Raw genomic sequence first — 72,089 nt, 5'->3', positions numbered from 1 at the left:
TGTCCCCAACAAAATAGATTTGCTTAGCAGTAAGGAAAACATTTATTAACTTAGTCGACTGCTGGTAAGTTAGAGGTAATAGGCCGGATGGGTAGATGTTTCCCTGATCATCATCATCATCAAGTGCCTAAGCTTTTGCTAGTAGTGAGTCACTTTGTTCAGCAATTGTTGGAAGGGAAAAATTTGAACTGACGTAATCCGTTATGGAAGCTATAATAAAATATATCACTTGGCCAGAGGAAAGTGGTGCATGCAAAAACATTTTTTTTCATATTTTATGGAAGGCTGGGACAGAACAAGTAAGTTAGTAAAGGAGTAACTTATGTACTAGGAATTGAATGAGTGGGCCCTGGGAGCGAAGGGAAACACAACTATTTATTTTTTGTATTGCTGTGACTTTTGTAAAGGGGCCTATACAGTTACTGATGTAGATGCACTTTGCACAGCCAACAATGCAGTGCCGCCAATATAACCATAAAGCTGATAGGTCACCCATGGCTGTCACTGGTGAAATGCCATGGGTAGGGACTCAGAGGAAGGTGATTGATGATGATGGGTGGTTACTAGGAAGCATACATAATATATGTTGCGATTGAAAACTTCTGTGAGTCAAGGGAGTAGCCTGAAATACCACCTCTAACCTTTGAATCAAAAATCTTGATTAAAAAAAACATTCCTTGTTTACTCTTCTTTCCAGTGATTTTTCCATTCATCAACACATTTTTCTTCTAGTAATTGAATTTTTCTCCCTTGGCTTTGCTACTCAGTCACCATTAACGTTTTATATTCTCTCCATCCAGTCTTTACCTATGAACACCATCCATCTGTGTATTTATCCATATTTATATCCATCCATCCAAACATGGCTCTCATTCTCATAGATCCTTTCACCAACATACATTTGTCATTTAACCACCCATGCTTCCTTACTTTGACCTATCAAACCCACCATAGGATTTCTTTCACCCATACACTTTCACCCACTCAGGCAGGCATCCATTCACCTTTAATCCATCCTTCAAACACCCGTATATAGTATCAGCCACCTATAGTATATGCATCCTTTCACCGGCTCATCCTTCTCTTCCAGTCATATTACATTTCACCCGTCATTCCTCCTTAAATCCTTCTTTCCCTTTTCCATCAACTCATCAAGGTCTAACTCGTCATGAACATTTCTCTGCTGAATTGAAGATAGAAGAGGCCATAGTTACTCAACACCTTCTGTATATGCTAAGTAAAGGGGGGTGTTTTCAACTGTTCACAAGTCTCAACAGTGTAAGAAAGTACACCCTTGCAGCGAGTATATAATCAATTGCCAATAGGCAAGCAATATGACTCACCACTGCCTGCCACTGACTCACCCCTTACCACTGCCGCATCTGCTACCTGGCTGGAACTTCCGTCGCTGCTGGCCCTGGCACTGGTGGTCGGTGCGGTTAGAAAAAACATTACACATTTTTTAGATGCCAGATACACCTCCCCTTATTTATTTATTTTTATAGCAAAATTGAAAACACACCATACACATCACTACAATTCGGATACAGACAGTATCGTCTATCAATAGATCAGGTTGGGCATTTCGTTGGTGGCAATTTTTGAAAAGGCTCACAAGAAGAGAAGACAACCAGTAAAGGACAGCAGTGGCTAGAACTATTGATGAATTTGAGTTTTTGAAAATAAATAAGAGTGGACAACTGGACATAAGGTCTTTTTTGGCAAATACAATGGGGCCGTCCACCTCCTCATACTTCCTTCTAGTCATGGTGCATGGTAATCAGTTCACCACCAACTGCTGCTAATAATACCAGGCCTAGATAAGAAGAAGACACAACATGAGAAAGTAAAAGAAATAATTGTCATCTAAAAAACATGCGTAGAATTCCTTAATTGGCCATGCAATCTGCATGGCAGAGTAGTAGTACATGACCATGACCAATGGGCTCTATGAGTCTTACAGAACCACCACTAGACAGTCCATAAAAGATATAAGGGGAGAGGGAAAGCTGACTGAAAAAACAGAAGAAAGGAAGCTACAGACCAACTAGTACAGACAGACAGTATGAGGTAAAATACAGACACTGGAAATATAGAAAATACGTAAATAGGATAATTCAGGGATAACAAGAATTTAGAAAGGGATAGATAGAAGAGAATTTGGGAAAAAAACAAAATTAGGAAATGGGTAGAAATAAACTATACAAAATAAGGAGCAGTAAAAGTTATTAAAATATATTAATATTAGCAACAGGACGACTTACTGGGGCCAGCAGAGCCATTGGCCGAGGAGCGTTCTTTACTCTGGGAGGCACCTCCAGCTCCATCACCCACCTCGGATGGCCTCTTGCCCCTTGTGGCTGATGTAAGACATAAAGAGACAAAAAATGATTGGTGGTAAATAAATAATCTCTCCAAAAAGATTTTGTGACAGGAAACAGCAATTACAATAACATCAAACTTTCCTAAATCACATCAACTAGTAGTAGACTAGTATCGCGGACCGTCCTATCTATTTATTCCACTTTTACTAGCCCTACCTAGCCCACCTATTCCAAAGACTTTGGAATTACTGATAAATTGCAATGAATGATGTTTGCTTCTAAGTTCCAATCCCATTCGCAATCATTGTCAACCCCCTTTGACAGGCCAATTCACTTAGGGGGTCAGTAGCATGGTGGAAGGACCGCCACTGCCGGCCCGGCAGTGGCGGTCCTTCCGCCATCACACAGGATATTCGCACCGCCAAATTATTATTATTATTATTTATTTTATAAATATATATATTTACTTACACTTATAGCATAAAATCTAATTAGAAAAACATTATATTATAAATTAAAATATTGAATAGTCTTTCAAATAAAATTTTGCACTCCATTGAGTGTAACAGTAGGGAAAGTGTTGGATAGCCGAGGGGTAAAAATTACTATTCCCACTCCAGTGGGAGTACAGTAGGGAAAGTGTTGGATAGCGGAGAGGTACACATTACTATTCCGACTCCAGTGAGTGCAACAGTAGGGAAAGTGTTGGATAGCGGCGGGGTAAAATGTACTATTCACACTCCAGTGAGTGCAACAGTAGGGAAAGTGTTGAATAGCGGAGGGGTAAAAATTATTATTCCCACTCCAGTTTGTGCAACAGTAGGTAAAGTGTTGGATAGCGGACGGGTAAAATATAATATTTCCACTGGAATCAGTTCAAAATTAAAAACAAATAAATTAACAACAAAACACAAAATATTAAAAAAAAAAATTAAACATATATAAAAGTTTTAAATATTACAAAAGATAGAAACAGATTAGAATGTTAAAAAGATCTAACAAACACCTAAAAATATTATTTTAAAACATTCAAAAATAATTTAAAAACAAACAAATATTTTTTAATAGAATTTCTTTATAAAAAACAATATTTATTACATAAAAGTAATATTTTTTACTTCCTACCCTATAACACCACACAATTTACAACCCACATTTACATTTTTTCAAAAATGTACCTCCATTATTAACATAATTATTTATGAATTAAACAAATACTATTAAAACTAATGAAAATTAATTTATTCCCCAACCGTTACCCCTATAAAAGCAAAACACTCACACACTATAACAATAAGCACTTACCATAAATATGTATCAATAGATTAATATTAATAATCAACAAAATATTAATTCATTAAACATAAACTACTTTCCACACTCAACCCCAATAAACACCACACCCCACACCTAAAAATCATTACACAATTTCCATAACTAATTTTACATTAATACATTAATATTAATTAAGAACAACTTATTAATTCATTTAAAATAATTTACTTCCCCACCTTTACCACTATAAACCCCACAACATACAAAAAAAATTACACAAGTGCCATATTTTAATTGTAATGAATGAATTAGCATTAATTAACAAACAATTAATAATTAATTATAAATAAATTACTTCCCACCCTATTCTCCTTTAAACTCCAACACCCACTCCTAAAAAATGACATAATTAACATAATTAGTTATTTTTTTAATTATTAATAATAATTAACAACCAATCAATAAATATTTCATAATAAAATAGCTCCCACAATTATCACTATAAAATATAAATTAAATAAATATAAATAAAATCAAATATATTCATACATTTATTATAATTAAATTATTTCCCACCCTCTTCCCCTATAAACCCACAACCCGCTCCTAAAAAAAACCTCAATTAACATAATTGCCAATTAATTAATTAACAGCCAATTAATTAATAATAAATAATACATTAATTCCCACAATGACCACAATAAAATCTAAATTAAATAAATATTAATGCACATAAAATTACAAGTAATTTATTATAATTAAATTACTTCCCACCCTAGCCCGCTATAAAACAACAACCCGCTCCGAAAAAAATGACACTATTACCATAATTGCCAATTCATTAATTCATTCCCACAATTAACACTTCAAAATCTAAATTAAATAAATACCGATACATAAAAAATAATCATTCTTTTATTATAATTAAATTACTTCCCACCCTATTCCCCTATAAACCCACAACCCGCAATAGAACTTAAAAATGAAAAATGTAATTAACATAAAATTAATAACTACTAAAAATATATATATAAATATATTAAAAAACAAATTCTTATACAAAATATATGTCACACACTTTTAAAATACATACTGAAACACATAAAACCAATTAAAACATTGATATCTTAAACAACTAAGGGGCCTATTAGGATGGTGGGCAGATCGCCCCCGGCCCGGCGGGGGCGATCCACCCACCATCCACACTTCAAAGACCCCCTGCCATATTACGGTGGCTGGGGGGTCCACGACGGACGGGAAGACCATCTGCCGCATTGCCTATGGGGGCCTGTAGCGGGTCCCCAGTTAGTGGGGGGGGTCAGGGTGCACATGCCCTGCATTGGCACAGACAAAGTGGCAGGCACCGCGCGGTGCCTGTCACCTTGTGCATGCCAATGCACGACGTGCATTCCCAGCATTGTGGAAGGCGTTGCCATGAGCACTGCCCGCCACATTGCTGGGAATAGGGGATGCCACTGCCACGGTGGCGGTGGCATCCTAATTCCGGGTGCGGGACCACCGCACCCCTTGCGGATGGTCGCGCATTCCGTTATGGTGGCGGGCGGACAAAGTCCATCATAATAGACCCACTATATTTTTTCAAACGATGTTAACAACTTCGGTATTTCCAAAAACGATATTTCTTATCTGCAAATCAATATTCTTAACCACGATATTCTTCCTGTCGATATATAAAACTCAATATTTGTGTATGTCGACATTTGAAACTTGATATTCTGTCTTTGCACCGTCCCCAGCAATTTTCAGTAAATAATAATAATGTTAAGATACCTCTGGTGGTTAATGGACTTGCTGGAGACATCTGTTTTTGTCTAGTCACATATTTGACTCATAAAGTAGTATAGAAAGACAACGTACCTGCTCAAAAGCATATCAAGTAACATGCAGATCATAGCATTGTATTTAATGTATTTAATGTAAGTGGGTTACTGCCTTTGACATATAGATCATTTAGGGCCATATGTAGGTAAAAGTGAAATACCGAATTCTTAATACCGAATTTTACCAAATCAGTATTAAGAATTCGGTATTTCCGATGTAGGTAAAAAATCTGTATTTTTTACCGAATCTGTAAAATTCGGAAAAAAAATACCGATTCGTAAATACCAATCGGTATTACCGAATCTGTATTACCGAATCGGTAAATACCGAATCGGTAAATACCGAATTGGTATTTCAAAATGGCAGCAATTGAGGAATCAGCCAATCCTGTGCATCCACCCCACCTCCCAACCAGGAAGTGGCCACACCCATGCAGGTGCATTGCATCTGAACCTTCTGGAGAGGCATGGAGTGCAGAGGAGAACACAGGAGCAACAGTAAGAACTTTCCCCTAAAAACACTGCAAAATGGCCAACAAGGAGACAGAAAATGAAGGAGCAGAAAGGAAAAGAAAGCTAAAATTCAGCGAAAGGGAGCTGCAGATCCTAATTGAGGAGGTGGTTAAACATCACACAAAGCTGTTTGGGAAACAGTCCTTGCAAGTGCCAGAATCAGAGAAGTGGAAAATATGGCTTGGAATCCATGCACAGGTGAATGCGGTAGGAGTGACCCCCTGTGAAATTGATGAACTAAAAAAAAGGTGGTACGATGTCAGGAGTATCACAAAGAAGAAGATGACTGCGATCAAAAAACAAGCCAGCCTGACAGGAGGAGGACGAAACAGGGCACCCGCACTGACTGCACTGCAACAGCTGGTGGAGCCCACCATTGAGACTGACAGAGTCAGTGGAATTGGGGATGCAGACAGCTCAGCCAGAGCTGCCAACAAACAAGGTAAGAAGCATGCACACCAAGCTGCGAACCCCACCCCCTATCCCCATTCCCCAATGAGCCAGTGTGAATCCCACTCCAGTACAGGTTTTACTAAACACAAGCAATGCATGATGGGAGATGTAGTCAGTGTAACACCTATCATGACAGTCATCAGTGATAAGCAAACAGAGGACAGAAAGATAGATTGGCAGAAATTAAAATTTATTATTGGTACGTAGTCCTGTAAGACTAGTGAGCTAATGTACTATTTGTGTCCCAGTGCTTAATTTGTGCCGGTGCTTGCCGGTGCTAAGCACCGGCACTTAATTATGAGGGCCAGGTCTACACGCATTTTGTGCAGGTAATAGATTTTGATAGTAATTAGTGGCACAGAGTGAGTGCTGCTCTACCCTAAGGGCTGCTGTTTAGTTAGAGTGTTACCGTTACGTACTGTGTACTGGTTGCTTGTGTTATTGATGATTGCTGATGTTCAAAATACTTGTTTAACTTCATTATCTCTGACTGACTCCGATTCTGTTTCCTCACGAGTCACACGTTCAACTTGGTTCAAGTTAGTTCGGGGCCCCACCCGGGAGTCGGACACTGAGTTGCCTATTAACCGGGCAGGGCTTTGGTGTTCTGCGGGGGGTTGGGGCTGTGCGCGGCAAGCAGCGTGAGCAGATTTTCATTGCAATGTGCGCGCTGCTTTTTGCCACGCCCCAGCATACCCGGCTGCACCTCACCGAGTCATCATGGATATGGATCACGGCCGCCGCCGCTTTTCAAAGTCTCTGGGCGAGAGGCAGCGCGATCTGGAGCATTGGTTGGCCACGTTGAGGAGTAGACAGTAGTATATCAGCACCAGGTGAGGCAGGGCCTGGTAGGCAGCAGGAGGTGAGGCAGAGCCTGGCAGGCGCCGCGGCCTAATCAGTTAATGCAGCAGCTGTGCAGCTTTGTTCCCAGGAGCACAGGGAGTGACAACAGGTGCATGACGACAAAGAGCTCTTCTGAGAGTGCCTCGTTTGTCACTGTCTTTTTGTAGGCCAGGTTCTTTTCCGAGTCTCTTTATCCTGTTGTTGGAAAATCAAAAATTCAGGTGACTGCAGAGGCAGCGAAAAACTGACAGCAATTTTGTGGTTGTGTCTTTACATTTTTGGTGATGCCCAGGTTTCTGTAGGAGTGAGGTTTCTGTATTAATTTGTCTCTTTGGAATTTTATAGACCTCTAAACAGGACGGTTGTACTTGATACTTGATGGTGTTGTGTTTGGCAAGTGTTTGAAGCTAGGTACTGACTTCGATTTTACTAGTCAATCTGGAGGCCGTACCAGGGGCGTAGCTTGGGCATGGAACGCGTGGCTTTCGACCCCACCTACCCGGAAGTGGTGAGCATTGTAGGTCTGATTGGAAGTCATAAGGATCCAGAAGGTTGCATTATATAAATCCAGCATGCAGGCATAACACAACACCACCAACACAACACAACATACAACACCACACCATGGCTTGGAGTGGTCAGGACCAGGAGATGCTTCATAAAAGAGTGTGATGTAGGCATAGCAATGGCAGAGATGTACATCCAGCTGCGTTCTACACTATGGAGGAGAAAGGGAGTGGGTCTGATTTGTGGCCTGATATTTTTCTAGCTGCTAGATGCAAACCTGGAGAAGGTGTACCCTTACTTGGTTAAATTTTGGGATCCAGCAGACATTCATATATTTCCCTGTGCCTAATTTTTAGGTGAGTCAGTCAGGCCCACTCAACTTACTAGTCAGTGGTCCGGGTCCCACAGTCAAGAAGACAGTGTGTTTCGGCCTGGGCAAGCCTGTGACTGTGAGCCAAGAGAGCAGTATGGAGATTCATGAATAAATCTCAATATCTCCGACTGTTTATGATTCTTCGATTCTTCGACTGATAATGTTGACAGATTGATGATGGCGTGGTGATTATGATATTCGATTTGACTGATATAATTTATATGTTGATTCATTGATGTGATGATGATGATGGCGTGGCCCTTTGTTTGATGTTGCGGGCCGGCACGGGCTGGATTCATTTTCGGTTCCACAAATCTGCGGGGGTTGGGGATGTGCACGGCAAGCAGCGTGCGCAGATATTTTCAGATTGCAATGCACGCACATTTGCTGCTTATCCACACCCTTAGGTCTGGTCAAGAACGATTTGCAAATGCGTGTTGCCTTCTGTAATGGCGGCCATGTTAGAGATTGAGTAAACACCACCCAGGGCATTCAAAGAGGTTAACAAGGACTGACTGCAGCTGTGTCGTGTTATTTATTTTTTGGTTGCACACTTCCATAACTACAAATTGGTACAGCTGGAAACTGTGCATCTTTGAAGCATCCTCTTTTTCAAAGGGTGTTTGCAGAAAATCTGCCCCAGTGCTTAAGGTGTATGGTGTCAACAGACACAGAGCAGTCCAGCGAGAAAGGACAGTGAATTGACCACCAACCTTTACATACTGGGCAAATAAGCTAAGCATATTGATGTTTGACTCTCAAAGCCACAGCTCATAAGTCCTCATATCATTCATTGCCAGTGTCAAGACTAGTAAAGCAACTCAGTGGATTAATGCACTGTCTGTGGGGCTTTCTGGGCAACTTGAAAGAGAGGAGTTAAGATCCCCGTCTGCCTTATTCTTTTTTCAGATGTGGAGCAGGTGAGATAACAGCAGCACTGATTATTAAAGTGCTAACAGGTGAAAATGCACACAAGCAAGGGCTATATTAAAATACTGCCTATTAAAACTGTAAATATTGTGTGGTTTAATTTCTGATGATGGTGTTGCCATGCCTCACCAGATACCTCTATATGTAGAATACCTTTACAAGTACATATTTCAACGTGGGTTTTAGAGAGGTCTAAAAACCTCGCTCTTCTCATCCGCAATATACAGACCTCTATATAAATTCTAAAACAGTGCTTGATTTTCAGTAATTATTTTACTAGTTCACATATTTCAAACTCTCAGTAAGACAGTGTCTCCCTCTTTTGCACTATGCATTGGCAACGCAGTGTCTACCTCTACCTCCATAAACTGGAGTAATAACACCATGCCACACTTTTCGTTCTCTAAAAACATTTCTTTTCGTTCTACCTGTGGCATTAGTTTTGGACCCAGTTAGGCAGATTCAGTTTGAGCAAAAATCACCCTCCTATCTCAGCCATGGAAGTACAGCTCTGAACGTTTGTGATGGAAAGCTTTACCCTCCTCCAGTTTAATAGGGGAAGAACTTAGTACCAGTGTCACCCACCTAGTTTTTCTTGTGTGGGAAAATGTTATTTACCATAAGAGTTAAAGAATGGAATTGCTGAAAAATGTTGGGGTTACTGCAGAATGTCTCCAGCAGAATTTTTATTGCCGCACTTTTACGTAGAGCCTTCATTAAAGGATACAGCATAAAACGCGCTTGAGGATGAGAACACTTGTCACTCCTCGTCCTCGCCCCCACAGTATGGGGAGTGGTGGTGCTGGGGAGCAAGCAGCAGCGCTAACAGGTCCGCTCTGCCCTCCTCTTTGCAGTGGAGGGCACCTGGAGAGAATGGGGCCCGTTTAGGGTTGTAAGTGTTGTTTCCAATACTCTGTGGGTCCTCGGAAGCCTGCCCGATGCTGGTAATGCTGCGCAGGTGTAGGACATACCCGGCCGCACGGCCTCACCTCTCACCACCACCGAGTCTTCATGGCCATTCAAGTTCAAGGGTTCAAGAACCTATCAGCAGCGTTGGTTCGTTCACTAAGTCTAAGTAAGTCTGTGTAAGTGAAAGTAAGCCAGCAGCAAGCGAGAATGGCCAGGCCGAAGAACGTTGTTCGGTTGTTGAGGTGCGACGTGCATTGGCGACTTGTCGTTGAGGATGCTAATCTTGACTTTTGTAAATCTCTAGCCTTAATCCCAGCTTGTGCTGAAGATGCAAACTGAGATCCCCAAAGAATCCCCATTTCCCCGCATCACCCCAAAAAAGTGCAGTAGCGAAAAACATGCCATTTCTTGAGCTGCTAGCTAAATGGTCGGCATTAATAGGGGGCAGGAAAATCCTATCAGGGGTCTCTGACTGAACCCGCAGGAAGGAGGAATCTTTATGCCCCGTCCTAAAATGTGTTTCTAGTGGGCGTCCTAACTGTGCAACACTTCCTACATGGCACACAGTTGTACACTCTACTCTTGCACATACATTGCTAAATGTTCTCGGCCACAAAGGCTTTTCATCATTTGCATGTGGCCACTCACCATACAAATGAGGAAACACCCTGCAACTTTGAGTCTGTAATAACCTATGTAATACAGAACTGCCACAAGAGTGGGTGGGTTTCAAAATGTGGCACAATGCCTTCTGTACCCTGTGGTACTTATGTAATATCGCCCCTCGTGCTGAAATAAAGAGAAGGTTCATTAAGAAGTTCACACCCCTTATCTCCCTAAGAACCTGAGAACCATGATCCCTTTGTGGACTAATGTTATATACTGTAGATGGTGAGCCACAAGGAGACAATGCCATACTGAGTTATAATATAAAAAAAATATATTTTTGTTTTTAAAACACAGTGCCAGACCAAAGCACTGGAGGAGGCAACAAAATGTACAGGGTCACAGTTAAACAATAGATCTGAAGCTCTCATGTATTATGTACAAATGTGCTGCCAAAGTATGTCACCAAACTATTTATCAGTAGTTAAAGAGCAATGCATGACCCTGGTGCGCCCATTGCAATGCTAAGGCCTTCTATTGACTTCCTGGCCTCATAGACTCTGTTAAAATGGCATACCCTACCCCAGTATTGTCCTTTCCCCAAATCAGCACACACAACACTGAAATTGTCCCTTTTCAATGCATTAGTGATTTTAGCTAATTTATTCCAAAATTGTGCTTTAAATGCACTTTTGATTTATTCTTTTTCAAAATGTTCACAGGGCAGGGGAACCGCCTATCAAAACCTTACTATAAGGAAGGCTCCCTTGCAGAAATTCAGATCAGGTATATATTACATCTGACTTTTAGCAGTGCCAGTTAATGATGTAGGTGGAGCTAATATAGTAAATGGGTGGAGCCAGTGGATGAAGTGGGTGGAGCCAGAGAAAAGTAGGTGTGGCCTCCGACAAACATTCGAGCACCTGCACTTCATATTTTACAAATTAAGCGCTGTTGTGTCCACAGGCGAGACATCGCGCAGGTCTGCACATGACAAGGCAGGAAGGGCACCCCGGAGGGAGAGATTGGAGGAGGCCGTTGCAACTGCAGGGCACACCACACCACCACCACCGGCATCACCACCAATGCCAGCATCACCACAACTGCAAGCATCAGCACCACTGCCAGCATCAGCCCCACTGCCAGCATCACCACCACTGCCATCAGCACCACCACTGCCATCAGCAGCAGCAGCATCACCACCGGCAGTAACAAGACCCAGGAGGCATGCAGTTGCCAGACTCCAAGAGATGGAGTTGTCCTTGGAAGACAGCAGAGTTGGTGAACAGTCAACAGTGCCAGTGGATGGCAATGATGCAGGATCGCAGGCCACAACAGAGCGATCACACACAGGTGCCAGACGCCGCAGGGCTAGGGAACACAGTCCACCTTTGCAGGGTGAGGAGCATGGTGTCTTTGCAGGGCTGGAGGCGAGCATGCTAAAGGTTCAGCACCTGCAAGGGAAAGCAATCCTGTCAGTACAGCGGCAGATGAGACAAGGGAATGCAAGTATGCATTACATAGAGAAGGGCATCTTCTCAATGAACAAGACACTGGCTGAGGGCATGAAGGAAATGGCAGAGGGCATGAGGGACATGTCCCAGTCACTGATGCTGCTGTGCAGCAAGCTGTATGAGGACAGCATGGCACGGCGCAGGGTGAGGCAGAAGATGGAGAATCATACAAAGGCGGTGAACCGCCTCTCCACAGCCACTTCTCTGCTCTGCAGGTGCTCCGTGGCCATGCAGGAAGGGCTGGCACACTGCAGCCGTGATGATTCAAGGGGGCTGGGTGAAGTTACAAGTGCACTTGAAGTGCTCCTTACTGCTCAGGCTGCCAATACTGGTGCAGGTGACGTGGGGGACAGAGCGGAGACGAAAAGTCGCAGCAGTATAACGCCCCCTGCAACTGAGACTAGGAGAAGCAGCAGACGTCATGGGGCTGGCACTGGATTAATTCACAGTGATGACAGTCTGCTAAGGGTATCCAGCAGTGTTGTGTGTGGCCGCAGGCGTTAATGCAAGCCAAACTTTGTCTACTTACTACTGGGTGACTTAACCCATGACATCCTCGTAGGGTGTTTGCAATTAGGACTGCCATGTAGAGCCCTTTGTGTAGTGGCGTAGTGCCAATATATTAAACTACGTCATTCAAATGCAACAACTGGCTGTGTCTCCTTACTTACTCAGAAATAGTTGCGTGTGATCTCAGCCCATCTTTGTCTCCCATCTGGTGCTGGCGCCACTCCTGCTGCGTTGGGCTCTGGCTGTGCAAAATCATCATCATCGTCCTCAGAGTCAGTTAATTCAACTTCTGTCCCTTTCTTAGTGGCAAGGTCATGCAGCATAGCACAAGTTGCGATGATCCTGCAGCAGATGATGGGTGTGTACTGACGTGCACCTCTGCTTTTGTGGAGGCAGCGGAACCTGCTTTTTAATAGTCCAAACGTGCGCTCCACAACATTGCGTGTTGATTTGTGCGCCACATTGTATCGTCTCTCACTTGGGGTCGATGGGTTTAGGTAGGGTGTGAGGATGAATGACCACACAGCATAAGCGCTATCACCTAGGTGGAGAAGACAATGCCATTAATAACAGTCACCAACACATTCATCTGCAGTGTACATCAGGGTGTGTCACAGTGATTTACCTAGCAGGTATCCTTCTCCAAATTCTCCCGCAGCCAGGCGTGTGTAGATCCCACTGTTCTGGAAAATGTATGAGTCTTGGGTGCTCCCAGGAAATTTGGCCTCAATGTCGGTGATTAAGTTGGCTGCATCGCAGATTACCTGCACATTAATGGAGTGGGTTGATTTTCTGTTTCTGTAGATGTACTCAGTGGCTGCAGGTGGGCAGATTGGAATTTGTGTTCCATCAATGCACCCTATGACATGCAGGAACTGTGCCTTTTGGTAAAAGTCTGTCTTGGTTTTCAGCAGTTCCAGCTGTGTGGTTGGGAAGCTTATGTAGTGATGCATTCTCTGCATCATGGCATCAAATAAATTGTTGAAGAAATGGGACAGGCAACTCTGTGACACCCCACCTACCGCAGCTATCACCCCCTGGTAACTGCCAGATGCAAGTAGGTGTAGGCTACAGAGCACCTGCACATGTGGTGGTATAGCATGTGCCCTTGGTGTTGGATGCTCCAGGAGTGGGTGCAGGTCCCTTATCAGGTCCAGGATGGTTTGGGGTGTAGCCTGTACCTTTCATGGATCTCTGCCTCAGTCAGTTGGAAGAGTGTGATGCGCTGTCTGTAAACGCGCTCCTCCCGTCTCCAGATCCTCACTCCTGCTGCCTGTAGCCGTAGCCACCTTGCTATCACATAGAGGGCCACCATAGTGATCACACTGTTGCATTTTGGGACTGTTTAAATACACTCCAGCTGATTATCACCTGCTTGCAGTCAGTGGTAATTACCGACTCTTAAATACCGAATTTTAGGAAATTCGGTATTACCAAATTTCTCTACATCTCTTTCATCGTTTTTACCGTTACTTATTTACCGATTTGGTATTTGGCTGTTCGGCAAATCCGATTCGGTAAATTAGAAATCAGTAATAAGGAATCGGTATTTACCGATTCCTTATTACCGATTCCTTTCCTACATTGGGGATTGCTATATACCGGTCGGTAAGGCAGAAATCTACAGATTTTCGGGATTACCGACCGGTATTTGGGCCACCTACATCGGGCCCTTAGTTCCTTGTAGTACATAAGTTGCAATCCATCTAATATAGCACAGTGATCTATGAACCAGAATCAAGGAGCTGATTGAAGACTGCAAGCCATGGGTTTACAACCTTGGGCTTATTCTTTCAATCTGTTGATATTCTAAGGTTGCAAAAATTGATTCCTCAGGGATGGTATAGATTTGTATTAGCCGAGATAACCCCAACCACTGTGTCACATTTTAAATCCTAACTTTGTTTCTTCCAAGCATGCCCTCTTAACATATGATGCCAACCTGTATGTATGGCATGTGACTCCTATGCTTTGTAACAATACTGATCTAAAAAAAGGTAGCATTTTGGCTGCCATTAGTTTTTTCTCTGGGAAGGGCGCATGCACCCTTCTTGGGGGCCTGGGCACTTCCCCCCACAAAACAATCATTTCTAATAAAACGTTATGACAGAGGGGTAAGCCCAAATGTCATAGGGGTTGACCCCTCCACAAAAAAAAAGAAATTCCTTAGTTATCTAGTGGACTTTGTTTGAGGAGGGATGACTTCCTCAAATGTGGTAGGTTGCATGAGGGGAACGATCCCCAGCAGTCTCACAAGAGCAATCCCATGCTCTTTCCTCACCGCTCCGGTGGGGTTTGTGATGTCAATGCACCTCGTGGTGCACTGATGTCACAGATGGATGGGGAGAGGTGTGAGCCGAAGTGAGTAATATTCTACTGTGCCCCCACTTTTATAAAAAATAAAGGAAGTGCAAGCAATGGAGGTTCCTTTTAAAGTCTCCACAATGTTGGCTGTTGCCGCATTGGGGAGTTAGTGAGAGCAGCGGGCAGCGGCCAGCAGTTAAGAGGTCACACTATAGCAGTAAATCCATTAACAAACATTTGCAATGGAACTGGTCTCGCCTTTGGGACCTTATACATTTTTAGCTATGCAACATATCATCCTGGGTGCTAAGAAACAGAAGAAAGACATTGACAGTACTAGAGTCTGCAAAGACAGCAACAGCAGAGCATAAAGTTTAAGAACATGCCATGTTGGATTACTAAAATCAGTCCTTCCTTCCCTCAAAGAAACATACAATTACATTTATTTCCACATGAAGGTCACACTTTGGACATCAAATTTCAGCCAACAGGCAACACCAGGGACGCCTAAGGTATTACACCCTCTGGAATGCCACAGGGATGAAACGCTTGTTTTGGTTCTCAACAGCCACCAAGGCTAAAGAAGTTGAAAAAATGTGTCCAAGGACTGTGTTTGAGTGCAGGTTACGGAAGTTGGATAGGATAGCTCCTTCAGGACAGGGCTTCACTGACTTACCTGCAGGAGAACAGGTTGATTGATTGGTTCAAAGTCAGTTTAATTAGGCGTGGTTAAAAAAAGGCTGGTTTGGCTCACATATTAGAAGTTTCATTTAATTGACGGTGCCCGTCTGCTGAACAGCACAGTTATCCATCGATCAGGAATAGTTACAAACCAAAAGATTTACTTGTGTGCAGTCAGATCTCCATGATGTGTTAAGACTGGAAACATGAGCTGACCAGGGATGTAAAACAAGCCCCTGCAGCCCTTGCGGTGCAGGGTGGGAGAAAACTTTCAAGAGCCACCTCAACCCTTTAGTGGGGCCCAATTCAGCTCAAGGTCAAGTAGTATTAGTGAGATACGGGAGATTAAGGGGCCCCTCTTTGCATTCTGCAGGGGAGCGGGTATTATTTTGCATTAGTTCACTGGAGCTGACCCTGAGTGCACTTTGCAGACAAATCCTGAAGGACAGGGTGCCATACACTAAGCTTGCTTTAAAAGGCAGTAGCAACAAGCACTAGTGTTATTGTGGGCACACATCTCACAATTAGCGGACCAGTATTTGTGGGAGGAGTAAATACTGAGACTGAGACTGAACCTAGCACAGCAGAAGAAATCATATATTCAGTATTAAGCTGAGAAATTACAATAAAACCTGTTTACTTCTGCTGTCTGGACTGTGAGACATGGCCAAACAGGGCAGTTTTGCACAGTGGAGTGGAGGGGACCCCCAGTCAGTTCTGTCCGGTTATACACTGCGTGTTGCATTCTGGAACGTGCAGTTTCACTTTTACCATTGTAATCATTGGTTTAAAAACCCTCGCAAAACATTCTACAATCTCACCAGCTCTCTTCAATCTATACATGGAACCACTCACAGAAATCCTTAAACAATCAATAATCTTGTACCAAATATATGGTGAAGAACCACAACTCTACATCAAACTCTCATCTCAAGAGGATATCTGGAGACTGAATGAAACCCTAATGAAAACACAGGAATGGCATGCATTCAACCATCTAAAACTAAATCCGATAAAAACCAAATTCATTCTTCTTCCTGACCCATTAAATACCAACAATCGCACCCCAACCATCTGTGACTCCATAACTTCACTAGGCGTCATACTAGACATAAAGCTAAACATGCAAACTCACATTCAAGCTGCAACCAGAAGCGCTAACACACATCTGCACCTTCTAAGAAAAGTACAAAATGTATTCCTATTGGTGATCTCAATACACCGGTAAAAGAGACAATAAATGTAGCATCAAGACTTTTAACAGGCGCACAGCCCTATAACCACATTTCCCCTTCACTCAGAACCCTCAACTGGCTTCCAGTCGAAGCTAGGATCAAATTGAAGGTTGCATGCATTACACACAAAGCTCTGTACTATTATGATCCTAAATACATGGTGAATAGGATCAAACTATCAGGAGGAGGAAGGGCTTCTAGGTATGCTAAATCCCTCATACTAGAACCAGCCAGTTTTAACAAAAAAAGGAAGACACAGGGTCGCACTTTCGACGGATCTGCTCCAAAAATATGGAACTCCCTACCACCCTCAACAAGAGCAAATTACCCCCTTCGGGATCTTCAAGAATGAAGTAAAAGCCCTTCTACGAGAGAAACACCTTGCATAAAATAGCTCCTTTAAACTGTTATTCACCCAGTTTCATACTGTATATTATTGAGGTTAACATTCTTATTGTATCCTATTGTTTTGGCACCTTGATCTTCGACTGCTATGTACAGCATATCATTAGAAATAGGTGCTTTACTGTACTGCAACCCTCATTACCTCTCTGTCTAGCGATCTGGTACCTTGGTGGTCTTGTTCAAACTTTATAAAACACAATGAATAAACAATGTTTGATGTGTATGACCAATATTGGTTCTGTTTGGATATTCATCATAAATATACTGGAGTTAGGAAGTGGACAAAAAGGTAAAGTTTTGTCAGAGCGCCCTTAGGCCACTTGCAAGGGAGTAAAATGACGTCAGATCCCAATGCCTCTCCAAGACTTTCCCGCCGCCAACTTTTATACTTGCTCGGCAAGAAACCCTCAGGGGGGAAAGGGATATGGGACAGAGAAGAGACTGCCAAGCCTTCACCAGGTTTTTCTCCTTCTTCGGACTCTCGTACTGCTCTCTGTCTTCTTTTTGATTCTTTGGGTGAAGCTGTAATACAGGTGTAAAATATACATTACTTTTACCATTCCTAATCATTAAGCTCTAATTCTCTATAGTAGTATTACCCACTTCACTTTCACTTGGCTACTGCTTCTCTTCTAAAAGGAATTTGCTTTTCTTCTATTAAAACTGCTACGTATTTTGCTTTTCTCTGCAATTAGAAAAATGAGCCCATTGTTATCTCTGTTAATCCTTTGTTTCTAATTCCTTTCACGTTTTGTCTCCTATTCTTACCCCAAGCAATTCTCCTTTTTTCCTTGAATTTATATAAACCACTAATTGTAATTCTTTTCTCTGACGTTTGAATTTGTTTTCTTTTAAAGCACTAATGAAACTCGGGCTGCACTACAACTTCAGAAATAAACTAAGCCGTGGGTAAGTATTCTTGTGAGCCTGTAAAGTTAATTATTAATTCAAGCAATAACCTTTGAACTCTTGTCTGTTGAACTTGCTAATAAACTGTTTGCGTAATTAAACCACTAAATATACAAGTTCAGTCAAAGGAAAGCAAAAACAACTGCTGGTAACTCGATACCACTCTTCTGATGCGAACACAGAATTTTCACCTTGTAAAACTAAATAATAAACCCTGCACTTTTAACTTCACTCAGAAGCTATGTAAAATAACATGTGTTTTTAAGCAAAATGTGCCAATTCTCTCGTGCTCACAATATAAGTTTCCTCACAAGACTTCCCTTGTGCGTAATTAAACCTCTAAACTCGCAAGCGCTACACATAAATCAAGGAACAGTCTTGCTTTAGTCAGAAGACTCTCAGGAACTTGAATTCAGGAATTTCACACGACGCACTACATTTCAGAAACAACGAAGCCTCGATGCCTCTACCCTGACTAACTTTCACGCCGCTTCAAGATATGCTGCCTAATCCTCTGGAATCTCAGGTGAAGTGCGAGATTCCAGAGGCAACATTCTGGGACATTTCGATGGATGCACCTGGGGGCAGTGAGATGCACTAGACTGCTGAACTTTCCTGAGTGCAGTCATCTTGGAATTTCTCCTTGCACTAACTAGCCCCATTTGTCTTACACTGCGCGGGATTTTATGAATAAATACATTCACTGACTTCTTGTTTATGACTGAATGACAGCGGGTTCTGACAAGTTTAAACTACTTGTCCGTAATTCCTGTGGTCTTAGTCCATTCTTTCTGGTTTCTCTGTAAGTAATTTAAGTAAAAACTCAGTGATTCATAACCTGTGTTCCTGGAGGCTCTGAGGGTCTGCAAAACTTACTAACTTACTGAGATACTTACTAAGCAGTGCCGTGTTCCGGGACTGCTTAGAAAAGTTAATATTATTAATTTCTGTCAGTTAGACGCATGGTCTTCATCACCTGGATGGGACAACAGGTACCCAAGGTAGAGCACTGGCATACAAATATAATGGAGTGGACAATAGCTGAGGAAACTCATATGAAACTTAGCAGACGAGACAACAAGGTGATAGATGGCCTGTCAGAATGGAGAGACATGTGTGACACACTCCTAGATCAAGTGTCAGATGGCACTTCAACGGACAGCAGGGGAAGCGGACAAATTGATGGTGGGCACCACCTAAGATAAGGTGAGGGGGAGGGAGGGAAAGGTTTTGAGTTATGAATCTGTTTTTTTTCATGTGATTCCTGGTGTGCCCAGTATACCCGGTAATGGAAACTGTAAAGCCATACTCGATCTATGTGTACTTCGTTTTATACCGTTTGCACCACTGCTTGCGGATTGTTTTATGTGCAGTGTTATACAAAATTAAAATAAAGGTTTAAAAAAATTGGATTAAAAAATTTCCATCCAAAATGTTGTAAGAGTGGGGCAATAGAAGGGAATATGGGATAAGTCACCAATGTTATTGTTACAATTCCAACACTCATAGATTTTGACTCTAATTTGCATTTAAAAATTGTGCCTTCTTGAGACAGGCATAAAGTTGGAGAAAATATCTAACTTTTCCAAACCTTTCCAGCTTTGCATGTGTGCTGCACTGCCCATTACATATACAAAGTGGTCAAATGGTAAACTTTGTCAAAGCATAGAATTTTGTGCTTGAAGGATACCGTTTTAGTATAAAACCTAAGCTTAACATTACTCAAACACCTATGCACTAAGGTATGAGGGTGTGTGTATTGGAGCAAGCCAGCCTAGAGTGCACTAGAGGAGAGAGCAACAGCACCATATTGTAGTAGATATGTTGCTGTTGGGCTCTCTCCTTTTCAGGCAACGCAGTGCACCAACTTTAGTTACTGCACATAGTAAAAACGTAATCTTCCCCCAACGTTTCTCTAGACCAAGCACTCTTAACTTATAATGCCTACCAGTATGGATGCCTTGTGACTCCTACACGTTGCAGTCCTCATTCTCTTAAGTAACATTTCCTATACGTTGATTTTCACACTTGTATGACTCAGTGGGCCATATGTAGGTGGGCTAATACCGGTCGGTAACGGCCGAAAATCGGTAAATTTTCCGTTACCGACCGGTATTTAGCCCTTTGAGATGTAGGAGGCTGGATTGAAGGATTCGGTAATTTACCGATTCGGTATTTTAAGAAATCGGTAAAATACCGATTCGGTAAATTACCGAATCCTTAAATCCTGTGTAGGGAGCACTCAAGTGAGTGCATTTTTGGTTTAAGGATTCGTAATTTACCACCAACTACAAGTTGATGGTAAATACCGAATACCTTTTCAAAAGCAATTTTGTGCTTTTTTAAAAGTGCCATGTGGCAGACAAACATGCCCTTAGGGCATGTATGTGCGCCACATGTGCACACATGCACGATTCAGGGGTGCAACAGGGTGTCAATGTGGCACCCTGCCACCCTTGAATATGCTCCCCCTATTACCGATTCTGTGTAATAGTGAATGGCTTCCCATTCATTCCTATGGGCCTCCAGGCCCATAGGAATGAATGGGAAGGTATGCCTTATTACCGATTCGGTAAATACCGAATCGGTAATAACGAATATTACCGAATCAGTAACATTTTCCGATTTTTTACCTACATTCTATTTACCGATTCTTAAATACCGAATCGGTAAAATTCGGTTTTTAGGAATCGGTAAATAGAAATTACCTACATATTGCCCAGTGTCTCTACATAATATGTTTGTGAAATAAAGCACTCTGACACCCTACATTAGGTTGAACAGCGCTATAAAATAATTGAAAGTGAGAGAGGGGTTAAGTAGAGTTGTGGGTGGTAGAGATGCAATCCAAGAAGAATGATATCACAGGGGCAATAAAGACTGTTGCACTGCCTCCCACCCCCTGCATTACTACACTCAGTGGGTGGTTGGCTGGCACCCCTGCCATTCCACTGGTGTTACGGCTTCACATCCATAAACCTAGAAGGTTATGCACAAGCCTTATCTAACAATCACATGTTGCAATGACGAAAGCATACAAACATTGGAAATGTAAAGAATGTAGGTCAATCCGATCCCCAAGAGAATGAGGGGAATAAGCATTTCTTAATGCCCTTCATCGGCCCTCACTCTCAGCCTTCCCGGGCCATGATATAATGATCTTTAAAATGGAGATTTAATTTCACATAATTTGCTTATTACAAAGACATCGCCGCGTTTGCAGGGGGTCCCGTGGTCTCGTCGTGGCTATGAAGCCACTATAACGCACAAGGTACTATGCAGTGCAACTCAGCGAGGTTACAAGGCAGGAAGCAGGCGTTCTTGACTGACTTGGGCAGTATCATGTTCTTCTGGGGGACTACTAGGCACATCGACCGATAGATAACACACCCAGAGGCATATTCTCAAGAACGTGTGATAACCATTGCATAAGTTAATTAACGCAACACTCAACATCGCAGTCCATCGCGGGAAATTTAAATAGTGTTAACCAGGTATTCACAACAGGGCGGTACCATGCAATAGTCACCAGACAACGCATCAAATGGCTGCGTTAAAATGAATGCCACGCTGCAAAAATGCGAAACACGAATTTAAAAAAAGCTGCGATGAGGTCAATCGCGATATAAAAGCAGCAAAAACCCGCCACAGGCCTCAAATTCACATGCGTCAGGCGGGAACAATCACCATAAAAGTAGAAAAAAAACAGACAAACAAATGCTAAACAAATGCGAAGAACCATGGATGTTGCCAGAGCAAGTACGGAGAGAACCCCACAAGCACCCCGGAGGACCTGCCTGGGAACCTCGTGTCAGGGAAGGCCAAGGAGAAGAAGAGTAGGAATAAGCATTTCAGTAAGCAGGAAAACAGGATCCTGATAACGGAGGTGGTCAAACACCATCAACAACTGTTCGTTACCTCCACTGTGTCATTGGCAACTAAAAATGGACTATGGCAGGCCATCGTGGACAAGGTGAATGCAGTCGGAGTGCTGAAGAGGACAATGGATGAGGTCAAGTGGCGCTGGAATGATGTCAAGCAAAAAACCAAGCTGAAACTCGCCAACAACCGGAAGGCAGCAATGCAGACTGGAGGTGGGAGTCCTGCACCACAGGAGGAGCTGGACGAGATGGAGGAAATGGTGTCCACAGTCATCAGTGGGGGGATGGTGGCAGGAGTTGGGGGCCCGAACAATGCTCAACAGGACTGGACACAACAGCAACAGGGTGAGTAATGACCAGGGACTGGGGGCACGGGGGGAGATGGGCACAATGGCACGGGCACAATGGCACGCATGCACAGTTGAGCTGAGCACATCTGCAGACAAAACATGCCCCAGACCCCAACTCCCAGCAAGAGAACAATGTACCCAAGTATGCTACATGTCAGCACTGTATAAGCACAGAAGTCAAAGGCACACCGCATGTAAGGGATAAGGGGCAGCCAAATCAGATCTGCAGGGGCGACTCCCCCAAAATGCGGCACACACACATCTCATGCAGAGCACATCAACACTGAAAACAATGTGGCACAAACCGCAACACATCCTCACCAGAACATAGGACACAACTGGTGCCGACTGGGTGTAGACAAGGGCCACTCAGAAGTGGCATTGGAGGGAAATATGAGTTGATAATGTACAAGTACAAACACACAGCCATGATGTTGTCGAAATGTCCACTGCCCCACAGCAAATGGGCAGCCCCTCCGAACAGCCACAATGTACACAGTCATGCAGTCTGTATGTAAACATGTACAATGCGACAAAACACATGTGAACACATTGTTAAACTGCATCTCCCCTTCACATTGCAGAGGGACAATCAACACCTCCTGCAGGGCAGTCCCAACCTCTCTTCTCTGATGATGAAGAGGACCACCACAGCTTCGACTCCGACACCATCCAACAGTTAATTGACAGTCTCCGCAACCCTCCACCAGGGGTAGGACAGCCCAGCTGCAACGAGGACACCCCACCCCCTGCACAGACCACACAGCAGGCAGCACCCACCACCACGACAGCCTCCCAGGACCCCCACGAAGAACACATGGCCTTCCAACACCATGTGTTGGCATGCCAGGAGCAGCTGGCTGAACAGGTGCGGGTCGGCTTCGACTGCATGGCAGACAAACTAGGTGCCATACGTGGGTGTCTAAGTCCCATCAGGGACTACTCACGGTCCCTAACGGACACTGACAGTCCGCTCCATGCCCTCCAATGAACCATGGCTGACATCACTAGAGTCCTGACTGTGATACAAGAACAACTGTCTAGTCAGAGTGGCTCCAGCGAGCTCGCCCAGGAGTTGGGACTCATGCGGAGGCTCATGGAGAACATGGAGTGGGCTAATGCGGAATGACCGGCTGCCACGGCTGCACACCAGTGAGAGGTAGCTGGGTTCCACAATGACCTCAAAACCATCCTCATGGCATTGCTGCCACAAGGCCTGGGGCTGATGCGTGCTGCTGCTACTAGATCCACATCTCCTCCCCCTGAAGTGTCAGTGCCACACAGTGCGGCAGACATTCCACCTCCGGCCCCTGAGGTGTCACTGCCACACAGTGCTGGGGAAAGGCCAGCGCCACCCACACGTAAGGCACCTGAAACAGCAGAGGACGAAGATGCAGATTAATCTGCCCTTGTGGTCAGAAGGAAGCGGTAGCATTCATCTCCGTCCCATAGCCGGTTTCAGCTTGGTTCTGTCCTCTCTGCATCATCACCTTCCACTGTCCCCAGATACACTCTGAGACACTCACCTGGGACCTCGCAATGGACTGCCATATTCTGTTTGATCGCCAATGACACATCTTTGGATGTCTCATTCCCTGAAGGACTCTGGTTGGCCCTCCATGGGTGAACCTTTGAAATTGGGCTTTGATTGGCCCTATACTGCTCCAGATGCAACACTCCACTGAATGTGCATTAAACATTCCGAATCACTCAGATGTGTCGCCTCTATGGTCTTTCAAGTGTGTTAGTATGGATGAATGTAGGGTCAGTGAATTGCTCTTACGTCCATGTGGCTCATGTCGTTGGACTTGGGTCACAGGGTGACACATTGCCGATTGTTGTCCGGGTTACACCGACGCAACAACAGCAACACACGCATTTGTTACTTCCTTGTCCAGCCCCGTATGGAACCACGCCCAGAGCCCCGGGGTCATTGTTCAAACCCTTACGCTGGACTGACATGCACCAGGCCAGCCCACTACGCTTACGCTCGAGGAGGGGGCAACAACGTCACATGTGTCAGGACTCCCTTGTAGTGATCTGCTGCTCACAGGTCTAGTTGTCAGCATGGCACGGCCACTCCTTCACGGCTGGTTTACACCCACTCCACACCCATCCAGCACACACGTCACAGCACATGTGACCCTGCCAATAAAAATGGCCGGGCGCAAGAGCACAACGCCATTTCCAACCTCTCTAGGGGTGTATCCGTGTGGTGTGCATGTAGGCATGGGGGCCCAGGGGCCTGCGACATCACATTCCGCAGGCCCGGAGGGGACATGATGGCATCTGCACCACGATACCTAATAATAGAGGGTCCATGACTGTGGAGGCACATACTTGGTGGCACCGGATACACTGTGGCCAGCACAGACACACCGCCATGGGACGGTGACTTTGGGTGCACTAAAGTATGGGCACCTTAAGTGCTGAGCGGGTGTGCAGCATGCGATGATGCCCCATCCCGGCGGTCTGGACCACTCAGGTTTTGTGTGCCCTGCTGGACCGTTAGGTAGGCCTGAGCGAGCAGGCAGCACGGACCTACCGCCATGTGGCGTCGCCTCCTGGATCACAGAGTTAGTGGCCCCTATGAGGCTGAGCGGGTGTGCAGCCTGCGATGAGGGCAGGTGCACTGGTATGTCCTCTGCCATGGAGTAATCAAGACCCAGCACCAAACATGAGACCTGGTGGGGGCTGCATGATGTGGAGGGTGCCATGTCCATGGGCCCCGGGCTTGTGGCTTGCAGTGGCAGGTGGTAGGCCCTCATTGCCACACACCGGTGGTGGAAGGTGAGAAGTGAGGCCTGGGTGCGAGGGGCGGGCATGCATTGCTGGGCAGTGGGAGGGGCTGGGGTGCAGCTGCCTGGGTACGCAGGGGCAGACAGGCGATGATGTTGTGTGCAATTGTATGTACTGTGCCATTCATGTATCTGGACTCTGTTACAGATGACGGGTCTGTCTCAGATGTAGGACCTGGTGAACTGCACTATATTCCGGCACGTGGTTGGAGACACACCGGTGGCAGCAGGTGAGCTGTGTGGCCTGGGTGCTCAGTGTTGGCACTCTCTCTCCCTGTCCCTCTCTTCTTTTCTCTATCTCTCACTCCACCTCTCTGTCCATCTTTCTCTCGCTCCCCCGCTCTGTCCGTCTTTCTCTCGCTCCCCCTCTCTGTCCATCTTTCTCTCGCTCACCCTCTGTCTTTCTCTTGCTCACCCTCTCTGTCCGTCTTTCTCTCACTCACCATATCTGTCCGTCTTTCTCTCGCTCCCTCTCCTTCATTCTCTCTCTCCTTTGCTCTCTCTCTGTCCTTTGATGTGTGCAAGACACACCTTCTCCTCATGATTTTTGTCTTGCAGTCTGTGACCTATGGATTATCCCGAGGGGAGCCGACATGTGTCTTCATTTCTGTTCTTTGTTTATTTTAATAAATTATAATTTGTTGCTTCGAAGGTGAATGTGTTAAGCTCATTTTTGTGATGACACATGCATGTCACCAGATGTGATTGTGCGACATCATGTGGGTTATTTGGTATATGATTCCGTGTGATTGATGTGACATATCTTTGTCCAGGGCTGGGTGAGGGGTGCCCGGATTGGGGCCCCGGGGGGGGAGGTCGGGTCCTGGGGGTGATGGTGGTGGGTGTTGTTGCCCTCTTGGGGTTCCGAGATGCATGTTCTGTGGCTCCATGGCATCTGTTGTTCTTCAGGTGTGGCTCTGGGCTGGGCTCTCTTTTATGGTGCAGGTTGTAGTCTGACTTTGCACCAGGTCGGAACAGGTGTTAGTTTTCTGGTGCTAACGCGTCTTATCGCATGTTTTGTGATCTTATCGCAGATCAGGCAGGTCGTTGAGAATGTTGTGGAGTGGTGTTGTCGCTGCTTTTTGCTCGGGAACGCCTACTCTGCATCTCATTAGCAATAGTTGCCTACATTTTCACTTTTGATCAGTGCCGGGGGGGCATGAATCTGCCCCCTTGTGCTAATCAGTGTGGGACAAACAGCAGTGAACAGAACGTCCCCAGTCTCCATAGAGGCTCTCTGCTTTGGGATTGCTCTGAGAGGTCGATCCATTGGCAGGAATCCACTCCACTTGACACCAGGGATTATTTAGATTGGTTCAGCACCCCCCTAGGCCATGAGACGTGTTCCCTTATGACTCTAGCCACTAACACTTTTTATAACCAGGAGGAGCAAATCTGCAAGACCAGGGGAGCGGAAAGCCCACTAGACAGCAGAGATTTTTCAAATTATGTTTTTTTCTAAGTGTGGGAGAAGCCTCTCAGCATAAGGTCATGCTGTCTCCCCAAAGCGGGCAATAAACTATTTCTGCCCCATGAGAGGAAGGCTGGAGGTTGCCTGCATACTGCCACCAGGGGGGGCAGAAAGGACACTATGCACCCTGAAATAGGGCCAAATCCCTACCCCAAAGAGGGCAATCAGAGTCTTTCTGCACCCTATGTAGACAGACTGGGGGTTTGTTCCAATCTGTCCCCTGAGGGACAGAAAGCCCACTAGTCACCAGGGATTTTAGAGGCATATTATTTAGAAATGTTGTTGGTAGCTCATTCTGGTATAGAGCAACTCCCCAGCCCCGGAGGCGGCAATATAGTCTTCATGTCCCTGGGAGGCAAGTTTGGGTAGAAACCCTACTAGACACCAAGGATTTTAGTTTAAAAAATATCTAAAAAGAAACAGGTGGGGGACCCACCATGGCACACAGCCATGCTCCCACCCCAAAGGGGAAAAAACAGTCTTTCTGCCCATAATCTTGTCCACATGGGGGTAGAAATCCCACTGTGCGGCTGGGATTTGTTTTTTAAAGCAAGGGGAAAGCACCCCACCCGGGTATTGGGCCATGCCCCTAACCCAAAGAGGAAAGTTCAGTTCCCCAACTGGTAGACATATTATTGAGGAGGGTAAAAAGTCCACTAAATACCAGGAAATGGTACGCCATTTTTTTAAAAAAAGTGTTGGGGACAGTTTATCCTGGCATAGGGCAATGTCCTCATCCACAGGGAGCAATATAGTCTTTCTGCTTCCTATCCTAGTATTGGCACATACCCCCACTTCAGAGTGGCAATGGAGTCTTTTTTCATCCCCAGAGGACAGATAAGAAATTGGCCCCTTCCAACCCACTAGACACCAGAGGTTTTACAGTGGGGCAAAAAAAGATCCTACCCTGGCATTGTGTCTTAGCAGCATCCCAAAAGGGACAACACTGTCTTTCTGCCCCCAAGGGGGCTAATAGGGGAATTGACTCCATTCTGCCCCCCCGGGGGGGGGGGGGGGAAGCACAATGGATGCCAGGGATTTTTTTAGGAACATAATGGGATCCATCCTGACATTGTGCACCTCCCTCCCTCAATGGCCAAACAAGTGTTTCTGCTTCCCTGTGAACAATTGCCTACCCCTCCAGTGACAAGCAAGAAGAAAGTTATATTCTCTTGTGTGTGTGTGGATTTTACAAATGGATCAGCAGAGTTGGAGTGATTCTAAATTTCGTTTACTTTGCCATGCTGAACGCTTCATTATTCATTTTCGGGTTCAGCCAGCAACCAGGAATACCTATTAAACTCAGACATTTCTGAAAGTCCAGGGTGAAATGACTCAAGTGGTCCTATAACATTTTCTTATCCACAATGCGCCGCAAACCTCAAACTTTGGCTAAAAACACACATTTCTGTGAGAAAACTTTTTGGAAGCTGTAGTAATAGACACAACTCCTACCACCCAGCATGTCCCCATGTCTCCAGACAAAAAGGTACCTCACTTGTGTGACTGGGCTTAGCACCTGTAGCAGGAACTGAGGAAAACAAGAACCATGTGAAGGCTATCTGGCCTTCTTGTGGTATCTGGTTTGTTCAATTCCTGTCACGGACCCTATATCCAACCACCTAAGTACAGTACAGTTTTTATTGGGACAGGTGTGGGAACTGTGATGGTATGAAATTTGCACATCCTCGCAGACACCAGGATCATGGGATCACAGTGCAGATTTCTAGCCAAAGTGTGGAGTTTCAAGGCCTACTGGGTAAAAAAAAACATTATGAGATCCAAAATGCCAGGCCACCTTGTGCTCCTCTCAGTGTCTAGTTTTCAGAAATGTCTAGGTTTGGTAGGTTTATCTGTTTGAAAAAAGTGTGGATTTTCCCTAGTGAAATGTGATGTCTCAAGGTTGCATTTCAGGATGTTTTTTGTCAGCAACTATTGCCACATCCACACAAGAGGGGTACTGTTTTCTATCGAGAGATGTGTGAAAAAACATAATAGTAGAACATTTGTTATTAACAATTTGATTTCTCTGCATTTCTGCTTTCAAATGTAAGCCAGTGTGCAAGAAAGAAGAGAGTTTGCAAAATGCCCTATGACCACAATATAGTATGTATGGTTAAGCACAAAATCAGAGTTATGCAAATAACCAGTGTTCCTAAACTTATTTTCTTGTGCACATTTCAGAAATACAGAGGTTTCCTTCATCCTCATTTTTCATTCAGCATATTTTATCATATAAATTGCTCTGTAGTCGTCACATAATGGAAGCTCATTATAAGCTGCAGCACAGTTGTTAGCTCTGGACGCAGGTGTTTTTGGAGAATCTGCAAACCCAATATATACCCTCAACCAGAAAGGTCTATCAGACGTAATGGTATATTGCTTTTGTAAATCAGCAATGGAAGCTTTGTCACCAGCTTTTGTTTCCTACTTATTATTATCATTTTTCTATCTTAATAATTAGTTTCTTTTTGAAACCATTGCGATATCTGCACAAATTACCACTTGTTGAATTCAGAATTCTATCTGTCAGTAATGTAAAACTTTCCCTGTTTTTACATCTGTTTCTAACACAAACAGCAAGTAGGTTGAAACCACAAAACACAGGAAAAATGGACTCCCTGTTAGAAAAATACAAATAAACTGTGGCAAAAAATGTTTTTTAAATACAAATCTGCTTGTTCCTGAAAGATTTGAAGACTGATCCTAGCACAGCAAACATTTAATTTATGTCATTTTTTGAAAAAAATATACTTTCTAGCTATATTTTTACTATCTTTACAGTTCCCTCCAGAGTGAACCAAAAACCCTGTGTACCCGTAGGAGCCTAGTATGTTGGTAAAAAAGGATGCAAATTTCTTGTGGATACCTTATGCGGAAAAAGGTACAAAGTACCCCACATATCAAAAAAGGGCTTAGCACTGGGGCTAGAAAAACCTTCAGAACTATGGGTTAAAGCCTAAATAAAATATGACAGACAAGAAAAAAAACAGCATAAAACCAGATCTATAGAGAGACCATATAAAAAGATATAGATGAATACAAAGGAGTACCCCAAGGAAACGACCATGAAATACCTGCAAGAGAAAAATAGGTATACACGCATAGCACGGAAGCTGTAGTGGAATGTACTGTAACTAGTGAACAAATAGCTAAATGGTGCTATTGATCATCAGGCTCTTGAGCTTCCATCAAAGATGAGCATGAAGATCTAAGGGAGTAATTAAATCATTCAGCGATGTAAAAGACATTCAAAAATATAGTGAAAACACTAGAAATGGACACCACACCAGTTTAGAAAAATAAGTAATCTTTACCCAAAACAAACAAGACCAAAATGACAAAAGTCCACAATACAGTATTTAAAATGCAATCTTTAGAAGGTAAAAACTGTTCGGACCATAGCATACAATAGATGCGACACTTTCAACCCAAAGTAACTTGGATGTATCACAATCATAAACAAGAACAGCTGCAGGAAAGGAAATGCGCCGGTTCCTTGTAAGCAGGGAAGGTGATGTATTGGCTCTTTACTGGTACACTGGGGAGGTGATGTGTTAGTTCCTTAATGCAGGGGAGGTGATGAGTCGGTTTCTTACTGTGCAGGAGGTGATGCGTCGGCCTCTTACTGTGGCCCTGGTGTCCTTGTAGACTTGCCGCCTGGTGTAATGCATGGGGATTGTGGATGTGTCAGTTCTCGATGCAGCATTGGCGGAAACAACAATGCGTTGGTCTGTCCAGCCGCGGTCCACGATGTGTTGGTTCTTGCAGTCACGGGCAGGCACTAAAAAAAAAAAATGTAAATGGAGTGCTTATATAGCGCACGTATCACCCCCAAGGGGGTCTCAAGGTGCTGTACACATACCGCTGTGGAACCCTTCCTGGCCTTTCCCTGTGAAGTGCCCACTCCTGGGCACCCCCAAGGTGAGGCAAGGCATCCTAGCGCTGTTGGGGCCGTTGTGGAGGTTAAGCAAGCTATTGCCCAGAGTTGCAGCGTGGGACCCATGATTAGATTAGGCACCGAGGCGAGAATTAACAGGTCCGAGGAAATTAAGCCCAAGACCCGCCGAGGCGGGAATTGAACCCTGGTCTTGGGCAGAACTCTGCATCAGGGTCTGCCGCTCTAACCATTGAGCCACACTCTTCCACTGCATAAGTTTCTTCAGTGGCACAGTGGCGATGCATCAGAAACAGGTGCGGATTCGTCACGCTTCTCATAGTTGCGTCTCTTTTCCAGCTCCCAACAGCAGTAACAACCCCCAGAGGCCCAACTTAGCGACAGGCACATCCTGGCAGGACAGAACTTCCAACACGTCTGTTCAGGGGAGCTGGTGGTGAATTTTTGTGGCCCTGAGACTTCAGAACAGGGGGCAAGCTCTACTTCAAGCCCCTGGAGATCTTCTGGAAGCAGGATACACAGCACACAGCAAAGTGTTTGTCTTCTCTTTGGCAGAAGCAGCCACTGCAGGCCAAACCCAGACAGAACAGAGCAAAAGGGCAGAACTAATTCTTCATCTTTACCAACTCTTCTCCTTGGCAGAGATTCCTCTTGAGTCCAGAAGTATTCTACAGTTTTGGGGTCTGCGCACCAATATGTATATAGCATTTTCCTCTGTTCTCTTGTGGCAAAGAGGCTCTGTGCTCAATCAAAACCAGTTCTGTCCTCTTTGGTCCAGCTTCCCAGCATGAGGTGAACACAGCATTTTGTAAGGCAGACCAGGCCCATTCAGGTTAAAGAAAATATCCTCCCCCTACTCTAAATGCAACACAGGTCTATTCAGCCCAGACCTGACTCATCCAGCAAAGGAAGGACCCACCTCAACCCCCCAGTGGCTGTCTACGGTGAATACACACCCCCAGCCCCTGTCACTCCAAAACCAGACAGTCAATCCACAAACCAGCAGAGGGACACAGGATGGCTAAGCAAGAAAAATACCTACTTTCTAAAAGTGGTATTTTCAAACACAAAATGTAAAAATCAACTTTACTAAAATATGCATTTTTACATTCTGCATTTAGGCATACTAAACTCCATCTTTCAATCATGTTCCAATGGGAAGTTATGCTTATAAGATGTTATAAATAAGCTCACATTCTATCCCATGGGACAGATAGCCTTTCAATAGTGAAAAAACTTAATACACTGTATTTCACTATCAGGACATGTCACACACATGAGTGCATGTCCTACCTTTCACACACACTGCACCCAGCCCATAGGGACAACTTGGGCGGGAAACATTGTTTACAACGCATGCGATACATCGCATGCCATTACAACGCGGTTATTACAACGACCGTGATGTTACATCGCAAACCATTACAACACAAGTTTTGATTTGATTTACAGACCCTCTGCACATAAGTGAACTGTGCTAGGGACTTGGTAGTAAATCAAATAAGCCAATAATGGAAACGCCAATCCATAATAACAATTTACAGAGAGCATATGCACTTTAGCACTAATCAGCAGTGGTAAAGTGGCCAGAGTCCTAAAACCAACAAAAACAAGGTCAAAAACAGGAGGCCAAAAAGCAAATAGTCTGGGGATAAACCCGCTGAAAAAGCCAGGTCTAACAGTGATGGTACACAATGAACAGTGTCAATGTCATATGTATCCATGAATATTTAGTAAGTTCGATTTTCTAGCTAAAATTCTACATTTTCTCGTAGATTTAAAATGTGAGGATATGCAGTCTTTTGCTGTTCTCAAGACCAGTTAGCATTTTCTGTATTGACATTACCAATTTTATTGCAGGGGCTACTTGATCTAGTCACTTCTTATCATTAATCTTGTTTTTTTTATGAGATGCTCTTTTAGATAGTCCAGTCAATATGGCTTGTATGTTTTTTATATCATTGCTCATAGAATCTCTATTAGTTTTCACAGATTCACACAGATTTCTTCCAATATTTGTTTTCAAGATAGTCCTGGAATTTTACAGCTTTAGATTTAGCTAGAAGTGCAGTTGATGTTTGCTTTCCTTTGGCTGTCTGAAGAAACATTGGTATCTACTATGGAAGCAGCCACTTTGGATTAAAAGTCTAGAACAGAATCTGTATGTAAATCAACTATTGGGATTAATACGGTCAGGAATTTGAAGTTAATTAATAACTATTGTATTAATCAATTATATGCAATTACATTCAATGAGCATAAAAGTATTTCAAGTGCATACCTCATATAGTAAACTATTTTAGTCAATTTCCCTGCTAAACAGCCTAGCCTCAAGAAAAAATAAAGAAGTAGGGCAGCCAGATCCTCTGAAGTTGTTTTTATATACAAAAGAAAGCCTGCAGCTGGTATAATAAACCTTTATACGTACTCTGGCTGGTATTTCCAATCGGGTCAACCCTCTCAACATGACGGGCCTGAGGAGAGCTTCCCTGCATTGATATGAACTTCTCCTCATCTCGGCACTGCAGGTATAGAAACATTACCTCTGCATCCTTCTGTCCCCGTCCCATTCATTATCCATGAGCTGGATCCACCTCCCGAGACAGAAAAAAGAACTGGAAAAGCTTGAAAAAGTGTCCCTCCACCAGAGGCCAGAGCCTATAAGGGTGCATTTTACTAGCATCTCCTTTTCTTTTTTAGGTCTTTCTTGAGATGGGGACTAAGGACAATTGACTCCCACCTGGTCGGGGTCGGCATGCTTGCTACAAAGACTTACTTGATGGTGGCCTCTTCCTGGATTACGAACTGCGGGTGTGGATTTGGTATTGTGGAGTCTTGGAAAGCCGGGGCTGGTAAAGCCCCTCATGGCAGCCGGCTGTTTGTTTGCAGTGGATCCTGATATCAATGCAGCGGTTGATGCATAAGAAGCCCGGCTTCTTCAGGGTAGTTCTCCAAGCATGCGCGCGCACCGGGGTAAATGTGCAGGTAAATGTGCATGTGCAGTGAAAGCGGCACCTCTCCCAGGACTCGGGGCACAGAGAGTATTTCAAGCCTGCAGTGAATAGTATGCCCACATACCGATTTTCAATTTGATGCTGAGAGGTGCTTGTTATTGATAATCATTCTCCAGAATATTGTTGGGCTGCCTGGTTTGACATGGGCAACCATTCATGCAAGATGAAAAATGTAGAGTCCTCCTCCACCAGTGATTCTTCAGCCTTTTCTTCCGTGAAGTGGGCTGCCAGGGATGGCAAGAATGAACATCTCAGAAGACTTATTAAGGAGACTACTGGAGCTTAATGTGGCAAAGGTGCAGGCGAGACATGTTTTGGTGGAATGTTCTGCTGATGAGGCCTCTCTTTCTGATGAGAAGATGTCGGCTGCTATGGATGAGCAAAAGGTGAAGTATATCAGTAAAGAAACATAATGTGGGCTTTTAGGGAGAGGAGTCTCCGAGCGGTCTTCTTTAGGTTATGGCCCTTTGCACCAGTTTCAGCAATCAGCCAGATGAATTTCCCTGTGCATCCTGATATCATGGGGGTGTCTGTGCAGGAAATGGAAGGACCTAAAAAGGATTCTCATGTCGAGGTTCATAGCTAAGTTGCAACATATAGCAGAATTTCGTAAGATCCTGTCTGATTCAATTCTAATTGAGTCTTTTGTTGTCAGCCTGGTGGGGCGCACTTTGATGACAGAGGACTCTATTGTTCATGATCAGACTGATAAGAAAGATGATTCCTACTTGAAAAAGGCATACGCTGGAGCCCATCTAGCCTTGAGGGTTTGCATCTATGGTACTTATGTATTACAGTTCTTGGTCTCTGATTTCAAGCAGGTTTTTAAGGCAGTTAAATGTTCTTTCTTCATAAAAGGCATTGAATGACAGGTTGAGACATGACAGACATTTCTTTTTGTTGTGGTCTGGGCCACTGATTTTTACGCTAGGGTGTCAATTGCTGCTGTCCACAGCTTGGTTCTTAAAAATTGGTGCTCAGATTTAGTCCAAAAGTCCTCTGCACTGCGACTGCCTTTTGAGGGGTCCCACCTGCTTGGAACAGAATTGTAGTATAAGTTGCACAAATTCTTTAAGAAGAAGAAGCACTCCTCTTCTCTCAAACAGCTATCCTTGCCTCCTCCAGCCAAGGCTTTTTCTCTTTGTCAGCCCACTCATAGCCAGTTTTGGGACGAGTTTCCCCCTAGGAAGGAGCAAGAAAGAAAGTTCAAGTCACCAAAGAAGCAGCATTCCTGACTATCTAGGGGATGGCCTGTCCTTTGAGGTTGTAGGCAGGCTGTGCGTTTTACTGACTGGACAAATCAGATCCACTTCGTGCTCTTAGGTGCTCCAAATAATTCGCATAGGACACAGGTTAGAGTTTGTGACCCTTCCTACAGAGTTGGGAGTTAGACCAACCCCTTGGTCTCTTGCAAGGAAAAGAGGCTTGCAATTCAGCAGGGAGTGGCAGCTCTATTACCGAATGAGGCGATTTTGGAGGTTCCCTGATGTTCAGAGGTCGGGGTTTCTATTCCATCTCTTTTCTGGTTCAGAAAGCCACAGTGGATTTATCAATGGTGTTAGACCTAAAACATCTGAACAAATTTGTACAGACCATTCCATTCAAGATGCAAACTACGAAAAGGTGTAAGACTGTGGCGCAGCCGCTCACCTGAAGTTTAGGTTGTCTGCAGGACCATGGTGTAGACGGGACTGGAAGAGGTTATAAAAGACCTGTTGGAGGTGTGTGCGGTCTTTTTGCTTGAATACAAGTATGACAGTCTTGAATGTATGTCTTAACATCCTGAATTAACGTAGGACACCAAAACCAGCCTTGACATAGGTCAATTGTCTTCTTTCCCCCTAAGTGCCCTGTTAGAACAGAGTCATGTCTCCAATGTAACACTGTTTTTCTGCAATTCTTGGGTGGGAACAAAGAGTTGGTCACCATAATACAAGAAGCTCTGTCATTCAAGTATGCTAGGGGGATAAGGAGTAACATCTATAACCTGAGCAAGTTTCTTATAACATTCTTAGTAGGAACAGACTACTATAATTCTCTCAGCTGGTATAATAGGTTGCATATTGTTTTGATCAGAATCGTGTGAGGAAAAATTGAAACTCGAAAGTGTGTCTGCTTTTTGTTGTTCATTGCCGGGTCTGTATGTAATAACAAAATCGAATTTGTTGAAGAAGAGCAACTATCGGAGCTGTCGTGGAGTTAAGGCTTTAGTGTTTTGGAAGAATTGAAGGTTACAGTGATCAGTATGACTGCATATGGTGTGTCTTGCTCCCAATAGATGATGATGCCATTCTTGGAAGGCGAGCCTCATGGTAAGCAGCTCCCTTTCTGCCACCATATAATTCTGCTCACCTGGTAACAATTTTTTAGATAAATAGGCAACAGGGTGAAAACATCCTGCTTCACGGTCTCATTGCTACAGGACACCACCCACAGCAACTTGTGACGCATCGACCTCCACAAAAAAAGGTTGAGATGGGTCTGGATGTCAAAGTAAAGGGGCTTCCATTAAGACCTTTTTAAGTTGCTGAAAGGCTTCATTAGCTTGTGAATCCCAGCAAAACAGAAATTCCTTGGAAGAGTCATAAATCGTGAGGCCCTCCGAGGTTTCCCCGGAGCCCATAAAAATCTTGCGCAAATTGCTTGTAGATGTTGCAGTTGGCCGCGGGATATTTCCAGAGGCACTGATCTAAAAAAATATAAAACCTTGGGGAGTATATTCATTTTAATAACATTGGCTCTACCGACCAAAGACAGGTGTAAACAATCCACTCTCGCTAAAGATTGCTTCACATTACCAATGATATCCCCAAATTGACCTCAACCAGCTCTTTCAGACATTCCCAGATCTTTATTCCCATGTACGTAACCTCCTTGACTACTCTGGAATTGTTAGCCATAATATGATTCGTACACAAGATCTGAGTTTTGGATGTATTACACTTTTAACCAGAAACAACTCCAAACTCATAAGCCAACCGTCCAACTTCAGATATAGCCATTGCCGGATCCAATGTTACAATAGCTACATTTTCTGCATATGCATGGATGCAAAAAAGGTCCTCCTGAGTGCAGAAAGGTTTAATCTGGGTGCTTCTCTTCAGAATATTTAAAAAGGGATTAATGTATAGGGCAAACAGCAGGGGGGAGCAAGGACACTCCTGCCGTGTACCTCTGGAAATCCTAATAGGGTCCGATGCAAGACCCATAGCACAAATCCTGGCCATGGGGGATAGATATAATACCCGTATAGCCTGGATAAATCCCTGACCAAACCCCACCCACTGCATGACCCCCCAGAGAAAGTCCCAGGCAACAGGGTCGAACGCCTTCTCATCGTCGAGTAAAATCAACCCCAAATCCCTTGACTGAGCCTGCGCAATATCAAACAGGGTCACAATTCTTCTTGTATGATTCACTGTCCCCCTGCCCGGGATGAACCCATGTTGTTTTGGGGAAATCAAGGAAGAAATAACTTTAGCCAATCGATTCGCAAAGATTTTAGAGTAGATTTTCCTATCACAGTTAATGAGAGATATAGGACGATATGACCCTGGAAGATCTGGTGGTTTTTCTTTTTTCCTAAAAATGACTATGTTAGCCTCATCCCATGATTGTGGGGCACCCCCAGTTTGAGCTTCTTGAAATACAGCTAACATATCAGTCTTTAGGTCTTGAAAAAAGGACCCATAAACCTCTGAGGGTATCTTATCTGGACCTGCAGCCATGCCAGTCGACATGCTCTTAATAGCCAACTCTAGCTCAACCATGGTGATAGGTCCATCCATTATCTCTACCTCCTCCTGATCTACACGCGCCACTAAATGTTGAAGCCCAAGGTTTCCAACATGCAGCCCCGGTTCCATTTCCGTATACAGATCTTCATAGAAGTTAGAGAAAATCCGAAGAATCTCCTGAGGATCAGATACCGTATCGCCCAAAGCATTCTTCATGTCAGTTATTCTATGAGCTGCCTCTTTAGACCGTAGCCTTTGAGCTAAGCACCGCCCTATAGCCTCCCCATAATCAGAACATTCCTTTTTGTATACCAAATATTTAGCTGCAGCATCCTTGCTCCATAATAAATTAATATTCGCCTTACATTTGACCACATTAGTTTGAAAATCAGCAATGTTATTCCTGAGCAGAATCCCCTGTGCCAGACCCTCTTCAGTAGTTTTAAGTTGGTATACAATTCCTGTATTGCAAGTTTGGCTTTCTTTTGTTGATGCAAACCATAGCTCAAAACCTCCCCTCTAAAACAAGCTTTAAAGGTGTCCCACAAGATTCCCATCAAGGTAGAATATTGATTATTTTGAAAGAATCTTCATATGATCTATAAAGATAGTGTCCAAAAGGAGTTTCCTATCAAAGGTAAAAGCTCTTGGAGTTATGCAAGAGCCCAATGCAGGGATATCTAAAACTACTGGTGCATGATCAGAAGTAATTCTTGGAAATACAAGTATCTTAGCATCAGTAAATAATAGAAGAGATACAAAAAAATAATCAAGACGTACTAGCTTCTGATGGGGATGGGAATAAAACGTAAACCCAGGATCGTGTACACATAAATAATCCCAAGCATCGACCAAGCCATGATCCAACAATAAGTGATAAAGAGCCTTAAAGACCCTAGGTTTCCTTCCTTTATAATCTTGTATGCCAGATCGAAGTTCCTTATTAATCAAATTAATGTTGAAATCCCCACATAACACCAGAGGAGCAGGCCAGAGTGTGAGCTCCATATTTAATTGTTCCAAAACGAAGCTTCATCAAAACTGGAGCCATACACAGTGCACAGTGTAAAATGTACTTTCCCTTTCAAGCATTCCATGGTTACCCAATGCCCCATCTTATCCGCTAGCACTCGTCCCGTAGTTTGAACAGCTGGTTTAGCTAACACTTGCACCCCCCCTGGTCACTGACAATTGCTGTGATGCCTCTAATACAACATAACCCATTTCTGATAGTATTTTCTGCTTCCCACAAGGTATATGGGTTTCCTGTATGCAAACCATATTAGGCTGAATCACCCGGAGTTCAGCGGTGACCCTTTGTCTCTTATTGTGATTATTCAAGCCACATACATTTATTGAGCAGATTTGATGTCTGTGTCTAGTCATCAGAAAAATAGGGGAGTGAGTTGTTGCTCCATTCTCTATACAAGAACATTAAAACAATCAAAATCAACAACTTTGCGAAACTGTGGATTGATATATTTTTTATTTTACCCCAGCTAACCCCCCGTACCTCATCCCCCAGGGAAGCCGCCCCTCTCCCCACAAACCTGAAGCCACCCCTTGACTGCCTCCTCTACCAGCGAAAGCCCCCCCTGAGAGGGGTGGGTGGTCGGTCCACGACTTTACATTTTATTATTATGCATGCCTTTTATCTAATCTTTGGATACTATTGAATGTAGAAGACATGTGCAATCCTGCTGAGGCTCCCTCAATTTACCAGATGGCATTAGGAACTAAGGTCAGAAATTGTCTGTTTAAGAAACTGGATGGGAGCTTTTTTTAAAAAAGAACGCATTTTAAGATCTTGGGGGAAGTATTTAAGGCCTCGAGTACAGTTCGAAAACACTTACAGATTCAAGGATTAACCTATTATACACCCACTGATGCCGCGGGTATTCTGCCATCGATTTTTTGCGACTCTGTAGTCACTAGTTGGAGACATAGGGGTATTACACAAATTGGGGGGTTTTATGACACGGGGCACTATTGGTCTTTTGCAGATTTAAATGATAAATATCTTCTACCTAAGAATCACTCATAAAATTTTTACAGCTGCGCGATGTTCTGGGTAAACAACGTGCCTCTATGATACCTCACTGAGTTGTAGAAGCTATTAAGTGCCAGGAAAAGATAGGGGTCCTCTATAAAATTCTCTTAGCCTCTAGGGCAGATGGTTTGGATAACCACAATCTCAAATGGGCACTTAAAATGGGAGAATCAAATGTTTTGTTAGAGAAGACGATTGCTATTGCTGGGGAAATCTTCTTATCAGCGAACCTTAAAGCTCAGTTGATTAAAACAATATTTAATCTCTACCATACCCCAGCTACAATGTTGAAATGGGGGAGTGGGAATGATGGTAAATGCTTACGGTACAGTATAGATAATGCTGATAGTCTCCACATTTTTTATGTATTTACTAAACTGGCACCATTTATAGATCATATTGAGAAGTTTCTGATGGAGGTCACTGGTGTCGTTTTTAAAATTTCGGCTTCTATGATGTTACTTTGGACTGGCGAAGATCTTGAGCAAGGGAGACCGATGTATAAATTTAGGTATTAGCTTTTTATTGCTACAGCTGTAGCACGATTATGTTTAGCGTCTTCATGGCTACAGTCGGAAGCACCATCTTATGAAATGTGGCATGCTCGGGTTTATAATATATATAATTTGGAGTTTAGTTTGTACTCTGTCAAAGGATCAAGAAAACGCAAACTAGGTGTTTATGTATGGGGGCGATGATTGATCATATGAGTTGTTGAAATATAATTTTCATACCGTTGAATGAACTGTTATTATGTTCTTATGTTATGATTCATTTGTGTTTACATATTTATGTGTTTTTCTTTTTGACACTGTGGGCTGAATTAAAATAAAAAAACAAAAACAAAAAACAGAAATTCCTTTTTTCAGTGAGCTGGTGATGGGAGACACTACTGTAGAAAACTGGGGTATGCAGCGCCGGTAGAAGTTTGCAAATCCTAAAAATTGATATATCTCTTTCACTGATCTTGAGGCCTTCCATTGTAAAACGGCTTTCACCTTGGAGGTGTCCATAGCAATCCCAACTAGGGAGATGACATAACCCAAAAATTAAATTGCTGTGGCATGCAAAATGCAGTTCTCAGCCTTGGCGAAGAGATGGTTTTCTCTGGGTTTTTGAAGAACCACGCATACATTCTCTCTGTGTTCTTCTGGAGATGAAAAATAGATTAAAATATCATCAATGTAGACTATGACACAGATGTAAAGGAATTATTGCAGTACTTCAGTGATAAGAAATTGAAAATACAGGTGTGCAATTCACCATTCTTCTTTGGGATGAAAAAGATTGCTGATGACACAAGGAAGGCAGAATGTATAATGAAACCCTTAGCCAAAAGCTCATCTAAATACTCCCAGAGATACAAGGGTTATGGTTCCAATAGAGCATAAACTCTGCTGCACGGTAATGCAACTCCTGGAATTAAGTCAATGCGGCAGTTGTATGTTCGATGGGGTGGCAAGCTTGTGGCCTGTTGTTCACTGAAAACATCCGAAAAGTTATGGTATGGTGCAGGCAAGTCAACTGGTGTCTCAGCCATAGGTTGGGTGGAAGCACATTTTAAGGGGATCACTAGCTGTGGGTTTCTCCTGATAACACGCTTGCCAACAATGTTTGGAATCAAGCATAACTTTTCTTGCAACTCAGTCTATTTTGGTGTAATGTACCTGTAACCACGGGATGACCAAAATGGCTGCAAAGGCTGGGGTGTCCATTAGGTCAAACTAAAGCTGTTCAGTATGATTTTTGGCACAAATCATGGTTAAAGGACCTGTCTCATGCACGACTAACCCAGAGGATAATTCAGAGCCATCCACAGCTCAAACAGGTCCCGGGGTGTTTTTTCTGGATCATGGTAGTCCTGAGGGTCTTGGCTACACTTAAATCAAAAAAAGTTACCTGTTGCTTCTGAGTCAAGCAGTATGGGAAGGATCTTACATGCTTGCAGAGACAAATCAAAGGTCACAATCAAGGTAAGATGACGGGGGAAGGGCGTTTTAGTATTAGCTAGGAGATGGAGGACCCCGTTTATGGGAGCGCTTGATAAGGTGGTCTCCATCTTTACTGAGTAAGGTTGTTTTCCGGCTGCTCCATACCAGGTTCGGCTCCTATAGTTAATGCTACTCCCTTTTCTGGGAAACTAGGTTAATTACCACAATCCCGGGTGAAATGCCCAGCCTTCCCACAATATCGGTAAAGATTCAGTTCCCGTCTTCTGTCTTTCTCTTCCTTGGAGAAAGGTTCCCGGACACTCCCTATTTGTATGGGTTCTGTGGTGTCCTGTGAGAGACTGACTTTTTCTTTCTTCTTGGTTTTCAGAACTAGCACTCAAGCATTCGCCTATGACTTTTCACTTTCTGTTCCCCTAGATGGTTGTCTAACTGAACTACTAAATCAATGAAAGCAGAAAATTCAGTTGGTGGATCTACAATCTGGTCTATGATGGCCTTTAAGTTATCCCATAAAGCATGATAGAAAAGTGTGGTTCTTTTCTTCTCAAGCCATACTGTTTTGGCAATAAGCCAATTAAAAGAAGTAATATATGTCAACAAATCTTTACTCCCCTGGTGCAAATTTAGCAGTTTATTGTCGCTAGCCTGCACAAACTTGTGCTTTGCAAAGAGTTTGTGCATGGCATCTTTAAATCTTTCAAAATCATAAAGTAAGGTGTCATTCAGCTCAACCAGAGGAATGGACCATCCAGCCGTGTTACCCCTAAAAAACTAATGAAGACTACTTTAGTCTCATCACTTAGAAAGGCAATGGGGCAACACAAGAACTGTAAATGACACTGAGTCATAAAAGCCCTGAATTTCATATTATCACCAAAGAAGTGCTCAGGTGGGGCTAACGGGTCTGGAGTTGGGATTGTCACATTTAGATGTAAGGATTGTGGGACCATGTTTGAAATAGGGGCTGGTTGGACAGGTGGAGAATGTAATGGAAACTCAAACCTAGGTGGTTCCATAAAGGTCTTGGGTTGTTATTCCTTACTTTCATCCCATGAGTTGTCTTGAGGCTTATATCGCTGTAACTCCTGGCACAAATCCTCATTTTCTCGGATTTGAGACCTCCTATTGTAAACTAATTAGGACTTTTGTAAGATCTTTCAAGGTGTGGGTGTCTGTCTCTGTCTCTGTGTGCGGTGCCTGTGCTAAACTGTCAAAGGACGCCCTCCTGGAATCCATCGCTCAGGCAGGCCTTTATTTTCTGGCTTGGCTTAATAGAAGACTGTGGCACAGCCACTCACCTGAAGTTCAGGTTGTCTGGAGGAGCGATGATCTTTCCTCTCTCCTCCTAGAACACCTCTTGGCACTACTGAACTCGCTACAGGAGTGCCAGCAGGTATCTCAAAAGGGAAGGGGAATAGGATGAGAAAAAAAGAGAGAAGACTGCCACTCCACACAGCCTGGTCCAGTCCGCCACCCTTGAGGGGATCTGTTTGCAGAGTAGGGTCGCTTTCTTGAGGACTTGCGTTTCTCTAAAATAAGGAATTAAACCAATGAGTACAGAGACACTTCTGGGCCCACTAGGTGTACTCAACACAGAACATTCATAATAAGCAAGTCATGTTAATCACATGGTTCTCAAGAGGTGCTGAGATACTCTCTTAGCCTTTATCTGTATGTGCAGGAGAATAAAAATCCAAATATTAGTTCTCTACGAACAATGCTGCCAAAATAAGTCACTGGCTATGATTATGTGTCATCTACAGCAGGTAAACAAATAGCACATAGACAATTTTCATTTGTACAAAGCACCCTTAAACAAATATTCACATCTAAGAACAAGCCCAAAGGGCCTCATAGGCCAGTGTCCAAACAATATAGTAATCAGAGGGATAACAGGATGCTTCCATGTACAAAGAGTGGTATCAAGTTTACAATATTCGTCTTAATTCAAAAGTTACTTGTGCCAAATACCAGATGTCCAACTCACATAGCAAATATGCAAGGACGAGCCTTCCGATACCAACAGAAAATGCTAAAGTCACACAGCCTTTCACTTTCAAATGCAGCCTTAAAGCGCATTGCACTTAGCTGTCCGATGCTTGCTGCAGTTCCAGACCAGTGTGTGCTTCTTCTGACGGTGAAGGAGGAAATCCTGAAGTTGTGACAGAAGCAGTCTACAACCGAAATGGGAATGAGGAGCTTAAGCCAAGCACCAACAATTGCAAGGCTTGGGCTTTTATAGCCAATTCAGTGGCAGTTAACCACACGAGGCTAGCCACGCCCATAAGCACGCAAGGATTTTTATAGGGACTTTTTTCAGGACAGACTTGAACAAGGTTTTTCTTCCAGATTCTCGGGCCAGGAGTTGGTGTCCCAGAAGATTCAAAGGCAGTTTCTACCTGTACGCCAAAAGCTGCAGCTGCAGGGTCATATGATAGAAACTGACTTTACAGTCCCTTCGGCCAGGTTACGTCTTTGCCCCCTTTGACTCACCTTCATGCCTTCTGAGCTCCTTCTTCAGGGGATTTCAACGTGATGTGTCCCTCTAACTGCAAAGATCAAGAAGGCTCTACCTTGGTGGTTTCTGTTATAGTCATTGTGCAGGGAGATGGAGCTATGACTGGATCAGCCCAAAGATTCTGACAACGAATGCCAGCTCTTTTGGGTGGGGAGCAACTCTGGAGCTATCCTCTCAGTCAGATTGTCACCCCTCACAGTAGATGTCTCTTGCGATGTCCATTTTCAAGGAAATTTGTCTGATATTTGGGGTTCCTTTTTTGGATTTATTTGTCTCCTGCATCAATGCCCAGTTTTTGAGGTTTTGTGAAAGGGCACCACAGAAGGGAATATAGGGAGTGGGTTCCCTACTAGTTCCATGGCCATAAAAGCTGCTCTATGCATTCCCTCCCTTTCCCCTAATTCCCAGACTTCTGTCTAGGCTCCAGAGGGAAGACAGGGTGATGCTTTTAGCAGTCCAGTTTTGGCCCAAAAGAGCATGGTTTCCAATTCTCAGGCCCCTGGCCCTTCAAAGTCCTTTGTAGCTTCCTCTTCATCCTTTCCTTCTCAGGTTTCCGACCACAGTTCTCTCCCAGAGGCTGTTGGTTTGAAAGTAATGAGGAGGGATTGGCAACAGAGGGATTGGCAAATCACCTAGCAGTGGTGGTTCAGAATTTGTGAGGTTAATTACCAGTTCTGGTGTGTGGAACATTCTGTCCCTCCAGTTGCTTGTTCTCTTTCGGAGGTATTGCAATTCTGATGGGATGGGTATGAGAAACATGTTTCGGTTTCTACTTTGCGAGCCCAGTGGGCTACTACCAAGACCTTTGGGGCTCCTTGAAGCCATTTGGGGGATTCCAATGACTTGGTCTCCCGATTGTTGAAGGGTTTTTCAAGATCTAGGCCCATGCTTGAGCCTTTGTTTCCTCTGTGGGATTCACCTTTGGTGCTAAGATCTTTGACCTTCTCTACTTTATGAGCCGCTTGAACCGGCTGACATTAATTTTGTAACTTAAGGTGTTTTTTCTAGTGGCTATTACTTTGGCCAGAAGGATTGGGGAGCTATCTGCTCTTAGGGCAAGGGAGCCTTTTGAGGATGGTGTGGTGCTTCTTCCTGACTCTACTTTTGTTCCAAAGGTTGCTTCGGCTTTTCAAAGGAACCAGGAGGCAGTTCTGCCAGCACTTCTGGAAGGGCCTAAGGCTTCTCAGGAGTTGGGTTGGCATCTTCTTCATGTCAAATGTTTCAGGTGTATTTGGCCCAAACTGCTTATTTCGATATATTGGATTCCCTTTTTGTTTCCTTTCTTTTTTCTCCAAGGGTGAGAAGGCTTCCTTGGTTTCCATTAGTAGATGGATTGAGCAGACCATTTTCTTGGCTTACTCTGTCATTGGAATCCCCTCCCTTTCCGTGGGACATTCAGGGACGTTCCACTAGGAGCCTCTCATCCTACTGCGCTGAAGCACAGGGGATGTTCATTGGCCAGACTTGTAGAGCACCTACATGGGCAGCTCCAAATACGTTTGTTAGATATTATTGCCTTCATAATGTTTTCCATGCCCATAACAATTTTGGGTTAGGGGTCTTAGACTCTGCCTTGCCCTGATTTTGTTCTGCATGTTTGAATTTGTTCATTAAAATCTCTGTGTTGGCAGCATTTTGGTTTGATGTTGTCCGATGTTTTTGGCTAAGAAAATCTGAAAGTCTTGTAGGGAACACTTTGGTATTCCTCATGAGTAATCAATGGTACAGGGACATAAGGGCATAGAAGTAATGGTGCAATTACTTACTGGTAATCTTCATTAGTCTAATTCCTGTTTGTTCCCTTCCCATTCATTATGTCCCTCCTGCCCTCTCGGGTATCAAGACCTTCTGCTCTTTGAGGGAGCTTGGTTTTCCAGGAGGGATGTCGAGTAATCTGTACCTGTATAGGCTATAGCCTGTGATAGGAGGGACACTCTGTTCAAGCAATTCCTGTTCTGTTTTCTGTCTCAGGTGGTAGATCCATCTCTTTTTGTATTTTTGTATTTTTTATTTATTGCAATTTTTTCAAAACAAATACAAGCAAAGTGCAATTGGCATATTATTACTTCCATTGCCATTTCCCAGAGATTTTACACAGATCATCTGTCATCAGGCTATTGATAATATTATAGATAGTACCAATTCGTGGTTGAGAGCCTCCCCCATCCAGGTGAGCAACCCCCACAGTCATTCACTGTGCTGTTTTCTTTACGTCCTCCTGTGTCCCTTTTTCCTCTGTTTGGCGCCTCCTGAGAGCCTGTTTCATGGCTTACATCTACTGTAGAAACAGTATTAGCTGTCCCGACTATCGGTGAGGGGTTTTCGTCTTCACCCCTCTCCTCGCCATGGCTTCCCTGGAGTACACCCTTGAGGTCTGCACAGGCTCGGTTTCCTGGACCACAAAACGCTGCCAAATTGCCTTCGTAACGGGGGCCACCAAAGAATTCCATGTAATCTGACCGCCACAGCCTGGTTCAGGGCCACGATGCAGCCGCCGGCATCCTTCCAGTGAGACGTGCAATGATGCACGGAACAGGATCCGAAAACTAGGCAGCATAGCCGAAGGACGATCCTTGTAACTGCACGGGTGTGGTGGGGGGTGGCGCAGTAAATGATTCAGGCACCATCTTGCTCACAGGAGGTGGATCCTTCTCATGAGTAATGAATGCTACGGGGACAAACAGGACTAAGAGTGATGAAGATTACCGGCAAGTAGTTGAACCATTTACTTCAGTGAAAAGCCAAACTACCAAAACACATGCAAACACATGGCACTGCTTTCCTGCCCTAGAATCTATGCAGAGAAGCGTTCACTAGGCTTCCAACTCTTTTCAAGAGCTTTATTCGTGATGCAGGTGAGATGGCGCTCATAAAGAAGCAGCGCTCATGCTACGCAATTTGCCAATGCTTGTTTGTAAATGTGTAAATTATTCTGTCGCAATCCAGGGCCACTTTAAGGATTTTTGGGGCCCTGGGCCAAACGTATTTTGGAGGCCCCTGTGCGGAACAGCTTTGGTTTATGATCCAATTTCAGCTCTTTCATGCTTTCTTTAGCTAGGTCCCTGACTGCACAGGAACATTCATCCAAATTCTAAATGTGTTTACATGTCATTTTCAGGGATTGTGATGTGTGTTTTCAATATTGTAACACAGCAGCAGCTCACCAATATTACTGCAAATAATCTCTGTGACATCCTCCTATTTCTCATATGTTAGGCCCTTTTTTGATATAAAATAAACTTTTTATGGATGTTGCATGAAACAAACACCACATTTCTCTGCAGGATGTCTGTACTCTCACACATCACCCACAGTAAAGGTACATTTAAAGGAAAACAGTATTTAAAAAAATCTGTTTAAGAAATATTCAGGGTCATTAGGGCAACACTCTGGAGAACAGAGCTGGATCTATGGGGGGGGGTCCATGAAAGGCTGAGGGCCTGGGACAGAGCCCACTTTGCCCATGCATTAAAACGTCTTTGTCACAATCAACAAAGTGAAATAACGTTGGTAAAGCAGTACCTTGATTGCAAGGGCGCTCAATGTTGAGATAGTTGCTCACGGTTGCAATTAGGCTTCTGTGAAAATAGCAAGTTATAGTTTTCAAAGTTCTTGATCTATTTCGTTTAAAAAAAAAAATGTTTATCAAAAAGGTAGTTGCCGTCTAGTTGCTCTCTTGCTTAGCTGTTGCATTGTTTTCCGCCTTGCATTAAGGTTTTTTTCTGCAGCATAAAAAAACTGCCGTTTCACAGTGAGTGGTTTGTTTTTCTATTAGTGAAGAAAGGCAGTGGACCATTTGACCTTAGGAGATAAAGAAACATCTTTCATCTGCTTGCTTTTCAGAACTTAATATTTGGTGAGGGCTGGTTGTCCTGGATACAGCTTGGTATTGATCAACTTTTGAGGGCCTAATGTGCTTGACAGTTGTTATATAACCCAGTTGAATAAGATGATCCTCTTGTGAAATGTCTACATAAAAATAATCATCTCAATGCCAGGAGAAGCAGTTTACCTTTGTATTTCCGTTTTCAACGGAGCTGTTTTCACAAGAACAAATTCCCCATTCCTAATATTAGAAAAATGTCATCAAAGTTCCTTTCTATGGCGAGAATGGAATGAATACCTTTCACCATGACATTAAGTTTAATAGGAATTTTCCACAAGAGAGACAGTAGCTTATAACGCTATTCACAGAGTGTAACTTTTCCAATTAAAAAGTCTGCACCCAGCTGGTACACTTTTCTTTGCACTAATGAGCAGTGTCCAGTCACCTTAGCAGTTGGCCTTTAAACATGATGGCCTAAAATCACTAGCGTAATTTTACACTTTTGTGTAAGTTTACAATGTTTAGAGTATTCACAAATTTTAATTTTACCAATAGCAATTTCACGACTGCAGTCGTAAAATTGCTATAATTTATATTAAACCTGTAGGGCCGTAGTCACCAAGGTAAACGTACACTTTTCTGTAAGTTTACTACTTTTCGGTATGAACAAACTATGTTCAGAGTTTCACGACTCTGCACTCCCCATACCTACGTGTGCAGTTCTCCCCACTCTCCCCACTCTGCAATCGGAGAACTTTGCACACATATGCATAGTGAATGCGGAGTCATACAACACCGCACGTATACCCAAAAGTAGGAAACTTACACAAAAGTGTAAGTTTACCTTTGTGAATTTGGAATGTATTTTGTGAATTCCCCAAGAAGAATGAACTTATAAATAGTAAAATAGTGAATCAGGCCCCAGTATAAATGTAAAGAAATTACTTTTAGTTACAGCCCTTCATATTTAATTATTACATTTAATACGCTGTAATTCTTAACTGAGAGAAGGTGGAGGTATTATTTTCAGTACCTGTGGAATAGTGATGACAAATCCTCCTTAATGGTAAAGTTGTATTTGCCATTAATATTCTGAAAATGCCACTTTTAGAAAAGTTAGGCATTTTCCTGGCCCTGTCCATTTGGTGTCTGCTGTCTGTCTCTGATCAATGGCTGGGCAAGGTGACAGTTCACTTTGAGTATTCCCTGTTGACAGTCTCACACAAAGGAAGGCTGGGTGTGACTTCATGCCTCTTCCTGGGAAGAAGAGAGGGAGGAGCTGGGCACAGCCTTACAATTACATCTGAAGAGGCTGGGCCCTGTCTACACACAAAAAGGCTGCACACCCCATATAGTGAGTCTGGAGCCAGGACAGGAAGAAAGATCCTTTGTGTACTTTAAAAATCCTTCTTTGAAGTAACACCTGCTGCAAAGGCACAACTCGGTTTAAGTACTGGACCTCTGACCCAACCAACTCAGTACACTTCTAGACCTAAACCCAACTTGCCAAGAAGAAGGTCTGTGCTAAGGACTGCCACTCTGCTGGACTGCTGTTCTGGAAGACTGCAGCCTTGCTGTGCTGCCCTTCTGCCTCATTCTCTCTCTGACTGGACCTTCATCACTTGACCCAGAGTGACTCCACGGGTTCGGCGACTAGTCTCTTGTTCCTAGAAGACTCAGGGACATTAAATTCTTCTATCCTCTCTTGTGCCTGATTCATTGAAAGTTGACCCAGTTGCTTGCTTCAGCAGAACCGATGTATCCTCTACTGTGAGAGAAGAATCGATGCATAACTGCTCTTACAGGAACAGAACCACTGCATCGTACTTGGAACAAGCATATTGCCATCGGAACCACTACATCAGAACCACCACATCACCTCCACTGCAAAAGGACAATCAAAGCATCGCAATAACTGCTTGGAGAAACCCGATGCATCAGGTTCGAATAAACGCATCTAGTAATCGATGCTTCATGTTGAACCTGGCACATCGCCATCATTGCAGGAAGAAAACCAACGCTTCTCCTCTGTTGCGAGATCAACACTGATACATCGCTTGGCTGCACCCTGCGTCTCATTGTTTGCGATGAGGATAAAGATTGTTTTGCTCAGCGGGGCCTGCATGGGTTCTGTATCTGGCCTGTGCACCATCACGGTCAGCCTGAACTCTTGAATTTGTCTCGGTCCAGTGCGACCAATTAACTCTTTAGGAACTTACTGCTTCTAAGGGCTCTTTTTGCATTAAATCTTTAAAAATTTACACCCCAACTTCTACTTGTTGTATTTTTGTTGTTCTGGTCTTTTTTATTTATAAAATCCTTATCTATTTCCTAAACAGGTGTGGAGTTTTTTTGTTTTGTTTTCACTGAGTTACTGTTTGATGTGTTGCACAAATAATCTACACATTGCCTCTTAAATTAAGGCAAACTGCTCTGTGCCAAGCTACCAGATGGTGAGCACAGGTTAATTTATGGTGATTACACGGCTTCTCCTGGAGAATATTGGGGTGCCTGTTTGGACAGGGTACATACCTCAGCCAACCAGACACTCAATTTCCAACAGTAGTGCACTGTACTATGGACTTATAAGTAAATTGAATATGGCAATTGGGTATAAGCCAATTCTACCATCCTTTAAGGAGAGAGCACAATCATTTTAGCGCACTGGTTAGCAGTGTTAAAGTGTCCGAAAGTCAACAAAAATAAATTCAGTAAAAAGGGGAAGAGGAAGGCAAAATATTTGAGGGTGACCCTGCAGAAAGGGTCATTTCCAACACATACCTATTAGACAATAAGAACGCAGCTGGCAAATCCTGGTGAGGTTCTTGTAAGCTTGAAATGTCAATGTTATTAACAAAATGTGTTCCAGAGAGTAAAATTAGGCTCACAGCTGTAATCAAGTATTCACTGTTTTTCACTTTTTTGTCTGCCTATATACTAATCCAGAAGTTGCATTCTCAGGACATCTGCAGAGTCCCGGCCTCAGGGCAAATATCTACAGTCTTGGCTAAAATAGGTTAACTTGACATTGCTCAAACTAGAGTCTAATTCCTATTTGGTATTTCAGACACAATACGTGGTTGCTTTTATTACTTTTCACTTCTCAATCACATCAAATGGCAACTCTAGTTGCCACTGATTAAATATTTGAATATATAGAAACACTGATTTGGAAGCTTTGCTAAGGCAGGCTCTTTGACCTTAGGCTTGCATTTTATTGATTCACATTAATTTCAATGTCCTTCCCCTTGTCTATTCAGGTAGAGAGAGGTGTCCTAGGCAGGTGTGGAAAAAGGGCCAAGGAATAAATTAACTAAAAGTCAGGTGTCCAAATGTTTATCAGTTTAGATTCCCCTAAAATATCTTTTTGGTATCTAGAAAAAGGCCACTTAGTTGCCAATTTTAATGAACCAACAAAATACAGAACTGCTAATTTTACAGCTCCAAATAGTGATTCATTGTTAGGAAAGTTTTCATGGTTATTCTTTATTTTTACATGTAAAGGACTTGCAAATTGGGAATAGTCACACAATGATGATTTTGCACGTGCAAAGTAGCTCCAAATGGAATCAGTTGGTAAACAGGTGCAACCTATATAAACAGTCCCATAATGCATACGGCCCTTTACAATGGCTGCTTTATATGTGATGAAGAGGAAATGCGAATACTGGCTTGTTCTGCAGAGGAGGAGATAGGAAAGGATTTTTAGGGTCAGGATTATCCTTTTTAAACAAAGAGAAGATGATATATTTGGTAAGTATAGACAAATAAGACAGAGTGGGATTTACAGGCATCTATTTTGAGGAGACTTTGATGATGGGTTTTTGCTTGGTAAGTGGTTTGATGTTGAAATTTTCACATATAAAAATGTTTTGTTATAGGTACAAGCGCTTATGCATTCACTGCCTTGGATTTTAATTCCATGTATCAACTTTATCACCCGAAGTAAGCAGTGATAAAACACTGCTCACAAACAAACATGCTCTGTGGTAGAGAGAACGTTTGGACTTCTGATTGGAAGATTTCACTATCTCCATAGAGTGGTGAGGCACTACAATATTGCCCTGACATATGCTATAAAATAATTGCAGCCTGTGCTATACAGCATAATATAGCTATTAGAAAAGGACTCCCCACTGTTGATACTGATTACATTCTGATACTGATGAGGTAAACCCACTAAGCAATCTGCTGCAAGATGCTTCAAGAAATGCCGAAGCAAGAGCATGATGTTCAGACATAATATACTCGTTATTTTTAAGGTAAGTCCATAAAGAACAATTTGTACAAAGTACAAGCCAGTGGCTTTGGTGTTACAGAATATAATGTTTGCCTTTATTTCAGGCTTTTGATTATTAAAACGTTTGTGGGAAATATTCTGTCAATGTGTTAAAAATATTTACACTCATTACATTTTGAATTTGTAACAAAAGGCAAACAAAGATTTCCAGATTTTCCAATTATTTTCTGCCAACACTTTTTCTGTGGTTTCAATATTTCCAGATGCAGAGACATCACCACCTGCAGCTTGACCACTGGTGTGTTGCACACTCATGCCTTCAGTAACAGAGAAGCTACAGAGACTTAAAGCCTCTTCAATTTCACTGCCACCTAATTCACCAGCAACAGCTATTTGTGTAGCTCTATTGACTTCTAAGTCACTGGTAACCTGCATAAGGAACAATCCCTTCTTTTGTGCCCCATCTCAGCTTGCAGGTGGACCATGTATCTTGATAAGTTGGTAGTAGCAGGGGCAAGACAGTTAACTGATCTAGTAACTCCATCTCTGAACCTATGTGAGACACTTTCCTGCTGTATAACAGAACTTAAGTTGGTTATTGCCTCTGTTAAGTGATCACATTTGTCACAAAGCATTCTTTGTCCCTCCTCAACTGTTTTAGTTAACTGATCTAAACCATATTATATTGAAATGATGGTTTGCTTTCGTTAATGCTCACTAGCTGTTTACTAGCACCTTTTACATTTTTATTTTTTAGGTGCTGCACTGAAAACATGGAGACCTTTAAACAAGCAAACAATTCTGAGGTTTCTACCCCATCATTAAGTCTTACATGGGCAAAACAACTTTGAGTTTAAGCACTGTGACACCCCTGTTCACGCCTCCTGAGCATTTGTCCTTTTTTTAAAAACAGGTTGAGGTGTTTCCCTGGGTATCACAGGTTCATTAGATTCCTCAGGAAAATCTGGGTGTGTGGCAACTGTTGGTCTGTGCCCTGGAGACAGAGGTGGTGACATGGTGGGTGGTGGCTCCTTCTATTATCCATGTCAGATTAAGTGCCTTTAGTTGCCTGTGCTCCTGACTCTTGCCCTCTCTGTTTTATACACATATTTCTGTTAATATGCTGGACATTAATGAAACCGTTTTTTGCACTACAAAAGGTACATCAAATTTGAATTCCAAACTATATAAACTTCTAAAGTGTTTTAATTCACATTTCTAAATGCTTTTATCATTGTTAAAAAAAAGTCTTAATCTATGTGTAAAGGTATAACTAAACGTATGATCTACATCTCCCATAATGCAAAAGTAAGATAAAACCAAAAAATAGTCTGTAGTGGAAGTTGCATATTGCTAAATTACAAAATATTATTAGTTTTAAAATAGAAATGTAATTGTAATTATTATTATTTTTACACTTGGAGAGGTGGCGTAGAGGTATCAGTATATGTTATTTTCACAATACTCTCAGGCTGTAAGGTGGTCTCTATATTAAGTCCTCAAAAGAAATTGATGGTGGCTGAGTTGAGGCTCCTCTCCCTGCACCAAATGCTTCCATTATACAATTTTCCATATTTTCCCTTTCTTCTGGATCTCAGATCTTACCAGCAGCTGGACTTTGCCCTCTCTGCAGGGGGGCCCCAAAAGGTTTTGCCTTTACCCCTCCTGTTTTGCTTAAACATGGTAAAAGTGGCTTACACCATATCGGCTTTTGTATTTTATGCATATCTCCCTAGTAAAGTGGTATACAATACAATCAGGGCTGGAAAATTAAATGTTACTAGTGCACCTGCAGCAATTATTGTTCCACCCACTTACATAGCCCCTTAAAACACTGCAGCCTGAATGCAGTGTTAAACTGCCAATTCGACTTTGCATAATAACTCCCTTGCGAGGACTAAACGCCCCTTTTTATTACATATGAGTCGCCCCTAGGGTAAATCCCAAACAGCACATACAACAGGGTGCTGTGATGATGTGACAATGAGGCCACTGTCAGAATTCTCGGAATGCTCTCGTGGAAAGGATTCCGAGAACTGGCAGTTCCTGCGCCATCGTCGTTGCATGGGGTGTTCTTCAATAAACTCGGCTGAATCTTACCTTCTTTAATTGTCATCTGTTCCGACATCACAATTTGGCCGACGAGGATGGGATGATTTTCACGGTCCTGTGTCCGAGTTACACCCCAACAAGACGTGATTTTACTTTCAGATGTCCTGTGCTGACATTCCTGTCTGCGGAGTTCACAAAGTCAATCAAGCTTTTGTGGAGCCGGAAACCGTGTCGGAGATTCAAATAGTTAGTTTCCGATGTCCTGTGTTTACATTCCTTTCTGCGGAGTCCATGAGGTGATTCGAGCCGTTGTGGAGCAAGAGATCCATCTCTGAAGCTCTATCGGCACCTGTTTCCCCAACTGATTGTCTCTAGCAGCACTACGGGGGCTGGAGTTCATCTTCTTTGCTGCGTTGGCAGTGCATGTTAGCAACTGCACCCATCCAGGTACGTCTACATCCAAACAAAAACCCACAAGTGCAGGTTGATCATATTGACCACAGTGATAACAAGTTTGTAAAAGAATTTAGTGGTTTGTTTCAAAATAAACTAGGTAAACTTGTTGGCTACAAGCACAGAATCAGACTCAGGGATCATGCCATCCCTGCAGTAGCCAAGGTACTAAGAAGGATTCCTATTCATCTTCAAACTGCAGTTGAAAATGAACTCAAGAGGTTGGTATACGGTGGGGTCATTGAAGAAGTTGAAGCTATGAACTGGTTAGCTCCCATTGTCGTCGCGCGAAAAGGGAATGGCGACATTCGCCTTTACGTGGATTTGAGGGCACTGAACAAAGAGGTGGTGGTCGACAGATTTCCTCTTCCCAACATAGAAGAGATGATCACCACCTTCTTGGATGCTAAAGTCTTCAGCACGCTAGATCTGATGTCAGCGTATCATCAGGTTGAACTACATGAAAGTTCACAGGATCTCACAGCCTTCACAACTCCTTTTGGCATTTATTGCTTCAAAAGAATGCCTTTTGGTTTGATTTCTGCGGCCTTCAGTTTTTCAAAGAGCAATGGCGATAATTTTGAAAGGTCAGCCTGGAGTGAAGTGTTACCAAGATGACATTATTATTTATGCGTCAAACAACACTGAGCATGACCAACGTGTTCGTCAAGTGTTACAAAGACTTCAGGATGCTGGTCTTACTCTTAAAGCTGAAAAGTGCAGATTTGGAGTCAACGAAGTAAGTTGCTTAGGGTATAAAATTACTGCTTCTGGGATCCAGCCCAAGAAAGAGCTGGTTGATACAATCAAGTCTTTGAAAGAGCCTGCAACAAGAGAGGAACTATCATCTTTTTTAGGAATGGTGGAATATTAAAGTCGCTTCATAAAGGACTTTGCCAGCAAAACTTTTCACATGAGGAAACTCTTAAAGAAAGACACAGAATTTGTATGGGGTGTTGAATGTAATCAACAGTTCATTAATGTGAAGCAAGACTTAAACAATGCTCCCTCTCTAGAATCTTTTGTAGCTTCATCTGATACCAAGGTTGTATGTGATGATAGTGGTAAAGGCTTAGGTGCTTTACTTATTCAGACTAGGAATGGAAAAGAGAATCTAATTGCTTGTATCTCAAGAAGTCTTAGGGACACAGAACGCAATTATTCTGTAATAGAACGTGAGTCGTTGGCTGATTTCTGGTCCATCATGAGATTCAAGCAATTCCTCTGGGGTATCAAATTTTGTGTACAAACTGACCATAAACCTTTGGTGGAGGTCTTTGCTAAGAAAGGTCTTGACTTTATCTCTTCACATATAAGAAGATGGGTAGTAGGGCTACAAGATTTTTCCTTCACTGTTCAGTATGTTCCTGGCGCAAGTAACTTTTCAACGGATTGCCTATCCCGGCTTGTTGATTTGGACAGTGTTCAGTCTGATTGTTGTGATGATCTGGACCTTGAGGAGGGAGTGAGTGTGTGTGACATGACTGAGGGATCCATTAGCGAGGAAGAGTGGTTGGATGAACTGATTAAGGATACCACCCTAGTCAAGATTAGAGACATCATTGCCTCTAGTAGAATCTGTTGTTCCCAATTTAAGGAATTTTCAGGATCCTGGGAAAAGATCTGGGGTGGACTCGCTGTTGACAGAGGTTTCCTGTTGAGGGGAACGAGATTAATTAAATCTGAAAATTTGAGAGGTAACATTTTAAGACTAGCCAATGAGAGACACATGGGCATTGTTAAGACTAAAGCCAGACTCCGGAGAGATTTTTGGGGACCCACACTTGATCATGATGTAGAGTGTTTGATTAGAGATTGTGTGGAGTGTGCTGTCTCTGATAAAGGGCTCAAAACTAGTCAACCTCCCATGGTTTGCAGAACTCTTCCAAAATACCCTTGGGAAGAAGTCGCAATGGCTATCCTGGGAAACACTAGGGGTGAGCATGCCACACCTTTTGTCATCGTGCTCATGGATTTGTATTCCAGGTGGGTTGAAGTTTCGTGTGTACAGGATATCTCTTTGTCAGCTGTCATTAGATTTCTGGAGGGTGTATTTAAGAGGGAAAGTTTTCCCAGATATCTACTCACTGATAATGGGGTACAGTTCTGTTCTCATGAAACAGAGCTGTTTTTGAAGAAGTGTGGAATTGTTCACAAAAAAATCAGCTCTCTATCACCCTCAGACCAATGGTCCCATTGAAAGGGTTATAAAAACCTTAAAGGAGGGCATTCAATTAGCCAGAGCGTATGGTCTAGACTGGAAAAAAGAGTTGTCTAAAAGACTTCAGAGCTATAGATTCTCGCCTCATAGTTCTACTGGGAAGATGCCTTTAGAACTATTCACAGGTAGGTCACCTTCCACCTTTGTGTGTCCTCGGTGGATGAAGTGGAGTAAAGGTTGTGTGGTCAATTCCCCTGGTCTGTGGAGAGAGAAAGAGATAGCCCTTCAATGTAAAAGGAAAAAGGATTTTGACTCTCATAAGTGTGTAGAGATGTGGAGGTCGGTGTGGGTGATTTTGTGAAAATTAGCGCTCCCAAGGGGTGTGCGGAATGGTCCAAGTTCACCAAAGAGTTACAAGTAATCAAATGTTTTCAAAATGCTGTCAAGACTCATGATGGTCATATATGGAACAAAAGCAGAGTTTCTGTTACCCGTAGCTTATCTAACCCTACTTCCTGTTTCAGGCCAAGACCACACTCAGTTGCAGGTGTTTCTTCTAATCCAAGTGTGTATGGTTCTTCTGTAAGAGTATCATCTGCACATAGACATAGTGATAGAGTGACCAAGAGACCTGCTTATCTCAAAGATTTTGTAGTACGAGATGTGTCCGCTATTTTCGCAAATTTACTGTTTATCATTACTTTTCATTGTGTTCTTTCATTTGTTGGTCTTGTACTATTTCACATTTCTTTGTATAATAAGGGAGAAGTGTGATGATGTGACAATGAGGTCACTGTCAGAATTCTCGGAATGCTCTTGTGGAGAGGATTCTGAGAACTGGCATTTCCTGTGCCATCGTCGTTGGATGGGGTGTTCTTCAATAAACTCAGCTGAATCTTACCTTCTTTAATTGTCATCTGTTCCGACATCACAGTTGCATTGTATTTCGAAGGTTGGACATCTACATTTAAGTTGTACATATCGTGGTAGTCAAACACTCACAAATTTATAATGTTGGCATTGTCTTGTCCTAACCATTTGCTGCCTATAGCCTGTTTCCTGAAGCACATGTGTAGGGAAGTAGGATCTGCTAGCCTTTTATGGTTACCCCCACTGTTTGCCTGGTTCTATGCTGTTTCTGACTAGTCTGACTGGGGTCCTGCTAATCAGGACCCCAGTCTCTCTGCTTTCTCCCCTAAATTGTTATGGTGAGTACATAGGTACATCACAGATTGGACACAGGTGTACACTTATCAGTCCCTAGTATATGGTACTAAGGTACCCAGGGCATAGGTACCCCAGAGGTTCCCCATGGACTGAAGCATGCATTATGCCACCCAAAAGAGACCATTCAAAATGGAACTACAGGGCTGCCATTGCAGCCTGTGTAAGCTGGTGCTAGCACCACTTATATCTAGGGTCATTGCACTTAAAAACTATAAGTCACCCCTACAGCAGGTGTTTCCAATCCTGAAGTCAGGGTGCTCGGTTCTAAGTGTGAGGGGGTGACCCTGCATGAGCAGGACAGCCATACAACCTTCGGAGTCCATTCTCCAGAGTTTTGAGTGAGACAGCCATTTAACATATAGAGGGGTACTGCGTCACTGCACGATGACCAAATCGAAACTGGCTGTAACAAATCCTATTGTGTTTGGTATCAAACATGTTGGAATCATACCCCCACACCATAAATGGTGAGAGAGATATGATTCCAAGCACTGTAAAGGCCCTCTGTTAGGTCCTCAGTGCTCCCGGTACCAGTCTTCTAGACCCGGACAGCACAACAAAGTTGCTGCTTACCAGAGACATGATTCTGCCCTCCTGCTGCTGAGTCATGCTCGAGCAGGGGAAGGCAGAACAGTAGGCAGCCTGTCACAGGGAGGTGTGACCACCTCCCAGAAAGGATTTAGTGTATTGGGGCCAGGTAGGAGCGCTTGCCAGCGCCACTAAGTGTGCATGATGGGCACATTTGGTGTCTCCGTGCATAGTCCAGTGCAAACCAGTCCTGGAAGCCGTTGGCTACCACTCTGGCAATAAACTGGACATAGGACATGAGAGTAACCTCTCCCCTGTCCGGACCCTCCCCTGGGTCTGGTCCCTACGTTGCTCCTCCTTCAATTCCTGCATTGGTTGCATTTGCCAAGGCTTGTTGGTGCTCCTGCTGGACACTGACCCCTCAGTACACAACATCATTACTCGGATAGCTTGTGCATGGTTTCTTGGGCTTCCTCAGCATCACCTGGTCCTGACAGCTGCAGAGTCAAGGTCATCGTCACCCATCCTGCAACACCTGACATCGGAGGGCATTTGTCTTTCAAGTCTACTGGTCTCTCCTGAGTGACATAGACCCTGTCCCCTCTGCATGTAGGTAACTCTCATCTAGAATCCAGCTTCAGATTCCACCGGAAACTTTCTCCTTCTTCAGCAGCGGCACTTTCCTGAAGTCCTCCATTGGGTTTGACAGCGGTTTCCAACACCACTTCACAAGTACGCACCCGACTTCCTTGATGTAGGTAACGGGGATACTAGGGTATCCATGGATGGGGTGGCTACCAAGCCTTCTGTTTTCCTCAAGGTTTCTTCAGGGTCCACTGGAAAAGCTCCTTAATCTTTTAAAATCCACCGCAACTTACACGTAGAGTTGTACAGAGCACGCAGTCGTGTTCCCACACTTCACACGCTCTCCGTGGGGTTCCTATCTGCTCACCTTGGGTGGTTCCTTTGGTCCCCAGCACGTCTACGTCCTCTTGACATTGTCTTGATCCTATTCATGGTTCTTATACCACTTTCTCAGTATATGGTTTGTTCCCCCGGGGTCCACTGTGTATTCTGTGCTATTTACTTTGTTTCTTTGCAAAGTATTGTGTGGATTGTGTTTATCTCCGGGTAGGAGATACCTAAACATGTTAGAGAGCATTATATATTAAATACATATGTTTTTTAAATACCTTGTGTGGTTCTTTTCACTTAATCTATACTATGAGATTGTATTCTCCACAGCTACCACTTAGAGAGCTTTCTAATGTTGTCTAAGACCTCTTAAATCACCATAAGCATTGTCTGAACTGGTGCAAGGTGCCCACTTACATAAGTGGACATCAAATACCTGGCCAGCTTCTCACTGTGGTTAGAAAGGGCATCATCCGACTGCCCTGGTTTAGTTCTACAGTACCAAAATCTGCATGCTATGCACCATTTTCAAGGAGATAAGTCTGATTAGGTAATAATTATCTCGATAGTTTCGGATAAAATTTTCATTTTTATCAGGTGTGATATTTATTGCATTAGACTCTAGGCCCTAAACTTTGATACATCGGTGTCCCTGGAGCATTAGTGGCTCTCTTTTTTGGGCTCCACGACTACACCCGTCGTGTTTTCACTTCCAGTTTCATTATATCAAGACTGAATAATTATAGTACTTGGTATAATAAATAAATGCAGTTCTACATCGGGTCCAGCAACATCCTGAGTTAGCTATTGACATTGTCTGATGACTGGCACAGGTGTATGAAGGTTTCTGCGCCAGCTGTCAGAGAGAATGTTCAGGACTGGGCGAATGCCTGCACTCTGAGCTTGTCTGTGTGACTATGTTTTTATGTGAGTGAAAGTGAGAGAGTCTGTGAAAGAGTGAGTCATAGTCAGTGAGAATGAGTGATAGTAAGAGTGAGTATTAGTTAGAATGAATGTGAGGGAGGGAACATGACAGTGAATGTAAACGAGTGTCACTGGCTGATGAGGGGTGAAACCTAGACCTAAGATGCTTTTTTCCAATCCAGCGAGGACCTGGCCTGGCAGTTTGTGCTGGACTGTTCCCATTGGGCGCAGGGTCAAGACTGATTTGCATGTGGCTGGGTTCAAACTGGAAATGGCATGGGGAGCAAAAAAATGATTGATTCAGCCCCAAATCTCTGTACTGTTCCAACTCACGTAAAAGTGGACAGTCCAACCCATACTAAAGGCCACTTGTTGGACCCTATTTTTTCAGATATAACTAACCTTTCGGTAGATGAGGCTGTTCCTATCCCTTGGTCAGACCACTTCTTACTCCCTTTCAATTGGGCACTACCAGATGCTAGCCCACCAACTGCTAAAGTCCCTAAATTTGCTCGTAAGTGGTCAAAACTCTCCTTAGATACCTTAATAAGCAACCTCAAGGACACTTTTCCCCCATCTCACCCTAACCCCATTGTCGCTAACGACAATTTTAATAAATGGCTTGAATTTTTACTTAATTGTGTTCTTCCAAAGAATGAAATCTCAGAAAAGGTGGGAGCAAAAACAAATCCCTGGTATTCCCAAAAACTACGCCAACTAAAGTAGATTTGCAAAAGGCATGAAAGAAGTTGGAGGAAGGACTTCTCCTCTGCTAGTAAAATCAAATATAGAGAAGCTATCAAAATCTATAAAAATGAAATACAAATCGCTCAAGCTCTTTACTATCAAGGAAAAATCTCATCTGCAAATTCTTCTTGTGAGATATTTAAAATTGCCAAATCCCTTCTCACACCCCCTAGCCCCCCTAATGTGACAGATAATGCTCAATCACGGTGCGAGCAAATCGCTGATTTCTTCTCAGAGAAGATACCAACTATTTATAACTCCTTCCCTCCTATGATAGCTCCACAAGCATTTGTATCAACTGATATATTCACTCCTGATATCTCTATCCTGCTGGAGGAATTCCCGCCTTTGGATCTTATGACCCTGCAAGGGTTGCTGAGAGTGCTTGTATCGGGTTCCCCCTTAGATGCCGCCCCCCTACTATTCTCCATAAAATTTCAGAGGTGGTGTCACCAGTTATACGTGATTGTATAAATTCATCACTTAAAACAGAGATTGTGCCACCCTAATGGAAACATGCTAGGGTTAAAGCACTCCTAAAGAAACCAAACCTAGATCCAGATAACTCAGGAAACTATCGACCAATCTCCTTACTGCCAGGAGTCAGTAAATTAGCAGAGAAATACATTAATTCAATTTTATCGGCCTTCTTGGAAAACAATAACCATCTGCACCCCATGCAAACTGGGTTCAGACCCCAACAAGGCACAGATACGGCTATCCTGGCTGCGGTAGGAGAGAACAGGAAGACCCTTGATAATGGAGTCTGCGCTGCCCTAATTTTATTGGACCTTAGCGCAACCTTCAACACTGTAAACCACCAGTTAATGATACGAAGACTGAGGGAGGCCGGAGTGACCGGACTGGCACTAAAATGGCTACAGTCTTTCCTCCAAAACAGGGTTTTTACAGTTTTCGAAGTGGAATGTTCTTCAAACGAACACCGTTGACTTGTGGGGTCCTACAGGGATCTTTTGTCACCCCAACTGGGACAGGTATGCCCAGACATGGGTCCTGTGCTCTCCGTGCCATTGGAGTCAAGCTATATTGGCTGATGAGGGATGAAAGCCCGAAACCGGCTCTAGGATGCTTGTTTCCAGGCCAGGGAAGACCTGGCCTAGCAGTGCGTGCTGGATTGTTCCCATTGGGTGCAGAATATGGCTGGGTTCAAACTGGAATGGCATGGGGAGCAAAAAAAATATGGATTTAGGCCCAGATATCTGTACGGGGGTGAATGTATGACATTGTTCTGCATTCTGTCCATCAATTATTTTTTTGTAACCTCTTTTAAAGGTCACCAGACGCCACAGGCTCTACTACTCAGGTCAACCGATTTGGAAACATGAAGCATGAGAAACATATTCACCTGCCTGCTTACATGCCCCTTACTCTACTTTTGCAGTCGATAAGACAACATTACCTGGGACAGCATGCAATAGGGTTTTCATAGATATGTTGTTGACAAAAATAATCTCACTCAGACAGATGTGATTTCTCCCAAACAGCGAAACATATCATATTCTGGCATGGGTGTCAGAAGCAAGATCTGGATGCACATTTAGGGTAGTATGAGTTTATTGTTTCACTAGTGGCAGTCTCTTTAGGGATGCCATAATATTATGTAGATTCACCTACAATGTGGGTAGAGCAAATATATGGTACTTAATTTGTGTTAAAAGCACCCCATCTCAAGCAACCTGCTGACTTAATTAATCAGGAAAATAATAGCCTACTGATTGTGATTGGCTTCCGCTATGTTATACAGACACTTTCATTAACTCATTGCAATGGTGAAGCACACTGTGGGTGATAAGTGCAAGGAAGTGGCGGAGAGAGGCGCCTTTTGCCGCCACTTCTGAAACGCAATGCTGCACCATATTTACAAGCAACTTAGTGCCAATGCAGGCAACCTTAGGGTGTCTGCATGCAGGGGAGGATTGTTTATGTGTAGGAAGGTGTCCCTTCCTGCACATAAATAATCCTGAAATGCTTTTTTATCACTTTCATGTGCGCTGCTTCATGCAGATTTTAGATTGTTTATGTACAGGAAGGGCGACCTTCCTGTACATAACCAATCCATTGCATTTTGCTTTTTCCATGTGTGCTTCACAAGGCAGCACATATGGAAAAAGCAAAAACGAGGTGCAATAATACATTTCTCCTTGTTTCGCCAACTTAACACCAGGTTTGTCCTGATCTTAATTATGGTGCTGCCTCCTATGTACACCACCCTTGTACATAGGGGGCAGAGTAAAAAATAAAGGGTGTTGCGGTAGAACACCCACCGCAACTCCCATTGCCCACCCCTTTCACGCTGACCATAGTGTGAAAGGGGGCCTTATTTACAAGGCACCGTTAAGCCACGTTAAGTGTCTTAATGCTGCCATGTAAATAAGGCGCAGCCCCTATCACCACCACAACGTCAATATAGGTGACTTGTACTTATGCCCCTGTGTGTTTAGGCAGTTGTTAATTGTATGATGTGCTTCAACTTAGACTCAAAGAAAAGTGGCACGCCAAAGCTACCCTATCTCTTACTGCTTGGAGAACCTGCCATCTGGGTGAAATCTAGTATGCTTAGTTTAAATGTCAAAAATACATAATTTCTCTGATAGGTTTATAAAGCTGTCGAACAAAATGCAAGTTATTAAATGTAGTTTCCGTTTATTAAGTGTGTCTTATTCCCTACACCTTCTGTTCTCCAAGGTGATGTTTTCAAATTTGGATGCTGGGTAAATTAAAACCTAATTGTCTGCTTTTGTTGTTCTCTCAATTATAGCATCGGACTTGACATATGCTAGATGCCTTCTGGCTTTATGCCAAGATGCCCAGCAAAAGGAAGTTATGTGAAACTGTATCTCCAAATGTTTAGTAGATTATCAGCACGCCTTTTTTTCAAACAACGGCTAATACGTGTGACTGAGATAAAATGTTAGGCTCAACAGGCCTTTGGGTTATCAAAATTAACCATAGGTGATTAATGTTAAGTTACAAATGTTATGGTCATTCAGACATCTCTGTGCTTTAATGGATTTCAAGCTCGTATCTCAACGGTGGCAAAAGACCTATATTTTACATATTTGCAATAACATAGTGATATTGAGATTTTGAGATAAGGTGGGTTGCACACTATATAAAACAGAGTACCACTGTTTGGCACTCTCAAGTGTATTTAGATGAGGAGCAGAATCAATCAAATCATTTATTGATTACTTTACAATGAATAAATACATTAAATGCTCAGATATTCACTAGGTATTTTTCTTATTAGGATACCATGGGCGGTTGGTAAGGAATTCATAGGTTTGCAGTCGTGAGGGGCGTGGCTTGGAAGCCAAAGGAAATGGCCGCTGTCCGTCGGAGCTCCGTGACGGAGTAACGTGCCGGAATCCCTCCAGGCTTCTTTTTCGGCCACCTGGATCCCTCAACTGCATCCTCATGTGGCAGAATCCCCCCTGCATCGCTGGTGGCATCTGTGGACTCCGGGGGTAAGCACAAATGGCTTTTTCTGTAGTTTTCTCCCATCGCGGCTCAATGAGGAGTCGCAGCCGCCATTTTGTTTTTTCTGCTCTCCCCGTTTTCCCGCTTACCTCATGAAATCATTTCTCCTCACAGACTGGTGCCCATATGACCTGAGGTGAGCGTCTGTTACTATTTTTGAAACATTTACCATCTGGAAACGCATTGTATTGCTGACTATTGCAGGGAGTGACTCAAATGGACCATTTATTGGTGTTTTGCAGTGCATACCAGCTTGAAGCACTTCTTCTTATGAGCTAACGCTCCAATGTCTTAAAATGAGCGTTTGTCGCTGTTTCTTTGCCGCACTTATCTATTTTTGACCAACTAATTGGGTTTTTTATGCACCAGAACTGGTTCCATTGAACTTGTTGTTGCTTTTTATCTCTGCAGTCTACTTATGCTCAGTTTTTCTGTGGCCTTGGATTTCTTTTTGCACATCTTGCGTATCCAGTGCATTTCTCCCTTATTTTTGATGGCAATGCCCCATACTAATTGTAGTAGTACTCAGCATAATAACAGTGCATCAGTAGAGGACCATAATCCTTTCAGTATCCTGCAAGATAATATGGAGGAGGCATCTACTGACTCTGCCAGTTCTAGAAACTTGACTCCTATTACGCCGCATTCCAGTTTTAAACCAGGTTCTAAAATACCTTCCGCATCCTTTCCTTCTTCAGGTAAACGAACAAAGATTCATCCTCCTTCTCCTACCAATACTTCTTCCACAATTTCCATGGAACTCTTACTTGAAGAAATACGTTCCCTCAAGCCGTACATGGCAGAGACTAACTCCCATCTCCAGAGTCTTCAGGATAACTGGTCACATACTGAGCAAAAAGTCAATGAACTTGAAACCCGCGTTGAGTCTATTCAAGCTGTCACAGATCAAGTTCCTGGTATGCGCACAGAAATTCTGCAACTTACACAACAAGTTGAAAATTTGGAAAATCGCAACAGGCATAATAACTTACACATTTATGGTCTTGCGGAAGGTCTTGAAGGTTCTGATCTTTTGTCCTTTTTTCAAACCTTCCTACCAACGCTCCTTGGTTTTCTGGATAAACCTCCTTTAAACATTGAACGAGCTCATCACTTAGGGCAAAATCCCTGTTTTTCTACTTCTTCATCCTCATCCATGAAACCTAGAGGAGTTATCTTGTACTTTTTAGAGTATACAGATTTGCTCAAAATCCTTCATGCTGCCAAACAAAAAGGGAAAATCTCTTGGAATGATTCTAACATTTTCTTTGCTCAAGACTATGCTAAGGCTACTGCGGATCGTCAGAAGAAATTCCTGGATATGAGACCTGCACTTCGTAATCTGAATGCTCGTTATGGGTTATTTCATCCTTGTTTGGTCACAGTGACTTATAACAATAAAACAACAAACTATGAAGATCCTGCGCTTCTCCAACACTTCTTGAACACCTGCAGAGATGAATTCATGGACATTCCTCGGCCATAAGATTTTTGGATTGCTTTAAAACTGTTTGCTACCTGTTTTAGTCTTACTTCTGATGTATTCTGTTTTGTTGTTATATCCCTTGTTAAAATTTTACTTTCCTTTCTTATTAGATGTGGTTTTGTGATCCATTGCCTTATGTCCCTTTCGTTATTCCTGGAGGTCGTTTTTCCTCGTGCCTTCTCCCGTCACGGAATCCCTCGTCTGGTGTGCTACCTTCCTTATGTGTCTTCACCACCCCCGCTTTCATTGTCTACATGTGGTATGTCTTTTTGGTATACTTTGATTGTTCGGTCTTTTTGTTTTCTGTTTTGTTTCCCCTTTTTCCATACCTTCTTTTTTCTTATTTTTCATACTCTATGCCATCTTTTTGATCATGTCTTTTCCCCTTTTTTCCCCCTTATTCTGTACTCTTACCTTCATCCTTATATCTTTTCTTTCTCTTTTTCTTGTTTTCATCTTAATTACTTGTCTTCTCTTTTATCTTCTGCTTTCTCATTTCATATTCACTTATTTTTCTATTCTCTATTTTTCTATATCTCTACTTACACTTTCTCTATGACAGTGATGTATCATTATTCATATATACGTATAAGTATTTTTCTCACATTATTCTATTTTAACGTATAAATGTAGATGTCGTTAAATATCATATCTTGGAATGTTAAGGGTTTGGGTTCTCCTATTAGGCGTCAGCGTGTTTTATCACATATTGCAAGTTTAAACTGTGATATTGCTTTACTGCAAGAAATTCATGTAACAGATACTGAGGTAACTAAATTACGATGTCACTGGGTAGGACATGTGTTTGCATCACCAGGTTCAGGAAAACGTAATGGTGTTGCTATTCTCTGCCATAAACGTTTGGGTGTCCAACTCATAAGTCAAGATAATGACTCTGAAGGTAGATGGATTGCAGTGTCTTTACTGATAAACAAGATTTATTTAACATTTATGCTCCCACTAATCAAGATAAACTGTTCTGGCCTCAAATCCTTTCCTCTTTGATGCAATATACTGATGAATATTTAATCTTTGGTGGTGATTGTAACAAGGTTATGGGTCCTTTTATAGATAGAAGGTCTAATTCTAGAGTCTCTCCTTCTTCCATGCATACCCAATTTACCTCCACTATCTCTCAAAGGTCTCTTGTAGACTCCTAGAGACTTTGTCATCCTACGTTACAAGAATACACTTATTATTCACCTGCTCATTCCTCTCAATCACAGATAGACTACCTCTTTATCTCCAAAGCCCAAACTCAACACATTTCCCACTCTGACATAGGTTCTATCCTAATTTCCGATCATGCCCCAGTCTCTTTAGGTCTAGATTTACTTCCTCCCATTAAAGGAACTAGGCGGTGGAGATTCAATAATTCTCTTCTATTAGATTCTAAATTTACATCAGCCTTTCTTGATTTTGCAACCTTATTTTTTGAAGAAAATGAATCCCCTCAGGAATCTCCCCAAATTATATGGGATTCTTTTAAAGCTGCCTCTAGAGACTTCATTATTTCTTTTGTTGCCCAAAAATGACGAGCAGCCTCTCAGTCCATACAATTACTCAATACTCAAATTAAAAGATTTGAACATTCGTATTATCTGTCTAAGAACCAATTTGACTTAAACAAACTTATTAAAGCCAAACTCTTTCAATAAACTTTCCACAGATTCTGCAAATGTTTACTTACTTCAGTCTAGTGCTAAATATTACAGTGCACAAAATAAATCTGGCAATCTTCCTGCTAATTATCTTAAAATTAAAAAGGAACGTACTAAAATTGAATCTATTGTATCTTCATCTAATAATACAGTCCATAAAGATGAAGATATTCTATTAGAATTCACTAACTTTTATCAAAAACTTTATACCCCTGAGTCCCCCCTTCAACAGACTGACATTGCTCAATACTTATGCTCCATTCCTCCACCCTCTTCCTCAGATGTAGATTTTCTCTCCTTAGAAGCCGATATACAACCTAAGGACATTCTTAAAGCCATTCAAGTACTCAAAAAGGGAAAAGCTCCTGGGCCTGACGGATTTACCATAGAATTCTACACACACTATTCTAGTTTACTCATTCCCAAATTACATCAATTATTTTTATTCTTCATAACATCCCAGAAATCTGAATGTTCATTCCAAGAAGCTTTGATTTGTCTTCTCCCTAAGGAAAACAAAGATCATACATTGTGTAAGAATTATAGACCCATCTCTTTAATTAACCTAGATTATAAAATATTTGCGAAAATGCTTGCGCTTCGTTTGGAGAGGCGTGCGGCGACTCGATGATCTTTGAACCCGCAACAGGCCCTGCGACGCGCTTCTCCGTGGATGCAACGATGACCTCTGTGGCAGCGTCCCGCTTCTCCGGCGATGCGTCGCGCTTCGGCGATGTGATGATGATAGCGGCAGTGGTGGCTCGCTTTCTCAGCAATGCGTTGACAGCGGCTGCAGCGGCGACATGCTTCTCGTTGTTGCGTCGCGCTTCCAGCTCCCAGTGACACGCAGTCTCTCTGAAGGCCCAGCACAACAGCAGGTACTTCAATTCCCAGCAGGGGAATTCAGGGGGGGCTGGTTGGTGAAGTCTTGTATCCCTGAGACTTCAGGCAGGAGGCAAGCTCTAGTTCAAGCCCTTGGAGATTCTTCTTCAAGTTGCTAGAAAGCACACCTAGTCCTTTTCTCCTATCTTTGGCAATGAAGCAACCACTGCAGGCCAACCCCCAAACACACAGAACAGGGATAGTCTCCTCCTTCAGCTTCCTGGTTCTTCTCCTCAGCAAAAGTTCGTCTTGATTCCCAGAAGTGATCTAAAGTTCTTGGGTCTGGGTTCCCATACTTATACTCCTTTTCCCTTTGTTCTCTGAAGGCAGAGAGGCTTTTGCCTTGTCCAAACCAGTTCTGGTCAGTCCTGGAGTACTTAGTTGACATGGCTCCTACTTTCCTTTCACAGTGCAGGGACATCAGACACACCACAGGAGGTGGAGCCAGCATTGTGGATGGAAGGCCCAGCCTTATTCAGGTCCCAGGTGCAACTCCTCCCTCCCATCTAGATGCAGATCTCTCTATTCACCACTGGGCTGACTCACCCTGTCTCCTGGAATCCCCCAGCCCTGTCACTCAAACTCCAGACAAGGAATACACAGCCTAACAGAGGCAGGTTTGAATGGTTAGACAAGAAAATACCTACTTTCTAAAAGTGGTATTTTCAAACACAGAGGGGCCGATTCTGATCTCGGTCTTAGACAGATAATACGAATGTTCAAATCTTTTAATTTGAGTATTGGCTCGGTTGTAAATCACATCCATTGCACACCACGGTTAGCTTCCGACCGGGACGTACGGAGCGGTTCGGACCCGGAAACGACTCGGTCAGTGAATCTCATGTAGCTCGCATCGTACTTGCTCGCTCGTACAGCTGTATGAGTCGGCCAGAAAACACGCGTACGGCTTGTAGTTTTTCCGGCCGAACCTGATTCGGTGCCCTTCCGACCGACACCTATTGGTCTCCCCAATACAAGCATGTACGGTGTGGATGGCACCGACGCGTACCCACTGTAGGGGGCGCACTTGTGAGAGACGTACCCATTCAGTCAATGGGAGCCCATGTACACGTCGTACGACCAGCTCCCATTGACTTCTATGGGAGTCCGACCGAACCGAGTCCGACATCATACGTGCGCATCATACTCGCTCGGTCGGACTGTAGGGGTCCGGCTCGGTCAGAAAACACTCCGGATCTGACTCGGTCGGAGTGCTTTCCGACCCGGTTCGGAATCAGCCCCAGAATGTTAAAATCAACTTCACTAAAAGATGTATTTTATCATTCTGAGTTCAGGCATTCTAAACTCGAATTTCTACCATGTTCCCTGAGTCAGTTAGGATTATAAAATGTAATAATCAAACTGCCCATTCTGGCCTATGGAGAACAGGTAGCCTTGCAAAAGTGAAAAATGAAAATGGCTGTAATTCACTACTAGGACATGCCACACACACCAGGGCATGTCCTACTTTTTACCTACAATGCACCCTGCCCTTGGGCCTACCATAGGGGTGACTAATATGTATAAGAGGAAAGGTTTAGGGACTGGCAAGTGGGTTCACTTGCCCAGTCAGCATGGCAGTACCAGACTGCACACAGGCTCTGCAATGGCAGACCTGAAGCTGCTCCGGTGGGTAGCACAATCAGTGCTGCAAACCCACCAGCAGCATTGGTTACAAGCCCTGGGCACACGCAGTGCACTGTACTAGGGTCTGACAAGTAAACCAACCAAGCCAATCATAGAGTCACTAATCCATATATCAATTTACCATAGGGAGCACTTGCACTGTGACACTGAACAGCAGTGGCACAGTGCCCAAAGCATATATATCCAGCAAAAATACATGATTCAACAGCAAAAAAATGGAAGGGAGACCCACGCCAATGGTACCAGGTCTAACACTCTTCCTTTCACTAGAGCCCAACGAAGATTAAATACTTAGGTCTATGGTTCACACCCTCTATTAAAGATACTGTATCATTAAATTAAAAAAATTTACAATTACATTGAACTAATTCCCCGACACGCTGGCATCCCTTATTTTTATCTTGGTGGGGTAGATTAGATTCTATAAAAATGATGTTAGTTCCAACAATTTTATTTTTCTTATCTAATCTTCCAATTAATATTCCTAAAATCTGTTACAAGAATATCTATAATATTCTTTCAAAATTTATATGGCAAAATAAAAAAGCTAAGATGTCTTTTTACAAACTTAAGCAACCTAAACATTTAGGTGGAGTCAATTTTCTTGATTTCTCTTCATATCATACTTCATTTTTTCTTAAATACTCTTCCTCCTTATTATCTGAAAATGCGATTGATCCCACTTCACAGCCTTTATGGGTAGAGATTGAAAACTCTTTTTTCTACCCCTTCTCATTTGAAGAATTTATCTCTATTTATCATATTCCCAAAAAATGTTCTCTTCCCATTCTTAAAAATGCCCGTAAAATCTTTCATCCTCTCATATCAGATGGTCTAGATGATCTACTCGATTTCTTCATTCCCCAATTTGGTACAATAAACATATTAAAATTAAAAATAGGACTCTTTTTTGGAAAGATTGGATAGATCTTGGTCTTAAATGGACTTATCAACTTTTTCTCGGCGAAACTTGTATCCCCTTCTCTATAATACAATCCCGTTTTTCTCTGTCTTCCTCCTACCACTCCAAATATATTTTGTTGATCACAGCCGCTCAAAACTCCTATGATGTCCTCGCATCTTCCTCTACACATATTAAATCTTCACCCATCTCGCTCACATTTTTACAAACTTCTTCTGCATCTCAAATTTATAACAAATTAAGAAATTCCATTATTATACATGATAAATCTAATGTAGAATGCGACTGGGAATCTGATCTACAGGAATCCTTTGCTATTTCAGCATGGGACGAACTATGGATTAAAATAAGGAAGTCTTCTAGAGCAGCGAATACTACACAAACTTTATTCTTTTTATATTATAGGCTTTTAATCACTCCAGCTAAACTTCATCACATTGACCCCCAACACTCCCTCTACTTGCTGGTCTCGTCTGACCCCTGTAGCTGACCTTAAACATATGCTATTTACATGTCCAGCTCTTCATGATTTTTGGATTAGAGTGTGGCAACAAATTAATAGAATTTTTCATACACATATCCCTTTTTCTTTTTCACATATTTTTCCGGGTAGCATCTCAGAAGTATGGTCCTCCTCTCCCATTAATGTCTCCATTCTTGATCTGGTTATAGCTGTAGCATTTCAGCAAATCACTAAGTCATGGAAAAATGCTTCAAACGTATCTTTTCAAGCCTGGTGGTATGGAATTTGCTATAATCACAGATTGGATAGGGCCTATGTTTACCCAATTACACTTGCCATTAAGAGAGATTTATTATGGTTACCTATTACTGATTTCTTAAACGTGTCAGCTCAGTCTCTACCTCGGCATATCCCTTGCAATGAAGAAGTTCCCAAACCTCCTTGAAGTTAAACGTTCTCATCTGTTTTCTAATTTTTGTTATATATTTTGATCACCTTATAAGCTACTATTATAGGAATTAATGTAACTCAAGTGTTGTATTTTAATATAAAATCAGTTATACCATTTGATATTATCTTCTCCCTCCCCCCTTCCCCTCACCCCTCCCTCTTTTTATTTTCTCTTTCCTTTTTCCTCATGAATTATTTACATT

This window comes from Triturus cristatus, chromosome 6 (genome assembly GCF_964204655.1).
Source record: "Triturus cristatus chromosome 6, aTriCri1.1, whole genome shotgun sequence".
Taxonomy (NCBI): Eukaryota; Metazoa; Chordata; class Amphibia; order Caudata; family Salamandridae; genus Triturus; species Triturus cristatus.
This window is presented reverse-complemented; position numbering follows the sequence as displayed.